A 72,089-nucleotide genomic window follows, 5' to 3' on the forward strand; every position below is an offset into this window, starting at 1 on the left:
TTTTCCATGCCCTCATTTACAATCTGTATCTTTAGATGTGAAAGGAGTCTCTTGTCGGCAGCATATTTACAGATCTTGTTTTTGTATCCATTCATGAACCTCAAGTTTCTTATCTTAAAAGAAACTTCTTCTTAAGATTAATAAAGTTAATAAAGAGAATAGCAGTTAAGATTTCTTAAGGTTAATAAAGAGAATAGTGGTTCAGAACTCCCCAGAATGCATCACTTTTTTATGAGGATTATTTAGAGTTAAAGGAAATTGAGACCTTGTGGGTTCTAGAGATACTAATGCCCCTCTCTTAACTACTTAAGAGGGGTTAAATTGGTGATTTTTCTGTGAACAGAGATACTAATGGAGATAAATTTTATCTAGGTGACTCCATTTATGTGGCAGTGCAGATAGCTAAGTGCCAAACATCTGTTCTTCTTACATCCTATGAATGATCCTCCTGTCCTTGGAAACCATAGATCCCTATCTTACTTCTTAGCTCAGGATGGCATATATTTCTCATTTTATCTTTCTGTTTCAGAACCCTGCATGTATGTGGTATTTCAGTAGCTATAAAACTAAATTTGATGGGTTTTTTTATGCGTTAATTTGTCTTATGTCAATTTAATTCTTAGACTGGCCAGAAAAACCAACAAGGGTTCTTTTTTTTTTTAATTTTTATTTTTACTTTATTTTACTTTACAATACTATATTGGTTTTACCATACAGAAGCACTGACTCTGTGAGCATGAAAGATCAGTGCACTGGATACCAGCGCCAAGGAGATATTGGTATTATTTCTATCTCTGCCTATAAACTGTCTTCATTCTTTTTTAGTTTGTATCCTTTTCAGTCAAACTTAGATCCTGAGTTATGTTTAAACTGGGATTAGCATAATTCAGTGTTCTTTGAAATTCTCACTAAATAATAGACACTCTGGAGCATCTTTTGATGTTTAATAGATATCAAATACTGGTAATAGGCTCTTATTAAAAATGTTAGCTTCCCAAAATGACTGAGAGATGAGAGTTAACTTGTTTTTTTTCCTTCTATACAGAGAAATCTATTTGTCTATACAATGGCACCCTAGAAAATGGAGTGGTGAATAATTTAATAATTGCACAAATATATTTCACTCATCAACAAAGCATACAGAAATGGTTTAAAATAAATAAACTTTATCTATTAAGTTTTCCCATTTGTTATTATACTTTCAAAGGTTATAAGGAAAAGTGAAATTCTCTTGATCAATATATAAAAAACAGAGTTAATTAAAAACAGTCATATATGTATATTTATATACATGTAGCTCAGTGGTAGAGCTTGTGCTTAACATGAACAAGGCCCTGGGTTTAATACCCAGCCCTCCAGGGCTTTAATCTCAGCCCTAAACTAAGGCTCACAACTTTTTGGGCCTCCCTGGTAGCTCAGATGATAAAGAATCTTGCTTACAATGAAGGAGACCCTGATTCTATCCCTGGGTCAGGAAAATCCCCTGGAGAAGTGAACCACAATCCACTCCAGTATTCTTGCCTAGAAAGTTCCATGGACAGACCATGGGGTCTCAAAGAGATGGACACATCTGAAAGACTAACACATACACATACATATATGTATACACATATACATATACAGTTTATCCCACAGAACAAAACCTGGAGGCTTTACCTATAGTTGAGCTTTGAATTTTATTCATGGCTATGACAAGGACACCTGGTAATCTATTCTTATCCAGTGTTAACATTAGAGTGACATCTGGTGAAAAACTGCTGTAATTGGTGATTTGAACTGTTGAAAGTCACAATCCTCAAATGGCATTACTCATGCTAGAAATCCATGATACCGAACCTAGTGTGAGGTGAGTGCAGAGAAAAAGAGCAAGCCAGGCAGTCAGGCAAGAAAAGGAAATTTATTAGAGGAAAAGAGAGGGTGACTGGCCCTTAAGGAGAACCAGTGTTCTCTCTTTCTGACTGAGTCTTTCTTCCACCCCACCAAAGAAAAATTCTCTGAAGGGAAGGTCATGTAGCTGGAAGTCTGGAATCTGGTGGTCTCACAGCTTTGAGAAGGTAGGCACCAGTGAGGTAACAGGATGCCATTTGGGCAATCTGGTCAGTCTTACAGATCACTGTGATTTTATTCTTCATTTGCAGGGTCGACATAATGAGCCTTCTTATCAATGAGACTCCATATGGGCCCTGTCTCTTAGATTTAATACCTGATCTAATGGAAGTTTCAACCTTTCCCAGAAATTTAATCTTAATCAACCAGTCTGGAATTTTCTGGTCAAGCACTGCATGTAGTCTGTCCCAGGGGCCCAAGTGGAAGAAGAGGCATCTGCATGATAAAACTTTGCTCTTCCCTTCCCACCCCAAAGAGGACCTTTTTAGACCTTCTGGTCTAAAAAGAATAAGTTCTTTTCTATTGCTAATAGTTTCTTTGCCCCATCTTTTTTCCTATAAAAGCCTTCCATTTTGTACAACTCTTCTGAGCACTGCTCAAGATTTTGCTCCATTCATGAATAGTGAAATAAGGCTAATTAGATTTTCAAATTAGCTGAGTTTTTTTTTCAAAAAAATTTTTAAACAGATAAAAAAATAAATAGCTAATTTTTTTTTTAAACAGAAGCAATTGAAGGCATATCATAAAGAAGGGTATTATAGGTTAAAGCTGAAGAATACATTTGGTTTTATGATTATTTTGGTAGTATGTAATTCTCATTTAGAATATATACAATAGTTTACTGAAAGATTTAAGATGTGATTTTCTCATTCTCTCCAAAAGCAATTTAGACTATTGAGGAAAGCTAAGAATTCATATCAGTAAATCTAGATTTAAGTCTTGATACTATGATTTACTCACTGTATAAATGAGAACAAAACAGGTTGTTTCCTCTGTAACTTGAGATAAAATCAACTTATTCCATCCTTCTTATCTTTCAGGGCTATTGTGATGTTCAAAAAGACAATATGATATTCTTTGTAAATTGCAAAGGATTTTGCAGATGATAGATTCTATTTATCAATGGTAAAGGTACAAGAAAACAGTAGGATTGTCATGAAAATATTTTTTTAAAAAGGGAGGGAATGAGGGAAAACAAAATGTATTTTTGAGTGGCCACTGTGTAACAGACATTTAACAATTTTTTAGCACATTTAATTCTCCATACCCTGTAAATGAAGTGATAAACAGTCCTTTGGTTTCCAAATGAGAAAACCAAAGTCAGTTTAAGTAACTTGCTTAAGATCACACAGTCAGTAGGCACGAGTTAGTGCTTCTTACTTCATTATTTCAGGGTCTCCTGCATTGCAGGTGAATTCTTTACCAGCTGAGCTACCAGGAAAGCCCTCTTTCATTATACCATCTCTTTTTCTGGACAGAACATTTTTCCTGTTTCAAACCCAGCTCCATGATGGAAAGGCTATATGCACATTTCTTTACTCATTTGTTCATTTCAATAAACATTTATTCTCTGTCAAAACTAATAAGTCATTGTTCTGATTCTTTCAAGGAAACAGAAATGGATAAAAAGTGATCATTGTGCATATGAAGTTAAAGTCCACTGTTTCCAGCCAATTCTATGCTTTACTTGTTGATGGTAGGATGACAAATAATTAACACTGGGCAATAGATGCTCTGTAAGTGGATTCTCAGAGGAGAATAAAGTTATTGCATTTGCTTCAGTTTCCATTGAATTAAGAGCTGAGCAGAAATCTTTTTTGATTAGTTGAAAATGGAAAATATATCACCCTATTCTCTTTGTTTGTTAACTGGAGTATTTAGATGGTAAACAGAGTTGTTAAGGGTGCTGGCTGTGGATTCAGAAAACTCTGTGTTCAAATCCTAGTAGCTCCATATACCAACCGTACTCTTGGAAAGTCACTTCTCTTCTCTAAGCTTCAACTTCATTAACAGTAAATGTACTTTAAACTCTAAAATAAGAATAAACCCCCAACCCAAGTTTGTTATGATGATAAGATGAATGAGCATGTGTGTGCATGTGCATGCATGCATGTGTGCCTGTGTCTACATGATGTATGTTAAATGTTAATACTGAGCACAACGCCTGAGGCTTGGCAAGCAGTCCTCAGACTATAGCAATTATTACAATTATTTTGTCCTCGGGGACACAAATCATTATTCTGAATGTCAGTTTTGATTGCACAGTGATTGCTTTGTTTTGTTTTATGTTTCACCTTCGTACTCTAGCCCAGGTCAATTCACTGTTAGCTGTTCTCTTAGAAAGCAATGAGTTGGATCCTGAAAAGACATGGTGTAGACCAGGCAAGTTTTGGTGGTGCTGGAATGAAAATGATAGAAACAACAGCTGATTGAAATAACCTGCTTAGCAGACTGGACTGAATCTAGGAATATTTTAGGTTTATGTATATCTGGTTGTTTGCTTTATTATTTTTAACTAAATTCCTGGTAACAGTTTTCTTTTCATTGTTTTCTAAAGGAGGTGTGACAGAAAGGAAATTGAGGCTAATTAGTGGTTTGAATTACTTGACTTACAGGAAATTCTGTTTTATGGCCTTTGTCTTTAAATACTCCCTCTTCCCTGACAGCTGCATTTTAATTATAGTTGTTACACTCATGGAATGCTTATGGTGCATCAGACCGTATTCTAAGTGATTGTCATGAGTTAATTTATTCTTCTAAAACCTAGTGTGTTAGGTAGCACTACTGGGCATCTATTTGGTGTAGGCCTGCTGGCAGCCAGAGGAATGTGAACCAAAGAACAGCAACACAGAGTAGGGCTGTTGCATTAGAAGCCCTGGAAGAGGATATTGCAGATGAGGATGCTGAGACACAGAAATGCTAACTCACCGGTCCCAGCATGTACATGGTATGGCTAAGGATGAACATAACTATCCTGACTCCCAAGCCCATGCTCCCAACAGCTCCAGACATGCCTCCCTTAAAGCCAACTAATTCTGTGTTTTTTGGAATACTGAAGTCATGACTTGTCCCAGGAAGGAAACACACAAGCACAGTGATTAGTGAGCCCCACTGGGCCTGTGATAAACCAAACCTCTTCCTCAGTGAATTACAGAGAAGGAAGAAGATAACTGGACTGGGAATTAGGGTCCATGAGCTCTGGCTTAGGGCCTAATACCAGTTTGCTGTGTGGGTTAAATAAGTGACTTTCAAAGCCTCAGTTTCCTCATCTATGAAATGAAGGATTGGGCAAGACTATCTCGAGCTGTAAAAGTCAATGCTGTGTATGAATGGCCACGGATAAAATAGTTTATCTAAGCAGGCACAGTGATTGCTTTGTTCTATTTTTCCCTTTCATAGTCTAGCCCAGGTCAATTCACTGTTAGCTGTTCTCTTAGAAAGCAGTGAGCTGGGTCCTGAAAAGACGTGTTGTAGAGCAGGTAGGTTTTGATGGTGCTGGAATGAAAGTGGGGGCGGGGTGGTGCACAGAGGTCCAGGGGCTTAGAGGGCTTCCAGAAGAGACGGTGGGGGCTGCATGTGGGCACACAGGTGCCCAGGGGTTGATGGTGAGAAAAGTGGTGCTGATGCTCTGCTCTTCAGTTATTCTCAGAAGGTCATTCCTTTTGTTTTTGTGGAGCTTTTCTTTCTCTAATGACTCCCGTGTCCTGAAGTTGACATGCCGCTTAAGTTGGCCAGTCAGATTATTTCTTTGGGATTTTTAAAAAGTATTACTAAAAGGGAGAAGGGGTAACTCCTCTCTGATGGAGTGAGAGACTCACGGCCTGTCAGCCAAACTTATTCTCCAGTTTGTGGAGGAAGTGAGTTTAAAGGATTAGAACTGATCTGCAGATAGAAGCATATCCTGATAATGTTAGAATATCTGGTTCCGTTAGTTCCAGAAGACAAACTCACACACCTATTTTTTTTGTTTGTTTGTTTAATGTAACCATTTCTTGGACTCTTTAGGTTACCAAAAAAAAAAAAAAAAAAGAAAAACCCACAAAAAAAACCTTTCTTTGTCTAAACTGCTTTGAGTTGGATTTCTATAACTTGAAAAAGAAATAGCAAGAACAATTCAATTCACTGATAATTGGATTCAAATCAATTAGACTCTGAACCCAGAATCCATGAACCACCAAGAAGAATGTAAAATTTTATTGGTTGTTGCATTTTTCTGTTGTAAAGATGCATGGCTTTCATCAGGTTCTCCAAGGGGGGTGTGAATCAAAAAAGGGTAAGAACAATTGCACCAGAGAGTTTGCAGGCAGGGGTGAGATCATTTCTGCAGGAGTTCAATAAACAGCCATTGAATAGATTCAGGACACATCAAGTCAGTCCTGCTGAGCTTCAGATATGGGACGAGGTTCATGAAGGACACAAGATGAATGGCATGGCCTCAAACAGAGCACATCTTGTGGGTGAGACACATGGCTAAAGTGAAACAGAGTGGAGTAATTTCTGTAACAGAGGCACCCAGTGTGGGCCCCTGTGGGAAGCAAGAGCTGATGGCTGATTCTCACTGGGGGATCAGAGAGGCTGAGCAAAGTGCTGTGCACATATGTGACGCTCCAAAGGCTGGGCACGACCTCATCACTTATATAGAGTAGTGGCTAGGAACTCAGACCCTGGCATCAGCCAATTGAATTAAATCCTCCCCAACCCACTTACTAGCTGTGGGACCATGGACCTGGTATTGCTGACCTGAATTTTCCCATTTGTAAAGCTGAAATAATAATAGTAACTACCTCACAGGATAAAAGGCTAGTTGCAACAGAGTAAGGTGGACACTGGGGTGTTAGTGGCGGTGGCGGTTTAATAAGGAGAGAGGATGGAGCAGCATCCAGGCTGCGAGGGTGGTGGGGACAAAGGCAGAGCAGCAGGGGATTGTGCATTATGACTGGGGGCAGCAGTGTGGTTTGCTGAGAGCTCATTGTCCATTAGCTGAGTTTGGAGAGGCAAATTGGAACTCCTTGGAGGCCAGGCTCAGGAGCTTCAGAGGCAGTGGGGGCCATCAGAATGTCCTATACAGAGGAATAACATGATTGGATCTGGGAATCAGGATAAAGACTGGCTGCAGTATAGAGAAAAGACAGCCCAGTGCAGATATGGTGGGTGACACAAGGGAATAAGGGCAGGGTAGTTCAGTGGTTAAGAGCTTAAGCTTTGAAATAAAACCGACAGACAAGGTTTCAATTCCTGCCTCTGGCTCTTACTATTTATATTATTTTGGGAAACTTACTCTCATTTTCCAAGCACTCTTCTTTAAAATGATGATGGAATCAGTACTTATCTCTGGGATTATTTAGAGGCACAAATGAGCTCAGGCATGTCAGAGTTAAATTTTTAACTGACACCTAGCAAAACATCTCTTTTCTGGTTATAATAACAATAATATTGGGTAACAATGAGTATATATTTCTTCCAAGTCTGGAAAGATCCAGACCAGGACCAGTGGGCCTGGTCCCCAGCGCACTTTCATCTCAGATCCAACTGATGGGGCTTGTCCAGTAAAGATTCTCCAGGAGAGGACATCTAGCACTCATAGGGTCTAGAATTAGGCCCAGGCAACTCTGAGACAGGCTGGGACCTCTGACTTGGGACCCTTTGCTGCACTGGTTGAACCTGGACAAACGTTTTTTTTTAAGCAACAGAGTACAAAGAAACTATACGGGACTAAAACGAACTGTGTGCATGCACAGTTGGAACATACTAATGACAAGATACAAAAAGCCAAAATCTAGCAGCCACTTCTGAAGTGTCAGGAGCAAAGCAGGGTACTGTGCACACAGCACCACCAAAGGAGTGGGCAGACAACCTGAGCCAACCCTCTGGCTTGACCCATGGGTCCACCCCTATCTTCACCCAATTAAGGCACCTGCTCACCCCCTCAGGAAGCAAGCAGGGGAACCTGTTACTTGCTTTCACTCCTTCATATAGCGCACATCCCAGAAAAGCCTTGCCTGAATGCCTCATCTGGCCTCATCAGTTTCTATTGATTAAAGAGTCTAAGAACCTGGCACAGCAACAGTTCTACCTTCTATTCTGCCAGCATCTTTCCCAGCTAAGCAACACCCCTACCCGGCATTTGCTGTTCTTCATGGTTTATGTTACTCTGGGTGTCTGCAGGCACACAGCAAGTGGATGCCTGAACTTGGCTGTGAATATGACTCAGGAGTGGCCATCATTACCTCAGTGCTTGCTTCCTGTTGAGCACATGATCTGAGAAGCAATCAGCCCTCTCCATGAACAAAGGCTAAATAGTTGGGCTTGTAGTTTAAAATGAACAAAATCTCTGTGATATTTGTAATTCAATTCCAAGAAGGAGGAAAAAAAAAAAAACCAAAAACATTTCAAATGGAAAGTGAATGGCAAACTATAAAAAGAGAACTCATTTCTTCCTTTTTGAAATCCAGGTTCATAATGGTTGATTTTCATTTGAAAATACTGAAGAAATGGGAAGAAAAAAAAAACGTTTAATGAGATATTTCAGATCATGGACCAGGTGTCTACAGCCAGGCCATTCAAAATTGACACATATCACAGTTACCTACTGGTTACTAATCTATTTGTTATTTAGGTTCGTGATGATGATTAAAATAAACATTTGTATGATACTCATTATGTCCCATGCAGCATTCTCAGGACTTCATTTTGCAGATGAGGAAACTGAGTCACAGTGAGGGAGGTTACACAATATGGTCAAGGTCACACAGTTAGGAAGCTGCGGAGTTAGGATTCAAACCCAGACCATCTGTAAACTGTATATCTTTAACTACAATTCTGTGATAACCAACTTTGTATTCTTTTGGTTTTATGTTGCTAGCATTTAAATGTATCACTTAAATTAACAATCACCACCATAATGATTTTATTAAAATTCTACAAGAGGGGAAGAAAAATTGGCCTTTCTTGTAAATATTGCAGGTTATTTTCAGTTTCTAAGATTATTTTAGTTCATGTCATAGAGAAGCTAAGAGCATTTTTTGGAATAATGGAGACCATCTTGTGTTCCTGGCCTTTTAAGTGCCTAGATAATCATGATGGTGTGATCACTCACCTAGAGCCAGACATCCTGGAATGTGAAGTCAAGTGGGCCTTAGAAAGCATCACTACAAACAAAGCTGGGGAGGTGATGAAATTCCAGTTGAGCTATTTCAAATCCTGAAAGATGATGCTGTGAAAGTGCTGCACTCAACATGCCAGCAAATTTGGAAAACAGCAGTGGCCACAGGACTGGAAAAGGACAGTTTTCATTTCAAATCCCAAAGAAAGGCAATGCCACAGAATGCTTAAACTACCACACAATTGCACTCATCTCAATGGCACCCTACTCCAGTACTCTTGCCAGGAAAATCCCATGTGCAGAGGAGCCTGGTAAGCTGCAATCCATGGGGTCACGAAGAGTCGGACACAACTGAGCGACTTCACTTTCATTTTTCACTTTCATGCATTGGAGAAGGAAATGGCAACCCACTCTAGAGTTCTTGCCTGGAGAATCCCAGGGACGGGGGAGCCTGGTGGGCTGCCGTCTATGGGGTCGCACAGAGTCGGACACGACTGAAGTGACTTAGCAGCAGCACATGCTAATAAAGTAATGCTCAAAATTCTCCAAGCCAGGCTTCAGCAATACATGAACTGTGAACTTCCTGATGTTCAAGCTGGTTATAGAAAATGCAGAGGAACCAGAGATCAAATTGCCAACATACATTGGATCATGGAAAAAGCAAGAGAGTTCCAGAAAAACATCTATTTCTGCTTTATTGACTATGCCAAAGCCTTTGACTGTGTGGATCACAATAAACTGTGGAAAATTCTGAGAGAGATGGGAATACTAGACCACCTGTCCTGCCTCTTGAGCAACCTATATGCAGGTCAGGAAGCAACAGTTAGAACTGGACATGGAACAACAGACTGGTTCCAAATAGGAAAAGGAGTACGTCAAGGCAGTATATTGTCACCCTGTTTATTTAACTTCTATGCAGAGTACATCATGAGAAACATTGGGTTGGAAGAAGCACAAGCTGGAATCAAGATTGCCGGGAGAAATATCAATAACCTCAGCTATGCAGATGACACCACCCTTATGGCAGAAAGTGAAGAGGAACTAAAAAGCCTCTTGATGAAAGTGGAAGAGGAGAGCGAAAAGGTTGGCTCAAAGCTCAACGTTAAGAAAATGAAGATCTTGGCATCTGGTCCCATCACTTCATGGGAAGTAGATGGGGAAACAGTGGAAGCAGTGTCAGACTTTATTTTTAGGGGCTCCAAAATCACTGCAGATGGTGATTGCAGCCATGAAATTAAAAGATGCTTACTTCTTTGGAAGGAAAGTTATGACCAACCTAGATAACATATTAAAAAGCAGAGACATTACTTTGCCAACAAAGGTCCATCTAGTCAAGGCTACGGTTTCTCCAGTTGTCATGTATGGATGTGAGAGTTGGACTGTGAAGAAAGCTGAGTGCCAAAGAATTGATGCTTTTGAACTGTGGTGTTGGAGAAGACTCTTGAGAGTCCCTTGGACTGCAAGGAGATCCAACCAGTCCATGCTGAAGAAAATCAGCCCTGGGATTTCTTTGGAAGGACTGATGCTGAAGCTGAAACTCCAGTACTTTGGTCACCTCATGCAAAGAGTTGACTCACTGGAAAAGACTCTGATGCTGGGAGGGATTGGGGGCAGGAGGAAAAGGGGATGACAGAGGATGAGATGGCTGGATGGCATCACTGACTCGGTGGACATGAGTTTGAGTAAACTCCAGGAGTTGGTGATGGACAGGAGGCTTGGCGTTCTGCAATTCATGGGGTCACAAAGAGTTGGACATGACTGAGCACTGACCTGAACTGGACTGAACCTTCTGGGAGATTTCTTCCTTCCCTCATGGCTCCGCAAATTTCTTTTTTTCTTTTTTTATATATTAACTCTTCTTTTGTACTCTCTATCAACTTTTCATCCTTTTACTATTGTGCTGTAGCACAAATTAACCCTCTTCCTAGAAAAGAAGCAAGTTAACTCTTTATGAATGGTTCTTATGTACTTGAGTGTGTGTGTCAAATGTATCAACATTCACATGGACCTGACACTGATCTCGAAGTGTGGGTTCTGCCTCCATACCAGGCAATTTTTCAGTACCAGCAAGGTGTCCTACAATTCAATTTAGTTTTGAAGCTGTCTACCTGTGGTTCACATCAGAGCCCACAGGTTAAGGGCTCAGTTCCACGAGACTGTTACCCGCTACTCCCTACTTCAGATGTCAATCAAACATCTGGGTTCTTACCTGTGCTTCTGACTGACTGGCTATAAAATCAGAAATTTCCAAGACCTCCTCTTTGGGTTTGATTAATTTCCTAATGGCTCACTGAACTCAGGAAACCAGTTTACTCATCAGAATACCAGTTTATGACAAATGATATAAGGATATGAACCAGATGAAGAGATACACAGGGTGAGGTCCTGAACACAGAAGTTTCTGTTGTACATTTTGTGGAGTTGTAGAATTTGTGGCTTAGTGTAGCAGCACATTGATGCCTCGTGGCTCACTAGCCTAGAAGTTCTCCCAACTCAGTCTTTTTGGGTTTTTATGGAGCCTTCTTTCCACAGACACGATCGACTAAATTGTTGGGCACTGGTTATTGAACTCAGTCTCCAGCCCCTCTCTTCTCCCTAGAAGCTGGGGGTGGAGTTGAATGTGCCAACCCTCTAGTTACAGGGCAGGTTTCCCTGGCAACAGCCTCTCACCCTTAGGTGACCTAAGCTGTTTCCAAAAAGTCCCCTATTAACATAACAAAAGACGCTTTTTGGCTCTCATCACTTAGGAAATTGCAAGGGTTCCAGAAATTGGAAGAAGAGAAATATATTTTTGCTTTTGTGTAAATATACAAACTAGTGAAGTTATTAGTATTTTCTTAAAATGAAAGAAGGAGGTTACATTGCTTTTAACTCCTGACCCCTTACTAATTTTTTTAATTTTTTATTAAGAGGAATTAACCACATGCATTTGTTTGCTAGGACTACTGTAACATAATACTACAGACTGGTTGGCTTAAACAAATGTATTTCCTTGTGGTTCTGGAAGCTGGAATTCTGAGGTCAAAATGTCACCAGGATTAATTTCTTCTGCAGGCCATGAGGGAAGGAACTCTAGGTCTTTCTCCTTGGCTTGTAGGTGGCTGTCTTTTCCCTATGTCTTCATATCACCTTTTCTTCCTATGTATTTGTGTCCAAATTTCCTCTTTTTATAAGGATACCAGGCATATCAGATTAGGGCCCACACTTAAAACTTATTTTAACTTTACCTTTGTAAAGACCCTGCCTCCAAATATAATCACATTCTGAGATACTGGGGGTTAGGACTTTACCATACAAATTTAGGAATAGGGGCATAATTCAGTTCATAACATCATACAGAATAAAAATTGTCCAGTTGATTTACCACTATCCTAAAGATAAGAGTTCTTAATGGGGAGCTTTTTCTTTCAGTGTCATTGGCTGAGTATGCAGAAAAAAATAACTGCAAGTATAGAACATGCTTGATTCCTGGGTCGGGAATTCTTGGGCTTTCCTTGTGGCTCAGCTGGTAAAGAATCTGCCTGCAACGTGGGAGATCTGGGTTCAACCCCTGGGTTGGGAAGATCCCCTGGAGAAGGGAAAGGCTACCCACTTCAATATTCTGGCCTGAAGAATTCCATGGACTGTATAGTCCATGGGGTCACAAAGAGTTGGACATGACTGAGGGGCTTTCACTTCAATTCACAGACCATGCTGTGTTTCTGGAAACCATCATAATATCACTAGTGTCTTAAGGAAGATTTTTTTCTTTTCTGATAAAGATAGTGCTATAACTAGAGATTGCATTTCTTACAATATTTTAAGTTTTTCCATCCATTTTCCCCATCTGGTGTAAAGTCCACCTTGGACTTTACTTTTCTACATCCTTGTTTACTTTCCAATTCTTTCTTTTGTGCCTTTTGATTCTTTTCATCATACTGATATTTGAGTACTTTTTACTGGGACTTCCCCTCCCTCATTTGTAAAGTAGTGAAAACAATTACCTTCTCCAGGGATTGTTGAGGGTTGCATAATAGTAACTGTGGAAAAAGTCTTCCTTTTAATTGTATACACATGGATTTGCTCCCTATTTAAATTCTGAATTCTTAGGGAACAGGGAACATATTCAATTTCCAATGGATAAAAGTAGGTACTACAATAATGTTGAGGAAACAAATTAATTCTGTGAAAAAGGGCATTTTACTTTAAGTTATAAAATAATCTAATTTTAACCAGATGTAAGATCCAAGGAGCAATACAAACCTGGGAGCAGGCTAAGGGTGTGAGTTTGGAAGTGGAAGTTTGTGATGGCAGGATTATCAGATACAGAGCTAAGTCTTTCAGGAAAATGTGTTCCCAGGAGAGTTAGAAAAGCATCAGTAGGATGGGTGGAATAGCATCTTCCCAAATTCATATATTGATGTCTTGATCCCCAATACCTCAGAATATGACTATTTGAAAATAGGATCACTGAATATGCAAATCAGTTAAAATGCAATCATACTGGAGTAGAGTAGGCTTCCAATCCAACATGACTGGTGTCTTTATAAAAGGAGGGGATCTGGATCCAAAGACAACATACTAGGAGGATGTGATATGACCGTGAACCAGAGATGAAGTGACACCTCTATGAGTCAAAGAATTTAAAGATTAGCAGCGACTCATGGGAAATTAGGAGAGCAGATTCTCCCTTACTGTCTTTAGCAGGATCCACATCTGCCAACTTGGTGATCTTGGACTTCTGACTTCTAGAACTAAGACAATAAATTTCTGTCATTTAAGCTGCCTAGTCAAAAAGCACTGTGGCAACCTAGGAAAATCAAGCAATAGGACTGGCAGCAATGATGGTGAGCTGGATAGAGTTCAGGTCAATGTTCTTCCATCCTAAGAATCAGAGTCTTGGGGTAAGAAAGGGCACATCAAGACATCTGAAAAGAATGTGAGAATGAGAGTTTGGTGTGTTGATGCATAAGGCAGTTTTTGAGGACTTTAGCCCTTCAGTATGGAGGACTCAAGATTGGCAGAAACATACAGGGTTTTAGAGGGTCGAGGTGAGAATAGACAACAGGATTGAATTAAGATGGTTGTTTGGCCATTATGGACAACAGAAGTTGAGATGGATGCTGAAGAGATATATCAATGAGAATAGATTAAATTGTATATTATGTTGTGGCAACAAACAGCCCCAAATCTTAGCAATTTATAACAAGAAAGGTTTATTTTGTGTTTGAGCCATATGTCCAACACGGCTTGGAAGGAACCTCTGCTCTCGTTAGGGTACTGGGATGATGGGTTCCCTGTTTCAGAAGATGCTTCTGTGGCTACCACAGCACAGCATATGATGCACAGCAAATAGCATACCAGCTCTTAAGACATCTACCTGGAGTGACAGGCTATTTCCCCTCACATTGCATTGATCAAAGAAAAATTTCAGGGTGTGCAATCACTGAACTTGAGGGTGGCCCTAGGAACCCCAACAAAGCTTCCAAGTGGTAAGAAGAGGCATTAGAAATATTTCCATAGATCTTTTGAAATCAACCAAGTAAAACACAAAGGATGCTGAGAGATGCTGGATTGGAGGCAACCTATTGAATGCCAACCTGATACAATTTGTAGAAAGCTAAGCTAGGATAATCTGGGATTTGACAGAGGACATTTGGATGCACATTAATATCACTATACATAAACAATTAGAATAAATAGTTTACCAATGATGTAACTGAAGGTTGTTTGAAGGTTAATGTACACTATGGCAAAGAATAATAGCACATCTCCCAACTGGGCCTAAAAGAGTACTTTTAACCAGTGGCAATTATTTGCTTGTTTGCTAAACCAATGCTTTTTATAACTATTCTGTTAGATAAAAGTTAATGGAGACTCACTCCAGGTTATAAAACAGAAAACTTGTGAAATGCAAACATGCCATGTTTATGAAAGTGCAAATGTATTTGCAGTTAATGATTGGCAGTAAATTAAGGTTGTTATTTTCTCAAATATTGGCTACTTTGGGTAAAAAGAAGTAGAAACATCATCAGGTTAAATGAATTTGCCAATTGTCCTTATTGCATATTTGAATTTGTATATCTCTATATAATCAATCAATGAATAAAAATCAACTTTGACTTAAAGAAAAAGCCTACTAATTATTTTAGGATATATTTTCAATGTACTTTATTGTTGGTGCAAATATTTGCTTTCTTGATTAGAGAAAGTATCAAGTACAAGTGTGTAAATGGACTGCTTTCTTGCACAGAATCATTTTCCTTTTTGAACCTTTATTCATTCAAATTAAATGAAATATTATGTTAATTGCTTTGCCATTCTACAAAGTGCTACACAAAAAAGTAAGCATTACCTGTTATACTTGTGGGCTGCGGCCCACAATATTCTGTTTGTAGCTTCTTATATACTATACCTTTTAAAATCTCAAGCAGGTCTTTTTAGTAAATGGAGGTGTGAAGACTTCAGCATTTGACTCAATGTGGTCTGGTTGATAAGAGCAAACTGGGGCAGACAGGAAGGTCTGAGGCCTGGTAAAAGACACAGATCTTTTGCAGGTGGGAAAACCACAGAAGTGAGGGGAATAACAGGTCAGGAAAATATTTTCACAGAATTCACAATTCTGTTTCACAGAACACAGATTTTTCACAGAACACAATTTTTCACAGAACACAGATTTTTTTTTCAATTTTTTTTCACAGAACACAGATATTTTCACAGAACATAATTCTGTTTCACAGAACAAGCAATTCTTGAGTCTAGAAACTGAGCAGTGGAGTAGGTGGAAAACATAGACTATGAGGACAAGTGGTATAAGATCAGGCAGCCCAGAGGCTTTGAACACGGCCTTTGGGGTCACAGACATACAGATTTGAGTTTCACCTTCACTAATCAAAAGCTCTATGGTTTGGGAAACATGCAAGTCTATTTCTAATCTTCAAGTTGTGAAAGTATTGGTTGTTCAATTGTGTCTGACTATTTGCAATCCCATGGACTGTGGCCTGCCAGGCTTCTCTGTTCATGGAATTCTCCAGACAAGAATATGGAGTGGGTTGTCATGCCCTCCTCCAGGGGATCTTCCCTACCCAGGGACTGAATGTGGGTCTGCTCTATTGTACACAGATTCTTTACCGTCTGAGCTACCAAGGAGGCTCCTTCAAGTTATTCAAATATAAAATAAGACAATAGCAATCTTCTAAAGTCATTATTGTTAAGACAAATTTAGACAATGTATGTAAGGCATTAACATCATTCCTGACAACCAGGGAGTGATTATTAACTTGTATGAGTGTGTGTGTGTTCAGTCATGTCCAACTCTTTGCAACCCCATGGACTGTAGTCTGCCAGGCTCTTCTGTCCATGGAATTCCTCAGGCAAGAATACTGGAGTGGGGTGCCATTTCCTTCTCTGGGGCATCCACCAGACCCAGGGATTGAGCTCACATCTCTTGTGTCTCCTGCATTGTCAGGTGAATTCTTTACCATTGTGCCACTTGGGAAGCCCGTCCGTCAACTATTGCCTCAAGTATATTTGGGCTTCTCAGGAGGTCCAGCAGTGAAGAATCCATGTGCAATGCAGGAGATACAAGAGATGCAGGTTCAGTCCCTGGGTTGGGAAGACACCCTGGATGAAGGCATAGCAACCCACTCCGGTGTTCTTGACTGGAGAATCCCATGGACAGAGGAGCCTGGTGGGCTACACTCCAAAGCGTCTTAAAGAGTTGGACACGACTGAAGCAACTGAGTACACACGCGTGTATATTTAGAACAACTATTTTCAAATCAGAATCAGTTGTTTTCAGCTGTGTGGAGAGCGTCACTTTTGATGTTTAGTATCAGGCAAATCCTGTTACAGAGGAAGAGGAAGATAACTCAGCCAGACCAGCAGGTCACCCGTCACCATGTGAAGGAGGATGCACATGGCCTGGGTAGAGGAGACACATTTGCCATTTATCTTGCTGCTGCGGAGGTAAGTCTTCTCTTGACAACTGCACCTCACCTTTGCCCAAGGATGAGACAGCAGAAGGGCTTCATGGCTTTGTTAATCACCATCCAAGCACCTCTCTTTCTCATCAGCCTGATGCATGTTTATACACCTGATGTGTATGTGTAATGGGGGAAGTTCTTGATACACAAGGAGGCAGAGGTGGTGTGGAAGGAAAACAATGTTTCAGTGGAAATTAAGAGAACAGTTACAGACCTAATTACAAAGTGTCAGAGGTAACGAGACATTTACAGTGCTGAGGTCCTTTGACAATGTGTTTCAACACTTCATTTGACTTAGAATGATCTTAATTATTCTTCACACTTGAGCAAAACAAATCCAGCCATTCGCACAGACACATTTAATGCACCATAAAATGCATTAAATGAGCCCAAAGAAAGTGCCTCCAGACAACAGAAAGTGTTTTCATTAGATCTTCACTCCCAAATCTGGGTAAGAGATGACGAAGGAGTTGAAACTGAGTCAGAGTGTCACTCAGGCAGCTAAGTGGGCAGCTCTGAGGTCACACAGTTCATTGTTACCATGGGTGCACCTTACCATGGTAACAATGAACAGCAGAGATGGTGCTTTATGCTAAGGAAGAACTTGGAGATGTGAAGCAGATGGCTCGTTGTCTGTTTCTATTTTGAGCATGACTATGAGCAATGGATCCAATTATATAACTGGAAGGGGAGAACCATCTAAGACATTTGTGGTTGATGAGGTTGACTGTGGAGCCACAGATTGGCACTAGGTGCATTGCCAGTTCCGGCAATCTTGTAGTACCTGCTCAGAAGCAGCCACGGTAACCACGGATAACTCCAAGAATCATACCCTAGACCACACATCATCGGGAAAGGAAGTGAGAAGTGGTTACCACCAAGCCTAGCAGATGGTTTCTATCATCAGTGCAGACAATATGGATATGAACACTACCTTCATTACAAAAGACTGACTAATTTAAAAAGACCTTCAGTTTTTAATCCCTCTGTCAAAGAAAGATTAAATACTCACTTGATGATCTTACTTAGTTTAGTGATTCTTCAAGTGTTTCCCAGAATACTGAGAAGAGAATTATTTCACATTTAAGTAAATGACAAGCATATGTCCTAAAAGTGCTTTCTCTAAAGCTGATTTTGTAGTGAGCTAGAAGTATAATTCAATAAAAGTTTCCTTGTCAAATAAATTAGGGCAATGCAAAATCAAGTAGGCTTCTTCACTAAAGGATATTACAGTCTTTGATTTATGATATGAATTATGGATATGTGAGTACAGCATATAAAATACAGTAATCCCAAAACCTATTTGACTAAGGAGGGCTTTTTTCCTGTGCAGTGTTTAGGGGAAGGTTAAGCAGGAGTATATTTTGAACTGGTGCTTTGCAGATAGCCTTTTTTGAAAAGGCCACTGTTGAGTAATTTAGGAATAATTAGGACAAAATTACACAATTTAGCACTGTACAAATGGTTGAGATTTAACTGTTCTATTTGAAACCATCAAGAGTTCTTTTTTTTTAGGTTTTTAAAACATTTATCATTATTATTTTTTAATTTTACAATATTGTATTGGTTTTGCCATACATCAACATGTATCCACCACAGGTACACATGTGTTTACTTGTACTTGCTCCATGTATAAAATGAGAATAGTACCTCAGTTTTGAATTTTTTCATCAAAATCTCCATATATGTGGTCAGTATTGTTTTGGATTCCTTCTATTTAGTCCTTCAAGTCATGTGAAGGAAAAACAAGCTGATTCATTGAAAAGTTTTCCAAATAGGAGGTACTGAGTGAAAAGGAAAGTTATCTAGTGACTGACATATACTACTTTGTATTTCAAAAGACTTAAATTCCAAGGGCCTTGAAATTCTCAAAAACTTCACTGAGAAACATCATAACCTAAGAAATAGGTTCTATGCTCTGTTAAATACTTATTATATTCATCCTCTTGTAATCTTTTGCAGCCACAGTACAGCACATTCCCAATGACAGATTTTTTTAAAGACCAAATTCTGCCTCAGAAAGTGTATCTTGAATAATGTAGAATTAATGGCTTTGTAAGTCCCCCCGACCTATGCTAGGTAACCCTATACTCAATTACGTAAGTTTTCAGGCCACTAATAATCAAATCAACCTAGACATTCTCAGCTTTGTTTGTATTCTTGTGGCACACCAAATTGATAGCAGACTTCTAGCTCAATATTTAATTGATTTTCTCAGGATATCTTTACTGATAATGAAAAGGACAATGGAGCCTGCAGTGTTGCAAGCTCACAACCAGAAATATGGCAATTGGGCTTGGTGAGCAGGATCGAGGCAGGAACGTGCTCATGCTGGGGCTGCTGGCATTAACGTGTTCACAGGTGAACAGGGAGCTTCTGAGTCTGCCGATCCCATTATAGAATCACCTCGTAGCATGGGGCAGAGCTTTGTGGCTGGTTGGAAGATGAATGGGGAGTATGGTCATGATGGGGGTGGGGACACTGCCCAGAGGCGAGCTCTGGGCTGAAGGGTCAGGGTTGGAGATCCACTCTGCTCCAGACTTTGCTGCCGTTCACTATTCCCTCGGGACATGTCTGGGCTGGGATTCACAGTCCTTGCCTTCCACCCTGCATCCTGTAAATCACCGTCAGGGTGGCCTTGGGGCCACTGGGCACACTAATGTGCCCTCATATAGCACTGAGAGCTCCCACTCAGATGACCTCCACAAATCTTGTTACTTGGAGCTGAATGCACTGGAGAATTAAGTGTATTTGAAAGGAAAAATTAATCATCCAAATTAAGTGGGGAAGATTCTGGTGTGATGTAGTAAAAGCATTATTGAAGGGGAAAGAAGAGGTTATGGAGGGGTGTGGAGAAGAAATCACATATCTGTGTGACTCTATGATTATAAACAGGAGCTCTTTGTTCAATATTGCAGATAGAGTCTTGATGCAATAATATTATAATAACTAAAATAATAATAATAACCATTTATCGAGTGCTTATGATATACCAGGTACTCTGCTAAGGGCCTCATGGGCTTCATTTCCTTAAATTTTTACTACAAATAGTCACTGTTATAACCCACATTTTACTTATTAGGAAACTGAGGTCAGAGGGGTTTAGTAACTCTTCAAGGTTGCACAGCTAGTTCACTGAACAGCTTGGTCGTTGGATTCTAATGACAGGAGATCTTAATCAAAAGTTGTGCTGATAATGAGTCATACTACTTGGGTGTGGGAGTAAAACAGATTTCAAGAAAACGGAAGACATATTTCTTGCTGTCATGGAGTTTATGCTCAAGAAAGGAAGATAAAGTATTTCAAATAGTTAGTTAGATGTTTATATAGCTATATGTTGCTGAGAAAGAGAAGTACAGGATTCTGTCAGGACCTTTCACAGGAGTCCTTGACCAAACCCATGCTGTACTCCCTACATCGTTCAGCCTTAATGCACAGCTTTAGGGGCCAGCATACATTTTGTTTTTGTTAAGTCACTCAGTCATGTCCGACTCTTCTGAGACCCCACAGACTGTAGGGAGCCTTGCTCCTCTGACCATGGGATTTTCCAAACAAGGTTACTGGAATGGGTTACCATTTCCTCCTCCAGGAGATCTTCCTGACCCAGGGACTGAACCCACATCTCTGCAGCTCCTGCACTGCAGGGGGATTCTTTACTACTAAGCCACCGGCCAGGATATATACACATTCACAACAGAGTGAGTTAGGAGATTCAGGTCTATCCCTCCCATCACAAGTTGTAGTTTAGAGTGTTTACTGATTCTCAGTTCAAGAACAAAACACATTATCAATACACATATTATCATCTTCTGGGCCTTATATGTCTACTGGATAAAAAGTATATCTTTATAGCAGGTTTGTCTCAGTTCAGTTCAGTTCACTCATGTCCGACTCTTTGCGACCCATGGACTGTAGCACACCAGGCTTCCCTGTTCAACACCTGCTCCTGGAGCTTACTCAAACTTATGCCCACCAAGTTAGTGATACCGTGCAACCATCTTATCCTCTGTTGTCCCCTTCTCCTCCTCTTGCCTTCAATCTTTCCCAGTAAAAGGGTATTTTCAAATGAGTTCTTCGCATCAGGTGGCCAAAGTATTGGAGCTTCAGCTTCAACATCATTCCTTTCAATGAATATTCAGGACTGATTTCCTTTAGGATGAACTGGTTGGATCTCCTTGCAGTCCAAGGGACTCTCAAGAATCTTCTCCAATACCACAGTTCAAAAGCATCAATTCTTTGGTGCTCAGCTCTCTTTATAGTCCAACTCTCAAATCTATACATGACCACTGGAAAAACCATAGCTTTGACTAGATGGACTTTTGTTGGCAAAGTAATGTCTCTGCTTTTTAATATGCTGTCTAGGTTGGTCATAACTTTTCTTCCAAGGAGCAAGTGTCTTTTAATTTCATGGCTTCAGTCACCATCTGCAGTGATTTTGGAGCCTCCCAAATAAAGTCTGTCACTGTTTCCATTGTTTTCCCATCTATTTGCTTTGAAGTTATGGGACCAGATGTCATGATCTTAGTTTTCTGAATGCTGAGTTTTAAGCCAGCTTTTTTTACTCTCCTCTTTCACTTTCAAGAGGCTCTTTAGCTCTTCTTCGCTTTCTGCCATAAGTGTGGTGTCATATGCATATCTGAGGTTATTGATATTTCTCCCGGCAATCTTGATTCCAGCTTGTGCTTCATCCACCCCAGCATTTCTCATGATGTACTCTGCATATAAGTTAAATAAGCAGGGTGACAATATACAGCCTTGATGTACTCTTTCTTGATTTGGAACCAGTCTGTTTTTCTAAGTACAGTTCTAACTGTCGCTTCTTGACTGTATGCAGATTTCTCAGGAGGCAGGTCAGGTGGTCTGGTATTCCCATCTCTTGAAGAATTGTCCACAGTTTATTGTGATCCACACAGTCAAAAGCTTTGGCATGGCCAATAAAGCAGAGGTAGATGTTTTTCTGGAACTCTCTTGTATTTTCAGTGATTTGACGATTGTTGGCAATTTAGCACGTTTGTCTACTTGATCTTTATGCTATTTTTGAGCTTCATAGTTGTGGCACGGGAATAGAGGCACATCTAAAATTCTGATCCCCAGTCCTTTATTACCAGCCTGATCATGCTTATTCCTTCTGGAGGAGTCAGAGGCAGAGTGTGGGAGTGTGGATCTGGGTGCACTGCTCATTTGGATCCCAGTGGGGTTGAGTTTCAGTGGCCAAATGGGACTCTGGAAACTGCAGGCACTTGGTGAGTTCCTTCTCTTCTGGGGGGATTTAGGTGTTCTTCCAGAGGGACTGTTCCTCAGTGGAATCCTGCCATCTGCTCTTGTCTACCCTGGCACTGGCAGGGGATGGTACCTCAAGTCAGGTTCTCTAGAAACAGGCCCTGGGACAATGTACTCTTTGAGAAACACCTAAGGGAAGTGGAGAAACAGGATCTGGAAGTGGGAGGGGTGAGAGCCCCGCTGGGGTGTGTCAGGCCTGGTCCCTGAGGGTTCTGAGTCTTAGTTATGTGCAGAGGTGGAGGCCAATGGGCCCAGCTCTTAGATCCATATCAGTCCCTTCATCTCAAGGATAGCTAACCTCCTAAGGGTCTCCAGAAGCCAAAGAGCTAGGGGTGGTTTCAACAGCAGCAGGATCTGAAGAGGTCTTGTGTTCTAGACCCACAACAGGGTGCACTCCAACCACTCTTGAGTCCCAGTCCTTCAGTGGGGATTGTGGAAGTGTATAGCACAGTTCAGTTCAGTTCAGTTCAGTCACTCAGTCGTGTCCGACTCTTTGAGACCCCATGAATTACAGCACGCCAGGCCTCCCTGTCCATCACCATCTCCCGGAGTTCACTCAGACTCACGTCCATCGAGTCAGTGATGCCATCCAGCCATCTCATCCTCGGTCATCCCCTTTTCCTCCTGCCCCCAATCCCTCCTAGCATCAGAGTCTTTTCCAATGAGTCAGCTCTTCGCATGAGGTGGCCAAAGTACTGGAGTTTCAGCTTCGGCATCATTCCTTCCAAATAAATCTCTGGGTTGATCTCCTTCAGAATGGACTTTTGGATCTCCTTGCAGTCCAAGGGACTCTCAAGAGTCTTCTCCAACACCACAGTTCAAAAGCATCAATTCTTCGGCGCTCAGCCTTCTTCACAGTCCAACTCTCACATCCATACATGACCACAGGAAAAACCATAGCCTTGACTAGACGGACCTTAGTCGGCAAAGTAATGTCTCTGCTTTTGAATATACTATCTAGGTTGGTCATAACTTTTCTTCCAAGGAGTAAGCATCTTTTAATTTCATGACTGCAGTCACCATCTGCAGTGATTTTGGAGCCCCCAAAAATAAAGTCTGACACTGTTTCCACTGTTTCCCCATCTATTTCCCATGAAGTGATGGGACCGGATGCCATGATCTTTGTTTTCTGAATGTTGAGCTTTAAGCTAACTTTTTCGCTCTCCTCTTTCACTTTCATCAAGAGGCTCTTTAGCTCCTCTTCACTTTCTGCCATAACGGTGGTGTCATCTGCATATCTGAGATTATTCCAAGCACACATATTTTCACCTTTCTGATGAGAGCCCAGCAGGCGAAGGGGGAACTCAGGTGCTGACATCAGAAAGATCTCCAGATTCTAATTTTCCTGCTTCTCAGTGAGGAGAAGGTGTTCCTGCCAGTGGGAACATCTCTAGATGATGACCCCAGGAATGCAAAGCTATTTTAAAGCACCTGCCCTTCAGAACAGATGTCCTCTGGTGTGGAGTCAAGAAGTGACATTCTATCACTTAGGAATAGTCTCTACATGGGCCACAGGAAGAGGAACCAGTTTAACACACTGTAAATTCACTCTTCCGAGTAATACAATTACGATTCTTCCTGCATCTGTGCATTTCAAACTGCAAATGTTACAGTGCAGGAAACATAATTTATTAACTTTTCTATACTCAAATGTTTAATTCCAGTCAATTTCCAATTTGAATAATTGCTTCAATAACTTGTTTATGAATGTCAATCATTTCAGAATGAGTTCCTTAAACCAATCCTCTGGTAAAACTTTGTAAAATTTCTTCTCAAGAGAAAATGACCCTTTTAAAAGAAATTTCTTTCACAAGTCTTGAAAGGTGTGGACCAAAAAAAGAAAAGGTAAGATATTTTCTTTCTAAGTCTTTGAAGCCTATTGTGTGTTTTTGCCAGAAAAAGAATGCTAAATGCTGAGTTTCCTTCTTAAGAGTTGCTGTGGTTTTATTCCCTTGGTGTATGTATCTTCTAGAATCCTAGATTCTGCAGTAATGTGTGGAATAGTTGTTTAGAATGCCATGCTTCACTGAATAATCTCCTCTTCTCTCATTTTTCATGGAGCGATGTCCAATTAATTTCACATTGTCTTTTTGATGGCTGCAACCAATTGGTTGTTTCAAGTCAGAAGATTTTATCCAGATAGAAATAATTACGGTGAGTAAATGAGACTATACAGCCAAAACAGAATTGATTTAGCCCTTTGTTTACATGCTGACGCTTCTAATTTTTACATTCTGACTTAAATCAATGACAGATTCCCTTTACAAAAGATGTACGTCCAGAGTCCCAATTCATAGATTTGCTGGTTGTTTACATATTGGAAAACTTGCCCGATGTTATGACCTAAGTTTACAGTTTATACTGTATGTATCATTTTGCTGCTGTTCTCCGATTACACTAATAAACTGAATTGTGTTTTTTGAGCAGATGAAGACATTTTACATAAGGAAGTAAAGGCCTCCAAAGAATAAAGATGTATGTCTCTGTGTGTGGGCCTCCATGAGCCTCTCATGTGTCTGTGCCAGGCCAGGGCTTTCCTTCAAGGGAGGAGCATCCACCCTAATAGGATGCATTCCTTTATAATTTCTAGGAGCCATGGGAAGACAGATTCATAATTCTTAACGAAAGCAGGGGTCAGTGACTGATAAGACAACTCCAAAAATACACAAAACAAAGAAAAGAAATTAAATTTAAGGAAAGTGAAAATCAATATTGACTCAAAGAAACTATAAATCTTGATATTCCATACAGTAAGTATGTATGTTTATCATAACTCGTTTAAACATATGAACTGAAATCACATTTAAGGCCTCCTGGAAAGCAGCCAGATTTCTACTTGCCTGTAGCAAAAGATGACTTATGCTAGGTAAGTGGTAGAAAAGAACTGATTTAATTAATCTTCACCAAGGTTTTGTGACTGAGGAAGGGTGAATTGGGAAAAAGGCTAGCAAGACATTTTCTAACATTTATTTATAAAAATAATTGAAAATAGCCTACTGTATCTTATCCATGGGCTTCCCTGGTGGCTCAGAGGTTAAAGCGTCTACATGCTTGAGGTTAACTGTCTTCAACTTGTATACCCACCTCACCTACTCTGACTAGCATCAGATCAGGTCAGTGCACCTACTGATTTTCTTCTCCAGTTGAATAGTCATGGATCACTTCTGTATGGGCTTTACAGCAGTTCATTAATTTATTTAAAAAAATAGTTATTTGATGTTTATTATGTGATAGACTGTTCCAGGTGCCAGGGATATGATGATGAGCCAATTGGACAACATTGCTTCCCTCACAGAACTTACTCTCTAGTCTTTATGATAAACAAGAAAGAAGGAAACATATATATCCCATATTTACAGGTCAGGATGAGTCTATGAAGAAAATGGACAGAGTAAGGTGATAGAGTGTGAGGAAAGGGAGTGCCATTTTTAAAAGCCTGCCAGGGAAGGCTTCTTTGAGGAGATGTCCTTTGAGTAGAAACTTTAAATGACATAATCTATATGACTATGTTAAATCAAGATGGATCTGAAAAGATGTAATCTACATGAATATTTCAGGGCATGGAGAACACAGCCATGCTCACAGACAAGTAGACATGTACTTGTCTTGGGGTGCTGCATCACTGATGAGTTCAGTAGAACTACCTTAAATTATTATCCAGGTTGGTGGTAAGGGGAAAAGATTGAGAAGAAAGGCAAGATTTTAATGCTGAAACCAACAAGAGATTCCAGAAGTAGGGTCCTGATGGGACCAGTCTGAAGTGTTTAGGCAATTCTAAAGCTGGTGATGAGATTCAACAGAGCCAATTGCAAGAGGAGCCAAGGTGAGGAGCCAGCATGATCGGGAAGCCCACAGGAGGAGTGCTGATGTAGACTCACAGGGTGTGGAGTAAGCGGTGGTGAATATGGGGCAGTTTCTGAGCCAACTGACATCTGTCAATTACTTAAGGCTCATCTGTCTGTTTCACAAGTGTGACATGTGCTCTAGAAAGGTTAAATAGGTGGTCCCTAGAGTCAGGCAGAGGGAGATAGAGAACCAACTAAATCCCAGAAGGATCAGCTCTAGTTTAAAGCATTCTGTAAAAAGCTGAGGTGTGGGCATGATGGACAGGTCTGAGAAGAAATGCAGTTTCTAGGCTTATCAAGGACTGGAAATAAAGTTGGCTGCTCAGAGTGGAAATTGGCCATTTTGTTACCCGAAGTCCAGTACATACATGGGTTAATTGTCCAATCAATTCAACTGAAGGATGTAAGCATTTTTTAGCAAACATGTTATTTGTTGGTTTGACCCAGAGCATAAGGATCTTTCCAGACTTTGTAAACAATGTCCATTTCTTCTCTCTACATGTACACATAAACATGTGTGCATGCGTGCACACACACACACACACACACACACACACACACACACATAGTCCGTAGGTACTAACCTCAGAGCTGTTTTTTCATTCATTCATCCATTTAGCAAACAATTATTGAATTGCTATTTTGTGGCAGGTCTGAAGATACAAAAATAAATAACAACTGGTCCCCTTCATAGATCACAGCCTTGTCATGACAAAAGGGATTGTGTAACTCAGTTGAGCTATGAGCCATGCTGTGCAGGGCCACCTGAGATGGATGGGTCACAGTGATCCACTGAAGGAAGGAATGGCAAACCACTCCAGTATTCTTGCTGCAAGAACCCCATGAACAGGAAGAAAAGGCAAAAAGATATGAAAGTGGAAGATGAGCCCCCAGGTCAGAAGGTGTCCAGTATGCTACTGGAGAAGAGTGGAGGGCAATTACTAGTAGCTACAGAAAGAATGAAGTAGCTGGGCCAAAGAAGAAATGATGTTCATCTGTGGATGTGTCTGGTAGTAAAAGTCCAATGCTGTAAAGAATGATAATGCATAGGAACCTGGAATGTTAGGTCCCCAAATCAAGGGAAATTGGACATGACCAAGAAGGAGAAAGCAAGAGTGAACATCGATATCTTAGAAGTCAGTAAAAGAAAATGGACAGGAATGGACAAACTTAATTTGGATAACCATTATATCTACTACTGTGGGCAAGAATCCCTACAGAAATGGAGTAGCTCTCATAGCCAACAAAAGAGTCTGAAATGCAGTACTTGGGTGCAATCTCAAAAATGACAGAATGATCTGGGCTCATTTCTAAGGCAAACCATTCAACATCACAGTAATCTATGTCCCAACCACTAATACCAAAGAAGCTGAAGTTGATCGGTTCTATGAAGACCTATAAAACCTTCTAGAACTAACATCAAAAAAGATACCTTTTTCATTATAGGGGATTGGAATGCAAAAGTAGGAAGTCAAGAGATACCTGGAGTAACACGCAAGTTTAGCCTTGGAATACAAAATGAATCAGGGCAAAGGCTAATAGAGTTTTACCAAGAGAACATACTGGTTTTTAGCAAACACTCTCTCTCAGCAACACAAGAGATGACTCTACACATGGACATCATGAGATGGTCAATACAGATTGACTATATTCTTTGCAGCTGATGATGTAGAAGCTCTATACAATGTCAGCAAAAATAAGACCTGGAGCTGACTGTGGCTCAGATCATGAGCTCTTATTGCAATATTCAGGCTCAAATTGAAGAAGGTGGGGAAAACCACTGGGCCACTCAGGTATGACCTAAATCAAATCCCTTTAATAAATAGATTCAAGAGATTAGATCTAGTAGACAGAGTGCTTTAAGAACTATGGACAGAAGTTCAAAACACTGTATAGGAGACAGTGACCCTAAACTATCCTAAGGAAAAATAAGTGCAAAAACGTAAAGTTGTTGAGGAGTTGTCTGAGGAGGCTTTACAAATAGCTGGGTAAAGAAGAGAAGTGAAAGGTAAGGGAAAAAGGGAAAGATATACCCAACTGAATGCAGAGTTCCAGAACATAGCAAGGAGAGAAAAGAAGGCTTTCTTAAATGAATGATGCAGAGAAATAGGGAAAAGCAATAGAATGAAAAGAACTAGAGATCTCTTCAAGAAAATCAGAGATATCAAGGAAACATATTATGTAAGGATGGGCACGATAAAGGACAGAAACTGTAGGAATCTAACAGGAGCAAAAGAGATTGAGAAGAGGTGGGAAGAATATGCAGAAGAATAATACAAAAAAAGTCCTTAATGCCCTGGATAACCATGATGCTGTTGTCATTCACTGTGACTGGACATCCTGGAGTGTGAAGTCAGGTAGGCCTTAGGAAGCATTACTATTGATACAAACAAAGCTAGAGGAGGATATGGAATTCCAGTTGAGCTATTTAAAATCTTAAAAGATGCTGCTGCTTAAGTGCTGCACTCAATATGCCAGTAAATTTGGAAAACTTAGCAGTGGCCAAAGGACTGGAAAAGGTCAGCTTTCATTTGAATTCAAAGAAGGGTAATGCCAAAGAATGTTCAAATCACATGACTGCACTCATTTCACATGCTAGCAAGCCAATTCTCAAAATCCTTCAAACTAGGCTTCAGCAGTAGGTGAACTGAGAACTTCCAGATGCACAAGCTGGATTTAGAAAAGGCAAAGGAAGCAGAGATCGAATTGCTAACATTCATTGCATCATAGGGAAAGCAAGGAAATTCCAGAAAAACATCTACTTCTGCTTTGTTGACTATATTAAGGGCTTTGGCTGTGTGGATCACAACAAACTGTGAAAAATTCTTGAAGAGATGGGAATACCAGACTTTACCTGTCTCCTGAGAAACCTGTACGCGTGTCAAGAAACAACAGTTAGAACTCGACATTGAACAACTGACTGGTTCAAAATTGGGAAAGGAGTACATCAAAGCTGTATAGTGTCACCCTGCTTATTTAACTTCTATGCAGAGTATATCATTCAAAATGCTGGGCTGGATAAATCATAGGCTGGAATCAAGATTGCCGGGAGAAATATCAACAACCTCAGATATGTAGATGATACTACTCTAATGACAGAAATGGAAGAGGAACTAAAGAGCCTCTTGATGAAGGTGAAAGATGAGAGTGAAGAAGCCGGCTTAAAACTCAACATTCAAAAAACTAAGATTGTGGGATCTGATCACATCAGTTCACAGCAATTAGAAGGGAAAAAATGGGAAGCATGACAGATTTTCTCTCCATGGGCTCCAAATTCACTGCAGATGGTGACTGCAACCAGGAAATTAAAAGTCACTTGCTCCCTGGAAGGAAAGCTATGACAAATCTAATGAAAGTGAAAGGGTAAATAATTCAGTCATATCTGACTCTTTGTGACCTCGTGGATGTAGTCCACCAGGCTCCTCTGTCCATGTGATTTCCCAGGCAATAGTACTGGAGTGGGTTGCCATTCCCTTCTCCAGGGGAATCTTCCTTATGCAGGGACTGAACCCAGGTCTCCTGCATTGCAGGCAGATTCTTTACTGTCTGACCCACCAGGGAAGGCCTCAAACCTAAACAATGTATTAAACAGCAGACATCACGTTGACAACAAATGTCCATATAGTCAAACTATGGTTTTTCCCAGTAGTCATGTATGGATATGAGAGTTGGACCGTGCAAAAGGCTGAGTGTCGAAGAATTGATGCTTTTGAATTGTGGTGTGGAGAAGACTCTAGAGGGAATATAAGCAGATCAAACCAGTCAATCCTAAAGGAAATCAACCCTGAATATTCATTGGAAGGACTCAAGCTGAAGCTAAAGCTCTGATACTTTGGCCACCTGATAAGAAGAGTAGACTTATTGGAAAAGATCTTGAAGCTTGTAAAGATTGAAGACGAAAGGAGATGGGTGCAGCAGAGGATGAGATGGTTGGATAGCATCACTGACTCAATGGACATGAATTTAAGCAAAGCCTGGGAGATGGTGATGGACAGAGGTGTCTGGTGTGCTGAAGTCCCTGGGGTCGCAAAAAGTTGTATACAAGTTAGCGACTAAACAACCATATTGTGGCATTTCTGAAGACATAAAACTAAATAACAACTGTTCCCTGACTTTAAGGAACTTCAGTCTTCTGATTCCAGGCTGAGCTACTTCCTTCAAGGCCCTTTTGATTTTTCAAGGAACAAATTCTTTCTTGTTGGACCTCATGCCATCCCTTAGGACTTTGAATCCATGTGGCTGTGCTTGCAGGTCATTTGCAAGCTCTTTGGCCTCTGCCCTAGGAATGGATCATTTTTTCTCTCTCTGTCAGAGTCAGGCTCCTAGACCCTGTTTAATGTCTATACTTTCAACATTGCTACTCTCTAGTCTTATCTTTTCTTGTTAAAGATGACAATATTATGCTTGCATTGTCCATCCCCACCTAGCAACTGATAGCCACCTAGAGTTTAAAGCATCTTACCCAGAGATTTTCTAACTCTTGAAACGTCTAGTCCCTGCCTCTGCTGCCTCAATTCTCAGTCTTGTTTTATCTCAGAGGCATTAGGAGGGGCTAGGAGAAGGGAAGAGATATCCATTCACACTGCCCTCTGGGAAGTAACACTACCTTCTTCTTCTGGTGGGTTTAAAATTTAATAGAATAGTTCCTGAGAAAATAATTGTTTGAGCTATAATTAATTAATTTTATTTAGATTTTCCTGGTGGCTCAGATGGTAAAGAATCTGCCTGCAATGCAGAAGACCCAGGTTTGATCCGTGGGTTGGGAAGATCCTCTGGAGAAGAGAATGGCTACTCACTCTAATATTCTTGCCTGGAGAATTCCAGGGCTACAGTCCATGGAGTTGCAAAGAGTTGGGCACAACTGAGTGACTAACACAGTAACAGTCTCATGCTTGATCCAGCTTCTTTTAATAGGAATATAAAGTAGAATAGAGATAGAAAGTTGAAACAGAAATGTAAGATTTTAGCTAAGAAAAATTAAGGATGTTCTTTTTATATCTTTACTGTGGCACATAGGAGAGCTATGAAAATGAAGAAAAATGACACATTAAGCCCCTCCTTTGGGCCAGATGTTTTGCATAAGCTCCTCATAATATTTGAAAACTACAGAGCATGTTAAAGGAGGTCATATAATTATTAAATATTATAAAACTAATAAGTGGAAAGTTGGGAAGTGAATCAGGTGCTTTGTGATGTTGGAATTGGTCATTTGTTCTTCATCATGTTTTGACCTGGATCTAGAATTAGCTAGCTGCATGACCCTGGCCTTACTGGCCTGAATACCAGTAACTTTGGGGAAATGATGAGATTACACCCAGGCTTCTGAGTACATGTCCGTGGTTATTGTCACCTTCATATCCATGGTTGGAAATCGTTCCTCAGGACTTTTCTGAATCCAAGTTCATTTAAATAAGAAATAGTGTCCTACATATTAAAAAGATTCCTGCTGTTTTTCCTTAATTTTTGACATTATAAAGCTGTGCAGTGTGATTGTTTTGTTCAAATTCTTTCAGGAAGGCACTTGAATGTTTTTGCAGTTGTTTTTCTCATCATTCCACTCCTTTTCAGGGAGACATTACGAGCATCTCTCAAAATATACCTGCAGGTCAGACTCAGAAGGAGGATCAAGTTTGACCATTTATAGCAATATGAAGTAAAACTGACAGAGACTTAATTGTGAAATGCCTCTGTTCTACCTAGTAATTTTTAAAAATGAACCAACAAGTCAGTTGATTGATACATTAAAGGATCATGGGAAATTAGAAGGATAATGTCTATCTCAAAAAAGATGACTTGACACAATGTTATAATAATTTAGAGCAACCAAAGTACTTTAAAAATTAATGTGAAATTCGCAATCGATCATTTTAGATTTTAGTGGCCAAGGCACTGCATTTGTATAACACAATTGCTCAGTTGCAGAGCAGCATTAGTTTTCAGACCAGAGAAGGGGAATTAAATGAAATGAGGACTGACCTTTGTGACTGATGAAAATGAGAATCAGCATCTCTGGACACTTCTTGTTTCATGTTGTTCTTAATTGGACAATATTACAGAAATGACAAGAAATGAAACTTGATATTGATGGAAATTGCTTTAACAGATGGGAGCATTTTGACACAGTAATTTCAAGGTTCTCTAATTTGAAGGTGGCTGAGTTGTATTTTTTAAAACTAAATAGTACATTTATAAACCAATATCTAGAGGAGACATTTGCATCAAATGTCTAAAATTGATCTGTAAAATTTCACTGTCCCAGGGATAAAACGACACGAAAATTCAGGTCACTCAACTATGTGCATGAAAGAGAAAATTGGTTAGGTGTCTAACAGCTTCAGACAGAAATACCAGACAAATCTGGGACTTGTCAGCATTATACAGAAACCACAAATTGGGCTGACAGAAGCCAATATCTTTTGATAATTATTCTGTATACACTAAATACACTGGGATCTACAGCAAGCAGAGAGCCCTGGAAAAAAGTCCTAACAGGTTCACGTAGGAACTCCAAGCAGGCTTGCACTGTTATGAATAGAAATTGCTGAGAGATATTAGAATTAAGGTCACTTGAAAACTGGACTGGACAACCTCACAAGAAATTGCCCATAGAACAAAATATCTGAAGCTCTGTGTCTCTAAAGGTCCTGCTAAACTCCCTCTATGGGGCTTAAATCTCCTACTTTAGCTCTAATCTGTTACATGCTACACTGCCCCTCACATACTCAAAGCATACCAGCCTCTCCTACACACACACACACACACACACACACACGGAGAAAATAACTAGTCTCTGCCAGAAAAATGATCATATCAGTAAGATAACTGTTTGCTTGTCTTCCCTTTCTGACTTTTAAAAATCTTCATGAATGTTCTCCTCCACTCTTGGATACCAAAGGCTAACTGCTTTATGAGCCTTCTTCTAAAAAAAGCAAGTATTGATCTATTCCACAATTACCCTTTGACAAATTAATTTACTGGTCTGAGTTGTGAACCATGCCCTTTGCTATAATCAGCACATCACCTTTCTTTGTGAAAGATGCTTTATTCCATAGGATGGCTATTTATTCAGAACAACCTAAGAAGGACAGAACCTAGAGAAATGGATCTTGCCCTTGGGGAAGGCAGGCATAGGGAAAAGGGGTGCAGTGCAAATAAGAGTCTGCCAGGTGGGGCATGGAATCCAACAAGGATAGCAAGGGCTGAGGAGGTTGAGTACACAGGTAGGGGAAAGTGAGAGCAAATTCAAGGTTAGGCGATGTTAAGTTAGATTTGAATACCAGCTCCAATACTTGTTAAAAATAGGTGAAATATTGTGCTTGTATCTATTTGTCACTTCCACTGTATAATCATAGGGATTTGATAAAGATCGTACCTGAAAAGTCTAGTGGTTTTCCCTACTTTCTTCAATTTAAGTCTGAAGTTTGCAATAAGGAGTTCATGATCTGAGCCACAGTCAGCTCCCTATCTTGTTTTTGCTGACATTGTATAGAGCTTCTACATTGTACATTGTATAGAGCTTCATCAGCTGCAAAGAATATAATCAATCTGTATTGACCATCTCATGATGTCCATGAGTAGAATCATCTCTTGTATTGCTGGAAGAGAGTATTTGCTATGAACCAGTGTGTTATCTTGGCATAACTCTGTTAGCCTTTGCCCTGCTTCATTTTGTACACCAAGGCCAAATTTGCTGTTATTCCAGGTATCTTTTGACTTCCTACTTGTGCATTCCAGGCCCCTATGATGAAAAAGACATCTCTTTTGGGTGTTAGTTCTAGAAAGTCTTATAGGTATTCATAGAACCATTCCACTTCAGCTTCTTCAGGATTACTGGTTGGGGCATAGACTTGGAATACTGATATTGAATGGGCCTTGGGAAGCAACACTATGAACAAAGATAGTGGAGGCGATGGAATTCCGGTTGAGCTATTTCAAATCCTGAAAGATGATGCTGTGAAAGTATTGCATTAAACGTGTCAACAAATTTGCAAAACTCAGCAATAGCCACAGGACTGGAAAAGATCAGTTTTCATTCCATTTCCAAAGAAAGGCAATGCCAATGATTGTTTAAACTACTGCACAGTTGCACTCATCTCACACACTAGCAAAGTAAAGCTCAAAATTCTCCAAATCAAGCTTCAACAGTATGTGAACTGTGAATTTCCAGATGTTCAAACTGGATTTAGAAAAGGTAGAGAAATCAGAGATCAAATTGCCTACATCTGTTGGATCATAGAAAAAGCAAGAGAATTAAAAAAAAAAAAAACAAACAACCATTTACTTCTGCTTTATTGACTACACCAAAGCCTTTGACTGTGTGGATCAAAACAGACTGGAAGATTCTTCAAGAGATGGGAATACCAGACCACCTTACCTGCCTCCTGAGAAACCTGTGTGAAGGTCAAGAAGCGACAATTAGAATTGGATATGGAGCAATGGACTGATACAAATTGGGAAAGAAGTACATCAAGGATGTATATTGTTACTGTTTATTTACCTTATATGCAGAGTACATCACGCAAAATGCCAGGCTGGATAAAGCACAAGCTGAAATCAAGATTGCTAGGAGAAATATCAATAACCTCAGTTATGCAGATGACACCACCCTTATGGCAGAAAGAAAAGAAGAACTAAAGAGCTTCTTGATGAAAGTGAAAGAGGAGAGTAAAAAACTCAACATTCACAAAACTAAGATCATGGCATCCAGTCCCATCACTTCTTGTTAAATAGATGGGAAAACAATGGAAACAGTGAGAGACTTATCTTTTTGGGCTCTAAAATCACTGCAGATGGTGACGATAGCCATGAAATTAAAAGACACTTGCTCCTTGAAAGAAAAACCATGACCAACCTAGACAGTATATTAAAAAGCAGAGACATTGCTTTGCCAAAAAAGGTCTGTCTAGTCAAAGCTATGGTTTTTCCAGGAGTCATGTATGGATGTGAGAGTTAGAATATAAAGAGAGCTGAGCACTGAAGAATTGATACTTTTGAACTGTGGTATTGGAGAAGACTCTTGAGAGTCCCTTAGACAGCAAAGAGATCCAACCAATCCATCCTAAAGAAAATCAGTCCTGAATATTCACTGGAAGGACTGATGTTGAAGCTGAAACTCCAGTACTTTGGCCACCTGATGCGAAGAACTGACTTGTTGAAAAGACTCTTTTACTGGGAAAGATTGAAGGCAAGAGAGAAGGGGACAACAGGGGATGAGATGGTTGGATGGCATCACCGACTCGATGGACATGAGTTTGAGCGAGCTCTGGGAGTTGGTGATGGACAGGAAGCCTAGTATGCTGCAGTCTATGAGGTTGCATAGAGTTGGACAGGACTGAGTGACTGAACTGAACTGATTGTGCTTGTCCCTGAATTCATGCTGTACTTCAGTTCAGTTCAGTCACTCGGTCATGTCCAACTCTTTGTGACCTCATGGACTGCAGCATGCCAGGCCTCTCTGTCCATCACCAACTCTTGGAGCGTGCTGAAACTCATGTCCATCCAGCCAGTTATGCCATCCAACCATCTCACCCTTTGTCATCCCCTTCTCCTCCTGCCTTCAATCTTTCCCAGCATCAAGGTCTTTTCCAATGAGTCAGTTTTTCACATCAGGTGGCCAAAGTATTGTAGCTTCAGCTTCAGCATCAGTCCTTCTAATGAATATTCAGGACTGATTCCCTTTATGATTGACTGGTTTGATCTCTTTGAATTCCAATGAACACCCAGGACTGATCTCTTTTAGGATGGACTGGTTGGATCTCCTTGCAGTCTGACGGACTCTTAAGAGTCTTCTCCAACACCACACTTCAAAAGCATCAATTCTTCAGCACTCAGCCTTCTTCACAGTCCAACTCTCACATCCATACATGACTACTGAAAAAATCATAGCTTTGACTAGATGGACCTTGGTCGGCAAAGTAATGTCTCTGCTTTTTAGTATGCTGTCTATGTTGGTCATGGCTTTTCTTCCAAGGAGCAACCTTTTTTTAATTTCATGGATGCAGTCACCATTTGCAGAGAATTTGGAGGGATGCTCTAAAAATATAATTATAGCTATCTTAGGCTACCCAAGGGATAGTCTTCCTGTTGTCACTTAAGCACTAACTGTAAATTTTAACCATGATCTTTCTCTCTTTATGTACTCCCTCCCCTCTCATTTTCACTTCTGCATCTTTTTACCTCTGATTCACAACTGTCAGCACTGCCACCACCACCACCAACCACTGCTGCTAGCTTCACATCGTGGTGATTGCTGGATAGCCACCTCAGAATCTCATGGCCCAGAAAATCTGCTGTCACAAACCACCTGGTGGCCAGGACAACCAGCAGAGTTAGAGAGCAGGATGTAGTTGCTTTAGAACTCTTTGGTATTAAGACTGGTAAGAAGACAGTAAGAGAAAGAGCAAGATATGCTCAGAGTGGGGGCTCGAAGTGTTAGTTACAGAAGAGGGGTGAAAATAGACTATAGTACTTTTCAAAACATTAGCTGTTTTTCCTGGGAAAGCATTACCTTCTTTCCCCTCTGCCACTCATGCAACTTGCATTGGTAAATGAAATGAATGAAAGTGGTGGGCATCATTTCTGAAAATACTCTCGAGGGGCTAGCAGCATATGAGAATCCATGTTCTTTCTCTGTTCCATTTTCAGCAAAGACCAGTACTGATCCAGAACAAAGACTTCTTCAGCTTGCATCCCTATCTATCTATTTACTGATGAATAAGCTTCTGTTGTAGGTCACTATGATTTATCTTACTTCAACCTAGCCTAACTTATTATAAGAGAGTTCCAGGAACAAAGAAATTCCAGCCATTAATGAATTATATTTAGGGTGTATGTGTGTGTGCATCTGTGTGTACAATACATGTGTGTGAGTTAGAAAAATACACAGGAAAAAGGTCAACAGCAACAAAGATGAAAAGTATTGGGAACTAATCAAAAATAAAACAGAAAAACTAAAAATTTGACTTGCCTTGGCTATAATACTATTGATGCTGATTATAGTAAGTTTTGTGAACTGCCTGCCATTTGAAACTAATTCAAATGCAGCATAGTAAAAATCATGCATAGCATTAAAATATGCACCTGATTAACTCTGTTGCAAACTTTGTTTGATTACAACAATACCCTCTTTATGTGTATATTCAGTCTTTGTAATTTGTTGTTCATGTAGTAATTTAAAATAATGTGTGAAATCATTTGCATTAAAAGGATCAAATTAGGATGCTTGCTGTAGGTGTACCTATAGAACAGAAGGATAGGCAACTAAAAAGAGAAAAATGAGAACCTGAGTAAATCGGTAGGACCAAACTGACTTGACCCATGTAAACATTTATTTATTGCATTGTATTTCCTCTAGGCTCAGTTATAAGCCTGGTATCACTCCAGTCAATCTTGTCTATATTCATGGCTTTGACTACCCACAATTGATTAAATATCGTCCAAAATTATATCTCTAGCCTCTCTTGCTTCTATGAACTATGTACATGTATTAAGACATTCAACTTCCTGTTCACCATTTCTACTTGAACGTCTTCAAGGTACTCTAACATGCTCAAGATCACATTTCATGGTCTGTTGCATAAGCTGGTCCTCTTCTCTTTCACTTTCCTACTCCCAGTTAATCTTCAACTACTGTTGATTTTATCCCTAAATATTTTTGTTCTGTTTTCTTATTGATAGCTATACTTTTACCACTCTCATTTATCATCATCTTCAATCTGAAAGTTTACCAGTCTCCCCACAGCTACTACGTCCCTTCCAACTTATCATCCACATTGCACGTAGGGTGTTTTCTATCAAAGCACAGATATGATTATTTGACCTTATTGTTTAAAATTTTTATACTTTTTCCCATTGCTCTTCTGGTGAAAACAAAGTTTAATATGCCATAAATCTACCTGAACAGTGGATCTTATCAAGTTCTCCTCTCCTTCCCTCCACTCTCACTTTGCTTTCATAAATGCCTCTTCTCAATCTGGTGGGTTATCTATTGCTTAGTTCCATCTTCCTTTCAAAGGAGGAGCAAGCAACCCAACCTGGTACATCAGAGTACTGCAGGGATTGGCTCAGAGTTGGGCATTATATCCAGAGGATGAGTTAGTGAGAACCTTATTCAGACAATTAATATGAAGCCTAGGAGAAGGAAAACCTCTTTTCTTCTGAGATAAGAGCTGTTAGGTCTTCCTCTAAGGCAAGTCTTTTTGACCATGTGGAGAAAATCTGCCTGAGATGGAGCTAATGCAGAGGGGAAGTAAGTCAAGAGATAAAGAGAAGAGACTGATGACTGGTAACATTCATCAGGCCAGTGCTGAAAGCTAGTGCCAGTACTTGGACTTTTCTTTTACATGCATTAGTAGGGTCTTTTTGATTTTGGCTAATTTAAATTGAGTTAATATCATAACTAAATGTTTCCTTCATAAGAGGGAACTTGATTTTTGTTCTACAGCCATCTCTCCTCACCTCACACCAAATTAATGATTTCAGAGCTTAGCTTAAATATTACTTCTTTAGGAAGGTGCTTCTTAATCCTCCAAACAAGATAAGGTTTCTATGTTATGGCTATGATGACATGATTCTTCTCTGTCTCTCCCGCATGATTCTAAGCTCCATGGGGGGGACATTGCCATGGCCTCCACAGTATGCTTGGTACCTTGCCAAGTGTCTGATAATAAATATTTATTGAATGAATGATTTAAGAGAGAATAATTTGGTGTCAGGCACTGTGCTATGTGTTTTGCAATATATTATCACATGTAAACTTCACAACAATCTGGTGGCAGATGATCTGTGATCCATCTACAAATGTGGAAACAAGCATGGATATGTAAAAAAACATTGTCGAATGAATCTAAAGAGAGAGATCCAGGACATAAAATGAAGTCTTGTTCCAAATGCAGAATTCCTTTTCTCATGCTACCTTCTAAGAACCTCCTGAATGTCTATTTGCACTCTTTTCCCTACAAAATGCTTATCTTGAAAGCATTCCCTATGGTATTATACTCTCATGCGTGTGTGCTCTCTCGCTTCCGATTCTTTGTGAACCTACAGACTGCAGCCCGCCAGGCTCTTCTGTCCTTGGGATTCTCCAGGCAAGAATACTAGAGTGGGTTGCCATGTCCTCTTCTAGGATATTCTTTTGTACCTTTTATTTATTTATTTATTTTTATTTTTTTAAATATAAATTTATTTATTTTAATTGGGAGAATGGCATTGAAACATGTACCTTTTATTTAAATCGATGGTTCATTAGGTTTAACATATTCCAGAAATATTTTCATCTTTACCTTGAACACTTGAGACACATCCTCTTTGTGGCTCCCTTCCCCCCCCCCCCCCCCCCCCCCACAACAAACAAGAAAGAACATCCTTTAGAGTAATGGGTAATGGACCTGGTTTGAGGTTGTATATGTATGTCTTGAGATTCCTTGTGCTTTCCTAAATTGGAGAGTGACTTTCATGTCTGCTCCTAAAACAATTCACGAGTAAAAGAGAAAAGAGGTGAAAGAATAAGAAAGATTGGGAGTAGGGAAGAGAAAGCAGAACACACCTATGCCATCAATCTGGAATCCCTGAGGTCCTCAATACTTCAAAACCTATCCCTATTCCCAGTACCCCAACCACCCAGCATTTTGGTCATCTGCACCTTGTCATGCTCTGACAACAATATCCATTAAATGGCAGAAGTTCAACCTAGTAAACTGATGCTAGATAGCTCAGTGGATATTGAAAATATACTTGGTATGTACTGTTCAGAACCATAGCAATAAATGTTTAAATTAAATACCCAGGCTCAACAGAGACTACGGTAAAGGATGAATCCCAAAGATTTTGGGATACATTGTAAGGCCTAAGTTATCTTACAGATGGGTGACAAGATGACAAGCTTTAACCAGAGGGTAGATTGATGAACTTATTCTTTCACTGAGGCAATCTTGCTGTACAAAGAAAACGGCAGCTGAACCAAAGTGTGTAGTAACATAGTTGATGCTGGTATAAACATTTTATCTCAAATGGGTAGCAAGTTCACTGATTAGCACTAGTGTCTAACTGACTTTGAGTGGCCGAGGCCTTGAAAAGTGGTGTGCAGTACTGGCCATGTATTAGAAGTATCTGGCCATGTGTATTAGAAGCACCTGGGAGCCTTTACAATCTACCAGTGCACATGGAACTCGTCTGGAGACTGTTTCAGTGAGTTCAGAGTGGTATCCAGTAACATGTTAGCATTGCCTCAGGTGATTCTCATGCACAGTCAAGATCGAGAACTTCTGACCTTTGTTCTTGTGGGACTGGGAGACATGTGAATTCCTAATGCTGACCTTTGGCAAAGTAATGAGACCTAAGTAGAGGTGACAGAAGTGAGGAGCTTATCTTTCTAAAAACTTCTTGCTTCTTGGGTCTTTTATTAGCTATTCAAGGAAAGGAAATAGAACTGAACAGAGTTTCTAAGAGATAGGTGACATGCGTGGGGGAAAGGAACACCTACAGGCTGATTGGAATTCGAGGTTTTAAGATATCTGAATTTAACAAGAGAATTGGTAGGTGGGATGTTACCCTATTTCACAGGCAGAGTGACACAAAGCAGGCAGTTAAAGGCAAAAAATAATGTCACAATACACTCATTATTTCCCCTCCTCCACTGTAGTTTTTTGGGGATAATGGAGCTATCATTGGTATCAGGAGAAGGGAAAGTGAGGACTTGGGAGATGACGGCTATAAATATGGCAGTATGGAGAACAAGGGGAGATCTGCCATCTATCTTAAATATCTCCATTCAGAGTTGAGTCTGGAAAACATGTAGTTCAGAGTTAATGAATGGATGGAGCAGACCTCCAGTTGTTAAGGCCATCCATCCTTCTAGCCATACATGCTCACAACGCACCAATCATTATTCAACTCATCCATTAAATAAGGACGGAATTCAAAGATAAACCTTATAAACAATTGTAGTGCAATCAGACTCTCTGCTTGACATTAACAACCCCTCAGACACTGCATTCCAGGAAACTTCATTTTGAAGCCCAAATTGATCTCCTTTGCTGCACTGTGCTGCCCTTGCATACTCATCTACTGGCTTATTAAGAGTATTTGAGTCAATTAATATAGGTAGCACAGCATAATGGAAAAAGTATAAGCTTTAGACATTAGACATTGGCCCTTGTTAATGAGATTTTGCATAAATTAGTTTACTTTTTTGCACCTTAGTTTATTTGTATAAAGGGGTGTGTGTGTGTGTGTGTGTGTGTGTGTGTGTGTGTGTGTGTGCATACTTAGTCATGTATGACTCTTTGAGACTCCATGGACTGTAGCCCACCAGGATCCTCTGTCCATGGGATTTCCCAGGCAAGGATGCTGAAGTGGGTTGCCATTTCCTATTCCAGGGGATCTTCCTGACCCAGGGATCGAATCTGAGTCTCCTGCATTGGCAGGTGAATTCTTACCACTGAGCCACCAACTAATCTATATTTAGGATGATTGTAAAGATTGGATGTGAGCTGAAGTCAGTTGTTGAGCAAGCTGCATTTAGTAGGGTGCTAGTAGGAAGCAACTTTGCTCTTTGTCAACATTACCTTCCAATCTGGTCTGCTGAGCCCCCCTTTCCCACTCCTCAATAATGCTTCAGGTAAATTTTTATGGCTATTCTTGTCACTTGCTGACATTAAGAAATCCATCCAAATCTTAAGTCAAGCTTCTTTTTCCTCTTCCTCTGGATCAGACCTGATCAATCTTTAGAAACTTACTTGGCTCCTTCCTCAGTGTTCTGGGGTTTCTAAATTCTTCAGGACTGTGATGGGGAGAAGGAGAAGGGACATGTTTACTTACTTATCTAGCTCTGGCTCTTGTGTGACAGACCCTCAAGTGCTGGTGTTGTATTTTGTGGAAGGCTTTTGCAGACTCTCCAGGGGACCAAAGAAAGTATAAGAAAATGGGACATGATGGCTTTTGTAAACCCTAAATGGCTGGTAGCTGGGTTTAGCATGTGATAACAGGTTTGTGCAGATCTAGGCAGAACATCTGCCTGCTCCTTACAGAAAAAGTTCTTATGGAATATTTCAGAAATACGCATGTACATTTGCTCTCTCTTGACAGTCCCTTTGTCATAACATGCATCTTGGTTTCCTTGTCTCTTGTGTGATGGCAATATATATACAATGTAGAGAATTTACCATGTTAAGCAGTTTCAGGTGAATAGTTCGACAGCATTAAGTACATTCACAATGTTGTGCAGCCGTTACCATGATCCATTTCCAGAACATTTTTAGTTTCCCAAACTGAGATCTGTACCCATTAATCAAAAACTCCTCATTCTTTCTTCACCCTCAACCCCTAATCAGCACCATTCTTCTGTCTCTTTGAATTTTACTGCTCTTAGTATCTCATATAAGTAGAAATTATACAGTATTTGTCCTTTCATATTTGGCTTATTTTGCTTAGCATAATGTTTGCAAGGTCTGTCGTGTTATAGCATGTATCAAAATTTCCTTCCTTTTAAAGACTGAATAATATTCTATTGTATGTATACACATTTTGTTGATGTATTCACGTACTGATGGACATTTGGATCTTTTCCACCTTGTTTCTTAAATGCCATTTTTAGATAAAAAAGTGCATGCCATAAGTAATCATCCGTTGCTGAAGACATTTTGTCAATAGAGTATTTCTCCTCTGGCTCATCTCTTTCCCCATAGTATCCGATCTCAATCACTTCAATGGCAAGTAGTTGGGGAAAAAGTGGAAGCAGTGACAGACTATTGTCTTGGGCTCCAAAATCACTGCAGATGGTGACTGCAGCCATGAAATTAAAAGATGCTTGCTCCTTGGGAGAAAAGCTATGACAAACATAGACAGCATATTAAAAAGCAGAGACATTACTTTGCCGATAAAGGTCTGTATAGTCAGAGCTATGGTTTTTCCAGTAGTCATGTATGAATGTGACAGTTGGACCATAAAGAAGGCTGAGCACTGAAGAATTGATGTTTCTGAAGAGTGGTGTTGGAGAAGACTCTTGAGAGTCCCTTGGACTGTAAGGAGATCAAACCGGTCAATCTTAAAGGAAATCAACCCTGAATATAGGAAATCAATCCTGAATATTCATTGGAAGGACTGATGCTCAAGCTGAAGCTCCAATACTTTGGCTACCTGATGCTAAGAGCCAACTCATTAGAAAAGACCCTGATGCTGGGAAAGATTGAAGGCAGGAGGAGAAGGAAACAACAGAGGACAAGATGGTTGGATAGCATCTCTGACTTGATGGACATGAGTTTGAACAAATCCCAGGATTTGGTGGACAGGGAAGCCTGGCGTGCTGCAGTCCATGGGATCACAGAGTTGGACATGAATGAGCAACTGAAGAACAAGCTGGCCTCCAAAGACAGGAGATGTAGGATAGTCACTCAGATCTTTATAGTGAGAAATATTCATGGTCCTCAGATGATAGTATATAAAATCCTGGTGGAAATGTCAGTAGGTTGGGTGATTGATCAACTTTCAGAAACCATAGTTTTCTTTTGCCTTTTCATCAAGTTGTGTTCCTGACTTTCATACTTTACCTAGAGAAGCAGAACATGTGTATCATAATTCATGCTCTAGTGACTGGACGCATTTGATGCTAAAAGATATCTGAGATTTCACTTTCTTTTCTGTTGGTTTGATTTCACACTTCAACTGCTTCTTTAATTCCAACTTTCTTCAGTTTATGTGGGGTTCATCTTCCCTCCTTTTTTTCTGCCTAATGATTTAGTAGTTTAAGGCTTCTGTTGTTTAAGAAGTTTTAATTCCCCAGGAACATTATATCTAAACAAAGGCTGACTTCTAATTTTGACACTTTGGAAACTGTAGATCTGGTGGGTCCCTGGGCCTTCACCTTCCTTCAGCATTTCCTGTAAATGATGCAGGGAGCTCAGCAGCTCGCCTCCCTCCACTCACTTCGCTGCTCTTTTGTAGGAAATGCATCAAACAGCTGAGCATTCAGTTTCCCATTTCCACAGTCTGTGTGCTCTGCTTTACTGGAATGTTTGTTTGTCAAGGATGAAGAGCTGCTTGCTAATAATAACTATAACATCGTCATTTCTCGAGCATCTGCTTGTACAGGAAATTTTACCTGCAAGATAAGATTTTCTTATCCCTGCTTATAGATGAGGAAACAGGTTCACAAAAGAGGCTAAGAGATTTGCCTAAATCACACAGCTAGGAGGTAATTTGGGGAAGTTTTAAACTTTAAAAAGGTACAGGAATAGTATGAGGCATGATTGGCAAGGGCTGGCCCTTTTAAAAAAGTAGTTTATTAATATATTTATTTTGGTATACTGGGTCTTTTTTGCTATGCAGGCTTTTCTTTAGTTATGGTACTTGGGCTTTTCATTGTGGTGGCTGCTCTTTTGGAGAACAGGCTGTATGGAATGCAGGCTTAATAGTTGTGGTGTGTGGGTTTAGTTGTCCCATGGCATGTGGGATCTTTCTAGACCAGGGATCAAACCCATCTCCCCTGCATTGGCAGATGGATTCTTAACCACTGAGCAACCAGGGACATCCAGGGCTGAACCTTTTGAAAGATACCTTAGAACTTCCACATGAAAAGGCCCAGGAGGAGGTATATTCATTCTTCATCACATGGATGTATCCTTGGATTTTGCTGTGCTCTCTGTCCTCCACTATTTGCCCAGACAGGCTGCCCATGAGCTTTGTCTACAGGGACTACGAGCTGAAACTGAATAACAGCACAGTTGTGCTGTGCCACATTGCGGAGGTTGGCACACTGTCCTATCTCTGATTACATGCAGGCCCCCAGCTGTCTCTGTTGCTTTTTCGTAAGCATGGTTTCTGCAGTTGACCCAAGGGGAAATTTAGACATCCTCCTGTCATAAAATTATGGATCACAGAAAAGAAATAAATTCAGTAGATGACTTTAAATTCTCATAATAGCAAGGTTAGGAAAAAAAAATTCCCATTCTGTTTGGAAACAAACTCCACTTTCTATTGAAATGAAAAATGACTTTATATCTCACCATTTGGGAGTCAAGTGAGCTGCCTCTCAGGAAGAATATGTGATTCATCTTGTATGAGTGTGGTGTTTGCATGAGGTGACCGTCATGCAGACCTGCCAGGATCCTCAGGCAGAGGCACAGAGAACTTTGGAGGCAGCTGTTTCTGTCAACCTTCTCCCAGACTTTCTAGTCCTAACACCTTCCTAATTGGTACCCAGCGGCTCATTCTGTCTGATCTCCCTGATCTTGCTGGTGACCAACACTCCTCCCTAAACCTCTCTCCTCCAGTTGGTTTCTGTGACTCTACACTATCTTTCTTGCCTCTGGATTACAACTTCTCTGTTCTCACACCTCTGAAATGATAGCATTCTCCAGGGTCCTGTTTCAGGCTTTCTGGGCTTCTCTGGCACACACCACCCTCTGACTAGTATGTGGACTCTTAGCTTAGAGCATCCCTGCCTGTGGTTACCATAAGCCTTTGCCCTGAGGTTCAGGCCCTGACTTTCCAGACACTGCTCCTGACCTACCCAGAGTCCAGCCTGACATTCATTTGCTCTGGAATTCCTTCATGTTCCTTTCCCTCTGTCTTGATGGACAGTTATTTTGCTGGTCCTTCCTGGTCCTGGGGATAGCCTGGCCAGTGTTGGTTGTCTGGTGCTTTCTTGCTTCACTGGCCCTCATTGCAGAACCTGAGATGGGCCTCTCCCACTGTGTGCACTTGTCCAGTTCCAAGTCCTAGCTCTTCCTGGTCCCCCTCCTAGCCATGCCTGAGAGGTGATACTCTCTATCAGATGCTACATTCTCATTTAACATTGTAGTCTTTATCACCTAGCACACTGTCTTGCATATGGTTTATTTTCCAATAATAGTTCAATTTAATTAACAAAGATTCAGCAAACTGAATTGGAGCTATTATTCACTATACCAGGATAGCACCAGGTAATGTGTATAGAAGATTCTAGAAAGAAAGAGTGGGAAAAATTAAATTTGGTAAGAAAATGTCACTTAAGTGCCCTTGGAAATTTGTTTGTATTATGTGGAGAAGGTTTTGGATCTGTGTTTATCATGTAAGGATGTGAGGACGAAGAGAAATCAAATAAGTCACAAAATGTGGTATTTTTCCTCATTCAGAAAATTTGTCTTTTAACTAAGTATGATTCTAAGATTAAATTATTAACTGTGTAGAAAGAATCTCTCAACAACAGTGTTCCCTTTTCCTCTGCAGGAATTTTCTGGGCAAGTTGACATTTTATACTGCACAGTTTAGCAATTGCAATCTAGCATTTTTTATTGTCATACTTTTCCTTGGTTTTCCTGATTTCTCTTCATTATCTGCATGACCATTCAAACTGATATTTGCTAAACATTTAATGGACCTGATTTTCTATTAACATTCATTTTATTCTAAAAGAAATTCACTTACTAAATCATTTCCTCTGGTAGAAACAGGTCAATGTTGTGGAAAAAAATCTATAAAAACACTTTTCTAATTATACTCCACTAAAAAAATTAATTAAAAACACTTTTCTGTAGTTCTGTTCTCTTTTCAGCTCTCATTTATGATTTTCTAAAGCTGATGTGCCTTCCTTTGGAGACATATTAAAGATTTGAATTGTGTATAAAAGTAACCATCTGTTTTTCCTAAATAGCTCTATGTCATGCATCAAATAGTTTTCAGATATTGCTGATTTTGAGGACTGATTTCAGGCAACTGTCAGTGGGCTAGTTTGAGACTGTAGCTGTTTTATGCCACTTGCAAAAATATTCAACATAGACATGTATCCCTGGTGAGGAATTTTATTTTTTTAAACTTCATTCATTGGCACTGCCCAAATCAGCAGCAGTGGAACTAATTTACACTTCCCTGGTGATGTGGGTTGTCATGTGTGGATATCATGTGTGAATTAATTTCCAACCTATTTCAGTGATGCTTTGGTGTCCGTGGTGAGTTGGCATCCTCTGCAGCTGGCTTGACTCTTGAATCTGGCTCTGACTTCACCTTGGGTCTCATTTCTGTACTCACTTCTCCTTCGGGACACATGTTCTTTTTCTTCCTACTTGTACTTTGTCTTTTCTCCTTCATAATTCACCATGCCTCCCTTGACATCTTGGATATTTCCGACAAGTCTTCTTAAGGCTCATAGAAATTCTCTTCTGTGACAAACCTGTATCAAGGTCTCTGTCCAATTCCTGATTTGAAGTTGCCCCACCCATAGCCACTTCTGAGGCCATGAGACCCCTGCTTCTGCCCAGGACTAATTGAACTGAGTGACAGTCATAGCCACCTGATTCAGGGAAACTACAGGTAGACTGGATGAACCAAAGTGATTCTTTCTCAGAGGAATTTAGAATTGTAACACAGAAATTGAGCCAATAGGATGATGGCAGACACTTGTGCAAGACCAGGTAAAGTCATGACTGGTACCCAAGCGGGGCCATGCAAAGCAAATGCAGCCAGACTAGGAAAGGAGGAAGGGAACTGGAGGGAAGAAGAGAGGGGAGAAGCCACATGCTTTCTGAGAGCATGGTGACTTCTCCTGTATTTGGAATTCAGACTATCCTTGTCTTGTCCAAACATGCTTCATTTTTCTTTTTTTATGTTCTTAAGAAATATTACCTTTAATTAACTTTCTCTTCATTACCGGCTCCATTTGAGGCAGCAACATTGCCATAGGGAAAACATGGGTGACTGAGGGTCACTTGCCCACTTTTTTAATCAAAGTAATTAGTGATAACTGCAACAGTGCTGTGTGTGTATTAAATCACTTCAGGCATGTCCGACCATTTGTGACCTTATGGATTCTAGCCTGCCAGGCTCCTCTGTCCACGGGATTCTCTGGGCAAGAATACTAGAGTGGGTTGCCATTCCCTTCTCCAGGAGATCTTCCTGACCCAGGGATTGAAACCACATCCCTTGTGTCTCCTGCATTGGCAGGAAGGTTCTTTACCACTAGCACTGCCTGAGAAGCCTGTCTCAACAGAGCCCCCCCAGTACACCAGAAGTATATTTCTCATTTGCCTAAAATCTGATGTGGTTTGGGAGGCCTTCTTCCATCCAACAGCTACATTATCTGGAACATGGAAACATTATGGTTGCCAAAGTAGGAAAAGAGACAGAGATGGAGGAGGCAGAATAACTCATAATTGCATTAGGTTGGATTGACAAATGCCACTGGGGGCTCTAATCACAAGTCATTATACAGAACTCATCTTAACTCTATGGATATGCAGGACACATAAGGGCGTAAACAGAAAACTGGATGAGTCCCAGCTGTTTATGCTGTACTCATGTTTGCCTCCTGTATCCAATGGCTTGGTCAAATGCCCTGACAACTGACTGTGGGGAAGCTTGGTGGCTGAGACTTCTGGGTTACTGCTGTGTACTGCAGACAGTATAGCTGCTCAAGGAGACAGCAAGGGAGACTGCCAAGCCTAGCAAGTAAGAGCATGAGCTGTCAAGGAGCCAGGCCAGACTGGCTTGATTGGACACTCCTTCTCCAGGCCTGGAAAGCTGCAATGCCAGACTTCTGATATACACTCCCAGGTCACCCTGCATTTGCCCACCTTCCAGTCACACTTTCAGCACAAATGTGATATGGGTCATTCAACAAAGGAATGACTATTAAAGAACATAACTTAAAAAAAGAAAGTTTAACATAATTTATACTTTGAAGTGGTTCTGGATCGAAAGGTAATACAGCAAATGATTGTGAACATGGCCTCTTGTATTGGGACCCTTGGGTTGAAGTCTCAGCTCTGCTATTTGCTAGCTATGTGACCTCAGGTAAGATTTTTTAACTTCTGTGTGTCTCACTTTCCTATTTTCTCAGATTTAAAAATGTCAGTGCTTTCTCCCAGGTTTGTTTTAAGAATTAAATGGGCTAGGATATACAAAATGCTTAGAGGAAAGCCTAACACATGGTGTGTATTTTGCATTCTTATTATTTAAAGCAAACATGTTGGGAGGCTGTACAATTATTACATTTCTGCTGCTTTGAGATGAAGCACATTGGGAAATCCCTCTAGGTAGTTCTTTCAAATACAAGTCATGATCATATAAGATTAGTATCTCACAACTCTTTTTGAATTGATTAACTGAAGGTGTCATTCATCCATTTGACATGTTCTCCTTACATCTTAGGCTCCAGCCTAACTAAAGTGCTTCCCATTTTTTCAATGCACTGACTTCTGCTCTGTCCACTTCCATGTGTCTGTGCCTGCAAATGCTACCTTTTCTCCAGTTACTATGAGAGACTTGCTACGAAAGAGCCTTACTACTGTCTACAGTCAGCTTGTCTTCTTGTGCCTCAGATCCCATCCCTTCTCATCTTCTCAAAGGCTTTGCTTCTTCAACCATCAGTTTCCCTTGACTACTTACTCTTTTCTACTACCAGTAGAATATTTTGTGATATTTCCCATCTTAAAAAAATCTTTCTGGACCAAAAATTTTCCTCTAACTAATACGTCATTTCTCTGCTTTTCTTTGTTACAACATTTTGTACCAAATTATCTGTATTTACTGTGTCCACTTTCATTTCTCCCATTTTTCCAGTCTAGTCAAGCTTTTGCCCACCCCCCCCACCTTACACAATTGCAAAGACCACCAAACAACTCCGTGTTGCTACAACCAATGACCAAATCTCAGCCCCCATCTTAGATGTGTGACACAATTGATAAATTCTCTCCTTTCAGAAATATTTTCTTCAAGTGGTTTCTAAGGGATACTTTTTTGGTTTGCACTTATTTTCAAGTGCCTTTGTTAAAGCCCTTTCCTCTTCCCAATGTTTACTTATGGCTGGGGTGGGCTTAGACTCAGTTCTTAGCTCTCTCTTTATCTACTCTTGCATCCTAAGTGATAACATCCAGACCTATTTCTCGAAATGTTCTCTTATTTTGATGGCTTCCCAATGTATACTCCTAGCCTTGACTTTTCTCCTGAATTCCAAAGTTTCATATCCTAAAAAGTGGCCAAACACTGATGTTCAGTCAATAACTCCAAGTTCACTTATCTAATGTTGTACATGAATGCCAGTCCTTTCCCCTAGTGCTCCCAGACCTGTTTCTTCTTTCCTGTTTATTTCAGTAGTAATAGAAGCCTTGAAATTAAAAGACGCTTACTCCTTGAAAAGAATGTTATGACCAACCTAGATAGCATATTCAGAAGCAGAGACATTACTTTGCCAACAAAGCTCCGTCTAGTCAAGGCTATGGTTTTCTCAGTGGTCATGTATGGATGTGAAAGTTGGATTGTGAAGAAAGCTGAGCTCCGAAGAATTGATGCTTTTGAACTGTGGTGTTGGAGAAGACTCTTGAGAGTCCGTCAGACTGCAAGGAGATTCAACCAGTCCATCCTAAAAGAGATCAGTCCTGGGTGTTCATTGGAAGGAGTGATGCTAAAGCTGAAACTCCAATATTTTGGCCACCTCATGCAATGAGTTGACTCATTGGAAAAGACTCTGATGCTGGGAGGAGAAGTGGACGACAGAGGATGAGATGGCAGGATGGCATCACCGACTCGATGGACATGAGTTTGAGTGAACTCTGGGAGCTGGTGATGGACAGGGAGGCCTGGTGTGCTGCAGTTCATGGGGTCGCAAAGAGTTGGACACCACTGAGTGACTGAACTGAGCTGAACTGAATATCATCATTTTCTCAGTTGATTAGGTTACAAACATTGACACTTTCATCTTCATGCTTTCACATCTCACCTTCAGTTCATCGGCAGATCCAGGTATTTGCACCCTCAAGATATATCCAGAATCTGACCTTTCTGTTACAACCTTAATCCAAGTCATTATCACCTCTGTATTGTGATGCTTTGATCACATCCAAACTTGCCTTGTCATCTTCTTATGTGTCCTGAGCACCACTTCCCTTGCTTTGCTGCTGCTGCTGCTAAGTCACTTCAGTCGTGTCTGACTCTGTGTGACCCCATAGATGGCAGCCCACCAGGCTCCCCCATCCCTGGGATTCTCAAGGCAAGAACACTGGAGTGGGTTGCCATTTCCTTCTCCAATGCATGAGTGTAAAAAATGAAAGTGAAGTCGCTTTACATAGTACCAAAAGCTATCTTAAAAAATTAATCAATGTCTGTAAAACTGTGTGGTCTGGATCCATGCTACTTTCCTTACCTCTAACCCAACCACATTGGTCTTCATGCTATTCCTCCAGCACATCAAGCATGCCATGGCCTCAGAACAGTACTGTTTATTCCTTCAGGTTACAACACACTTCACTCAGAATATTTTATTTTGTTCTTATGTTATTAGAAGTATATGTGGCGCTAGTGGTAAAGAACCTGTCTGCCAATGAGGGAGACATAAGAGACGTGGGTTTGATCCATGGGTTGGGAAGATCTCCTGGAAGAAGGCTTTGCAACCTACTGCAGTATTCTTGCCTGGAGAATCCAATGGACAGAGGAGTCAGGTAGGCTACAGTTCATAGGATCTGTAAGAGCTGGACATAACTGAAGTGACCTAGCATGCATGCATGCACGCACAGCGCACACTTGATTTACAATATTATAATAGTTTCTAGTGTACACATAATGATTCAATATCTTTATAAATTATCTTCCATTTAAAGTTACTACAAAACGATGTAGTATTTCCCTGTACTATACAATATGTCACTGTTGCCTATTTATTTTATATATAGTTCAGTTCAGTCACTCAGTCGTGTCCGACTATTTATGACCCTATGTATCGCAGCACGCCAGGCTTCCCTGTCCATCATCAACTCCCAGAGTTTACCCAAACTCGTCCACTGAGTCGGTGATACCATCCGGCAATCTCATCCTCTGTCGTCCCCTTCTCCTCCTGCACCCAATCCCACGCAGCATCAAGGTCTTTTCCAGTGAGTCAACTCTCTGCATGAGGTGGCCAAAGTATTGGAGTTTTAGCTTCAGCATCAGTCCTTCCAATGAATAGCCAGGACTGATCTCTTTTAGGATGGACTGGTTGGATCTCCTTGCAGTCCAAGGGACTCTCAAGAGTCTTCTCCAGCACCACAGTTCAAAAGCATCAATTCTTCAGCACTCAGCTTTCTTCACAGTCCAACTCTCACATCCATGCATGACCACTGGAAAAACTATAGCCTTGACTAGATGGACCTTTGTTGGCAAAGTAATATCTCTGCTTTTGAATATGCTATCTAGGTTGGTCATAACTTTCCTTCCAAGGAGTAATTAGTTTGTATCTTTTAATCCCATATCCCTGTCTTACCACCCTCCCTGATAACTAATGGTTTCCTTTGCTGCACAATAGCTTTTAAATTTAATTAGGTCCCATTTGTTTACTTTTGCTTTTATTTATTTTGTTCTGGGGATAGATAAAAAAATCTTGCTATAATTTATGTCAGAGTTCTGCTTATTGTTTCTTTTAGAGTTTTATCTTTTCAGGCCTTACATTTAGGTCTTTAATCCATTTTGACTTATTTTTGTACATGGTGTGAGAAAATATTCTAATATTGTCTAATAGCCATCCAGTTTTTCCAGCACCACTTACTGAAGACACTGTCTTTTCTGCATTATTTATTCTTGCCTCCTTTGTCATAGATTAATTGAACATAGGTGTGTGGGTTTACATCTGAGCATTCTATTATATTCCATGATGTATGTGTCATGTTTTGTGCCAATACCATTCTATTTTGATTACTGTAGCTTTGCTGTATAGTTTGAAATCAGGCAGCATGATACCTCAAGTTTTGTTCTTCATGTGCAAGATTATTTTGTCTATTCAGGGTCTTTTGTAGTTCATACAAATTTTAGGAATAATTTATTTTACTTTTGTGAAAAATGTTATGGGTCTTTTGGTAGGGATTGCATTAAATCTGTAGTACACTTTGTGTAGCATATAAATTTTAACATTATAAATTCTTCCAATCGAAGAACACAGCATACCTCTCCATTTCTTTTCATTGTTTAGTTACTCAGTCATGTCTGACTCTTTACAACCCCATGTACTACAGCACACCAGGCTTCCCTGTCCTTCACCATATCCTGGAGCTTGCTCAAACTCATGTCCATCAAGTCAGTGATTACATCCAACCATCTCATCCTCTATTGTCCGCTTCTCTTCCTACTTTCAATCTTTCCCAGCATCAGAGTCTTTTCTAATAAGTCGGCACTTCTCATCAGGTGGCCAAAGTATTGGAGCTTCAGCTTCAGCAGCAGTCCTTCCAATGAATATCCAAGGTTGGTTTTCTTTAGGATTGACTGGTTTGATCTTGCCATCCCAGGGACTCTCAAGAGTCTTCTCCAACACCGCAGTTTGGAAACATCATTTCTTTGGTGCTCAGCCTTCTTTATGGTCCAACTCTCACATCCATACATGACTACTGGAAAAGTCATAGTTTTGACTAGATGGACCTTTTTTGACAAAGCAATGTCTCTGTTTTTAAATGTGGTGTCTGTGTTTGTCAGAGATCTTCCAAGGGGCAAGCATCTTTTAATTTCATGGCTGCAGTCACCTTTTGCCCTGATTTTGGAGCCCAAGAAAATAAAGTCTCTCACTATTTACATTGTTTCCCCATCTATTTGCTATGAAGAGATGAGACTAGGTGCCATGATCTTGGTTTTTTGAATGTTGAGTTTTAAGCCAGCTTTTTCATACTCCTCTTTCGCTTTCATCAAGAGGCTCTTTGCTTTCTGCCGTAAGGGTTGTGTCATCTGCATATTTGAGGTTATTGATATTTCTCCTGGCAATCTTGATTCAAGCTTGTGAGTCATCCAGCCTGGCATTTGTCATGATGTACTCTGTATATAAACTAAATAAGCAGGGTGACAGTGTACAGCCTTGACTTACTCATTTCCCTATTTTGAACCAGTCTGTTGTTCCATGTCCATTTCTAACTGTTGCTTCTTGACTTGCATGCATGTTTCTCAAGAGGCAGGTAAGGTGGTCTGGTATTTCTATTTCTTTAAGAAATTTCCACAGTTGTTTTTGTGATCCACACAGTAAAAGGCTTTAGGGTAGTCAACAGATGGATCACAGCATTGTCTGAGTCAATGAAACTATCAGCTATGCCATATAGGGCCGCTACTTTTTACCATTTTCAAATTCCTTCAAATTCCTTTCAAAGTTTGAAATGCATAGGTCTTTCAACTCCTTGGTTAGGTTTATTCCAAGGTATTTTGTCCTTTCTAGCACAGTTTTAAATGGGATTGTTTTCTTGCTTTCTGTTTCTACTGGCTCTTCATTAATGTACAGAAAAGCAACAGATTCCTGCATAATAATCTTGTACCCTCCAACTTCACTGAATTCATTTCTTGGTTCTAATTTTTTGGTGAAAATTTTAGAGTTTTTTATGCACAGTTTTACCTCTTCCCTTCCCACTTGGGTGTCTTTTATTTTTTGTCTGATTGCTGTGATAAGGCTTCCACTACTAAGTTAAACACAGGTAGTGAGAGTGGACATCCTTGTCTTATTCCAGATTTTACAGAAAAAGCTTTCCACTGTCTACCATTGTTGTTGTTCTGTCAGTAAGTCCCATCTGAGTTTTTGCAACCTCATGAACTGCAACACGCCAAGCTTCCCTTTCCTTCACCATTTTCCTGCATTTGCTCAAACTCATGTCTATTAAGTCAGTGATGCCATCTAACCGTCTCTACCTCTGTTGCCCCCTTCTTCTCTTGCCTTCAATATTTCCAAGTATCACGGTCTTTTCCAATGAGGCAGCTCTTGGCATCAGGTGGCTAAAGTATTGGAGCTTTAGCACCAGTTGTTCCAATGAATATTTAGAGTTGATTTTCTTTAGGATTGACTGGTTTGTTCTAGCTGTCCAGGGGACACTCAAGAGTCTTCTCCAGCACCACAGTTGAAAAGTATCAGTTCCTCAGTGCTCAGCCTTCTTTGTGGTTCAACTCTCACATCCTTACATGACTACTGGAAAAACAATAGTTTTGACTATATGGACCTTTGTTAGCAAAGTGATGCTTTTTAATACACCATCTAGGTTTGTCATAGCTTTTCTTTCAAAGAGCAAGTGTCTTTTAATTTCATGGCTTCAGTCACCATCTGCAGTGATTTTGGTGCCCAAGAAATTGAAATCTGACACTGTTTCCATAGTTTGCCCATCTATTTGACATGAAGTGATGGGACCAGATGCCGTGATCTTATTTTTTTGAATGTTGAGTTTTAAGCCAGCATTTTCACTCTGCTCTTGCACCTTCATCAAGAGGCTCTTTAGTTCCTCTTCATTTTCTGCCATTAGTGTTATCATCTGCATATCTGAAGTCGTTTATATTTCTCCTGGAAATCTTTATTCCAGCTTGAGAGTCATCCAGCCAGCATTTTGAGTGATGTACTCTGCATATAAGTTTAATAAACAGAGTGACAATATACATGTTTGACATATTCCTTTCCCAATTTTGAACCAGTCTGTTGTTCCATGTGCAGTTCTAACTGTTATTTCTTGACCTGCATACAGGTTTCTCAGGAGGCAAGTATGGTTCTTAGATATCTGTTAAGTCCAACTTCTCTATTGTGTCATTTATGAACACTGTTGCTTTACTGATATTCTGTCTGGATAATCTGTCCATTGATGTAAGTGCAATGTTGAAGTCGCCTATTATATTTGTATTATTGTCAATTTCTCCATTTATATTTGTTTGTATTTGTGGTATAGGTTTAGGTGCTCTTGCATTGGGTGCCTATATGTTAATAAGTGTAATATCCTCTGTATTGGTCCCTTTGTCACCCTATAATACCTTTCTTTGTTTTTCGTGATAGACTTTAAAGTTTATTTTTGTCTGTTATGAGTATTGCTGCCCCACTTTCTTGCCATTTCTATAGGCATGAAGTGTATTTCTCCATCCCCTCACTTTCATTGTTCATGTCTTAGCCCTGAAGAAAGTCTCTTGTTGGCAGCATAGTGAAGGATCTTTTTATTTTATTTAAGCAGCCACTCTACCCTTTTTGATTGATGCTTTTAGACTGTTGACATTTAAAGTAGTTATTGATAAGTATTTACATATTGCCACTTATTTATTTTTCAGTTGTTTTTGTTATTTTTTTCTGTTTGTTTCTTCTGCTATCTGTTTCTTTCCTTGTTGGCATAGAATATTTTAATGTGGTACTTTCATGCATTTCACTTCATTTCCATTAATTCCTAAGCCAATTCATGTCTTATCCACTCAGTTCATTCAAAGTTTTAGAAAATGTCACTTCCTCAAAGCTATCTTCCATGATGAGTTTTGTCTAAAATATCAGTCCTCAATCTCTGCATTCCTCTACTGTGCTTTATTGCACTTACTTCTTAAATTTACATTATGTGTGCTAAGTTACCTCAGTTATGTCTGACTCTTTGCCACCCTTTCGACTATAACCTGCCAGGCTCTTCTGTCCTTGGGATTCTCTAGGTAAGAATACTGAAGTGGCTCTCCAAGCCCTCCTCCAGGGGATCTTCCTGACCTGGGGATCAAACCCATGTCTTCTATGTGTCCTGACTTGGAGGTGGATTCTTTACCACTGGCACCACCTGGGAAGCCCAAATGATCTAGGAAGAGATGAAACTCTGTAAAACTATTCATATAGTAGTAGATAAAGCACACAAATTCTCTACTGATACGGATACTAGCTAGGAGAACGAGGGAGAGAGAAAAAATATATATTTATGTGTGTGTGTATATATTTACATGTGTAATGTAAATATATATATATACACACATCTATATATGTATAAGGAGAGAGAAAAAGAATATATGCACATACACACACATATATATCTTTTCTTCCTCATTCTCTTAGCTGGTATCCATATCAGTAGAGAATTTGTGTGCTTTATTACTAATATATGAATGATTTGTGCAGAGTTTCATCTCTCCCTAGATCTTTCCTTTCTCCAGTTTTTCTTCTGCCTAGCTCCTTCTCAATAAGTCAGTTCATTCACAATTTTTGGGAAATCTTCTTCAAGGTAGAGCTAGGAAAGGATTCTATGGCTTCATAACACTCCGTTCTCAATCCTTGTCATGGCACTCATCACATTACACAGCGGTTTTCTGCTTCTCCAGCTGAGCAGCACATAGGCGTGCTTTCTGGCGCTCGGCTATATTTGCCTCTGAGCCATTTCTCCAGGAAGAGTCCTTGAGAAGAGCTCCGTCTCTGCAAATAGGAGGAGACTATGCCTTCTCCTTCCTATAGAAGAGTTGCCTTTTTCTTCTGTGGCTAAGAACCACAATTCTCTGCCAGAACAGCCTTCCAATCTGCAGAAAAGCTGGATTTTGTCTACCATATTGCAGAGACTGTCATATGAAAGGCTGTGAAATTGCAGGAAGCTGTAAACACCATTGAACTGTGAAGGGAAGGAAGAGCTGCCTGGATAACCACGCTGTGGCCACCATAATGACTTACATTAGAGCAGAAGGAAGCTCCAGTCAGGTTTTAGTCTGTCAGTTTTTCTATTATCCTCAAGACTGAGCATGAAACATTCATTATAACACATCCTTATTGATTCAACTGATGAAAATATATTGATATTAATAACATGCAGCACTAAGGCACTGGAGATAATAAAACAATTGATTGAAAATATAACATGTTTCAGAATATGTTTATGTGGTATTTCCATGTATTTCATTTCTATTCATAACTAAGCCAGCAATTAGGTAATTTGGGAATTGCCTCATCAAGCTATATAACCATGTTTATTTAGTACTTATATGATTACCTAGCAGAAATAGTTTGATTGATTGTTATCAATAGAGTTCAAATTGAGGCCCAATGAAGAAAATCTGTTCAAAATGACTAACATTTTAAAATCATGGAGCTGGGGTTTTAAATAGCTTACATACAGTCACTAAAAATAATGTTCTTTGGGGGTATTTTTAATATTGTATCCTCTTCGGAAGTTTCAAAAATAGAGCATCCTTTGTTTTTGCTTGGGGATCTAACTTAGGTCCTTGTCTTTGATATTTAGATTATTATGATAAGGCATAGGAAAAGAACTTTTTTCATGTATTTTACTTTTTGTCTTCGCTTTTATCTTGGGAATCATTTTTTTGAATCATTTTCTTGGGTTATATTCAATAAGATGAGATTGTCAGCAATAATGAGCTCACTAAGATATACAATGTCAAAATATACCATTGTTTGATGCATTGCACAAAATAATTATAAAAATTATGATTTTAAAAATCTAAATTTTAGTGACCTGCAATCAACTTCTCTCACTTTGTCATATTGTTTTCTGTTTTTTATTTCTGTGTGTACCTATTCTATGCCATCATATTTAGAACGTCATATGTGTTTACAATACATATTTAGAATGGCATTCACAAAATTTTGTATTTTGCTCTATTGTTTTATCATTTTACAAATTTTCTTGCTTTTTTATTAATTTTATAATGGCAACATAATATTTCATATAGTTCTATAGTTGTCTCTTCAATTTTCATCTTGTAAATAATATTGCAATGGAAATATTTATGTCTATTTAATAATATATAAATTATGTCTATTTAATATACTACATGAACTATAGTTTCACATACTTTATTCTTCTATTAAGGTATTCCTGTGAGTAATCTTATTGAATCAAATTTTATGAAATTTTGTTAGCATCATAAAATATATTTCCAAATTACTTTTAAAGAGGATTTGACAAATTAAATTGCCCCTATTGGTGTATACAGTTAAAAATATATTGATCAGGATTATGGATTTTACTTAAACTATTTGTTAATGTTCTGTGTGAAAAATAATGCCCTGTTTCGGTATTTTTGCTGGCTTCAAAGATATTAAATGCTTGTTTTGCAATTGTGGTTTTCTCTTATGTGAATTATCTTTTCATACCCTTTGTTTATTTATTGAGGTGTAGGTACTTTTGTGTCAAATTTTATGTATCTTCATGCTTCCTGGAAATATTTTCTTAGTCTTTTGTTTGCTTTCTTATTTTAGTTGTGTTAGTCTTTATTGCACCAGGGGTTTAAATATTTATTCAATTGAATCTGTAGATTATTTTTCATTTACAGTTGTCATTCCTCCTGTGGCAGATTCATGTTGATATATGGCAAAAACAATACAATACTGTAAAGTAATTAACCTCCATTAAAATAAATAAATTTATATTAACAAATAAAATAAAAAAAGATGGTTATAAATTTTAAAATCCTATAGTCCATTGATTTTCTTTGATTAAAATTTCATATTTGCCTCAACATGTGAGATTTATTTTAGTCAATCACTACAGATGGTGATTGCAGCCATGAAATTAAAAGACACTTAGTCCTTGGAAGAAAAGTTATGAGCAACCTAGATAGCATATTCAAAAGCAGAGACATTACCTTGCCAACTAAGGTCCGTCTAGTCAAGGCTATGGTTTTCCCTGTGGTCATGTATGGATGTGAGAGTTGGACTGTGAAGAAGGCTGAGTGCAGAAGAATTGATGCTTTTGAACTGTGGTGTTGGAGAAGACTCTTGAGAGTCCCTTGGACTGCAAGGAGATCCAACCGGTCGGAGATCAACCCTGGGATTTCTTTGGAAGGAATGATGCTAAAGCTGAATCTCCAGTACTTTGGCCACCTCATGCGAAGAGTTGACTCATTGAAGAAGACTGTGATGCTGGGAGGGATTGTGGGCAGGAGAAGAAGGGGACAACCGAGGATGAGATGGCTGGATGGCATCACTGACTCGATGGACGCGACTCTGAGTGGACTCCAGGAGTTGGTGATGGACAAGGAGGCCTGGCGTGCTGTGATTCATGGGGTCGCAAAGAGTTGGACACAACTGAGCGACTGAACTGTACTGAACTGAAAGGGATGTGATTATTACTTTATATTACAGACTTTTATTCATACATCAATCATTAAATAACACAAGATCATTTAAAATGCCCTGTTGGTACTATTAAATTTTGGAAGCTTATTTGATAATATGCATTGTTGAGTCAGTTAATATTCTAGGCACAAGGAAATGAAAAATGATAATAGTGTCATTTTGATCACTAAGGAGTTCAAAGTTTAAGCAAGGAAGGAGGTCAGGGAACAGTTCTTACATAGCAATGTTTTGTATTTCACACTGACCACTGAGTTGCAATGCTGGGAAACAAAACTCTGTTCTCTTTTGATTTTCTTCTCTTTCTGTCACTCTCATTTGTCTTGCCTTTTCTTTTTGTCTGGCTGCTCCTGAATGCTCTTTGGCTTGCTTCTCTTCCTCTTATCCTTTCCCCTTTCCTCCCTTCCCACTTTTCTTTCTTTCCTTCCCTCTTTATTCGTCTTCTTCTACCTCCTTCAGCACCACTTTCTTCCTCCTACGTCTCTCCCACTACCTTTCCTTCACCCATACGTTCAGAAAAAATAAATTTTGTCTCTCTCTAGAGAGACATGCATTTCTAAATCAATGGTAAGACAGTTAAAGTATGGTCTTAGGAGCTAAGCCAACTAGAATTCAGATCTTTGGCCTTATCTCTACCAGTTGTATCAACATAAGCAATTGCAGGAAGTCCTTATTTTTCTTAGTTCTGATATCCATGAATTTAAATTCCCACAGTTTAACTTACTAATCATTCAATGACGTGAAAAGTGAAAGTGAAGTCGCTCAGTCGTGTCTGACTTTTTGCGACCCCGTGGACTGTAGCCTACCAAGCTCCTCCTCCTTCCATAGGATTCTCCAGGCAAGAGTACTGGAGTGGGTTGCCATTTCCTTCTCCAGGTGATCTTCCCGACTCAGGGATCAAACCCCGGTCTTCCACATTCCAGGCAGACGCTTTAACCTCTGAGCCACCAGGGAAGCCCTCAATGACATGATTCAAATTTAAATTACTCAGCATGTTGACTGTGAATTTCATAACTTATAAAATTCCCTACGAGTTTCTCAGACTACAAACCACAGTGTAAATAATAGATGGACATCATGATCAGTGACTTGTTTATATGACTTTTTTCAAAGCCTGTGGGTGATTGGTCACTGATAATTAAAAGCATCTCATTCTTTTTCATGCTAAATATGGTCAATTTAATTTTTTAATGCTTTCTCCAATTTAGTCTGAAACTATTACTTTCAAAAAAAAAAATGTAGCTTTAACAAACCGGGGAAAAATATAGAGCATTCATAAAGCCTCCATTTGTGATTAAAACTGAGGGTTCTCCATTGCCAGTGACTAAGTGCACATGCCTGGGCATAGCACTAAGATCTCTCTTTTTGGGTAACATCCTGCTGATCCAACCTCATCCAATAATCCACCCTATATTTTAGCAGCTACCTCGTTTCCTTCCTGTTCTCCAAACAGTGTTTATTCTCAGCTCAGTGTCCTTACTGTTGCCTTTTTCTTGTTTTAAATGTCCTTCCCTCTCTTTTCTATCCAAATGATGCCCACTCTTTAAAGCCCAGATCAAGCCACATTTCTCAAAGAGTTCTTCTTTGCTGCTCCTTTTCCCACCAACCTGGACCTTCCCTGGCCTCTTCTAACACTTATTGTTCACACCAGTGCCTTTTGACATTAAGTCTTTCAAAGACTTGTTATATTGCTAAACTGCGGTTTGAGTTTCTGGGGCGGAGGGGGGGGTCTCTCAATCTACTGTCAATTTCCATTTAGTTTAGGACCAGTTATGCACACAGTTTGCTAAGGTGGCTCTGTGAAGGCAGAGGCGTTGTTTTGTCCATCTCTGTATTCTATAATGCCTAACATATAGTAGAAGCTTCATAAAAAATTATTAAATAAGCAAAGAAAAAAGTAGGTATGATTTAGCATTTTAAAAATGCTGTTCAATCTGATTTTTTCCCATCCATGTGGGGAAATATGTCTCCCTTAATTATTCTAAAACTATCCATCATGTGTCTCTTTTCAGTCTTTTTGGGAGACAAACTTCTCAGAGGGCTATTTCGACAAACTGGGTAACTATTACATGGCATCTCACAAGCCCCTTTGTGTGGGTTCACAGGGGACTAGCGTTCTTCTTAGACATGTTTATTGAGTCCTGAACCACAATAGGACTAATTTTTATTTTAAATTGCTTTAAGATATTGCACAATCAATTGAAATGTGAAAATGTAATCAGTCATTTTTTGTTCCACACAATAAAGATACTAGCTGAAATATATCTGTATATTTCTTTCTGAATTGATTGGCTATTTTCATATCATTAAGATATAGCATAAACACTCTCTAATCAGCTAATTCTAAATGACATTATCATCTTAAAATTACAGCCACAAAATGAACAGTAACAGTAAGCCATTCTGTCTTTTTAAAGTTAAATATATTTTTCTGTAAGTGCATATGTGTTTACTATATATATATATACCTACACATTTACACACATATGTATATATATTTTATATATAGCCTTGTGTCCATTAACACATTCTGCTACACAATTTCTCCAGAAAATACTATGTACATTGATATAAATATAGAAAACAGAGAAAGAATATTTAAACTTCTTTGATGTTTTATATTCAGAAAAGGGTGACAGACAGATTGAAATTTAAAAGTAAAAAAAATGAGTTTCTGAGGGACCCCTGAGTGGACATTTGACTGTTCAGAGGATAACAGGTAGGGAGTGTCTAGAGTGGGATGCTCAGTCATGTCCAATTTTTCAATCTTTCTTACTTTAATACATTTAAACGTAATACATTTAATAAAAAGAGGAGAGGGAATCTTCAAAGTTTTTCTGAGTTGAATATGTCTGTGTTAGTGGCGTTGTATTTGATGAATGAATCAAGTGAAACTATAATCAGACATCTATCTTGTCATAAATTTCACCTTGTCCTAAAGGATTTTCAAATTGCCCATCAGTCAAACCCCATTTAAATGATGGCTTCCTGCCGTTTCACACATGTCAACCATGGCAGAATCATCCAGCTGCGGCCCAGTCTTAGCTGGTTGATTGTACCATGTGCCTTTCAGGATCTTTAAGGGTGCTGTCTCACTGGCTTCATTATCCACCCCGTGAAGCCACAATGCTCAGCTTAGGGGGTAACTCAAGAAGAGGAGAATGTTGTCTTTTTGTGTGTTCAATCAGAATAGAGGAGATAGATGACATTGAAATAGAAAGTTCATCTTGGTCAGACAAAAACAAAAAATGAAAATGACCCTGTTGGGAGTCTGCACACGACTGTATAGATTTTTAAAAGACACTCTTAATATTCTAAGACACTTGTAGGACAGCCTTACACAAATATCATGTCTTTTTCTTTATTTTTCCCTCTGTTTAAAGCTATTGAAACCAGGCATATCTGATTTATGAGGCCATTCCAGGTCCACAGAACACAGTCAAGAGATTTAACATAGTTAGATGGTCTCTGCAGTATGCTTCATGAGACAGTGCTGATCTGCTTCTCAGGTCAAACTATCAATCAGCGCCACTCTGACCATGCTCAGGTAGGACCAAACTGGAATTCTGAAACATTCCCAGCAATTTTTGATCTGTCACTTAGCATGAACTCCTGCTTCTCCAAAGAAATTCAGCAGAGCTTAAACTCATTCATATTCACTTGGTGCACTGCAGTTTTTTGGTGAGGTGGCAGCAGCAGGGAACTGCTTGTAACGCACTTTTCAAAAACTGATTATAATTCAGGAATGGCAGTGAAGATTCTTATGGAGCATAAGAAATAACAGCAATAACCTTTCTAATTACAAGGAAGACTAATGCATTGACTGAGAAAATCACTGGAAAGAAGGGCTGAGCTGTTCCTTGAGGCTGTAGTTGTTCAGTGAGCGAGCAGAATGTGTGCAGAACATGTCTCTGTGCAGAGCGAGAGAGCTCCAGCCTGAGCTGAAGGGAAAGAGTGCCTGAGTCCAGTGAAGCAGTCTTGGGATGGAAGTTTACACCTAGAATTTGAAGCTTGGCAACATGCCACAACTAAACTAAGGTAGAAAACCAGGCAGAGAAGAGCCATAGTTCTCAACTGGTTTTCCAAGGCCTTTAAAATTGCATTGCCAAATTTTAATTAATGTGCAAAATTTACTTTTGCTGCAGCCAAAGATATATATAGTTTGGCTATGTACAAAATGACTGTACGTTAGAACATTGAGTTGTGTAGCAAGCATAGAGAGGTTATGAAATTGTCTGCCATGTTCCAATGAATATGCAATCATCCCTTGTTACTGGCTTAGTCTCTTCTTTTGCTTGCTTTAAAAATATATTATTCATTGGGAAATGCTTATGCTCTTCTCTTTCCTCCACACTGTCTTGGGCTATCTTTGCTTTGCTTGTGGCTTCATTTAGCATCTAAGTAGGGATGACTTATCGCAGGTCTTGAGTCTGATTCCACCACTTATTACCTCTGAGATTAAGTAAAAGGTGCCTTACCTATAATGAGCGAATTACAGCATCTGTCTTAAAGAATTGATATGAGAATAAAATAGTATAGGTAAAGCAATAAATAAATTTAAGTATTACTATGGGTGAATATGCCTCTGGCCCGGTTCCTTGGCCTCAGATTCCATATTCATCTGTCTCCCAGATATCTCTGCTGGTTACTTTATACACATATCCCTGGTCATGCCCACATTTAACATTTTCTCTAAAACTTTTTCCCCATGAATTCTCTGTCATCAGTTAATGACTTTCTTATAAACTTAATAGACAGGTTAATCAAGATCACTCTTGATTTCCTTCCTTTCATTCTCCACACTCAATCATTAATTTTAACCAACTTAATTTTGAGTCTGAACCCTCTTTTCCATCCCTTTCTATCATCACCTTAACTCAGGATCTTTGCAGCTGTCATATTACTTTAAAGTCTTCCAAGCTGGTCTTCTTTTCAAGCCTTGCTCCTCTCAAATGCATTCTTGACTCTGCTGCCAGATCAATATAGGTGAAAGATAAAACTGACCATGCATTTTCTTGCTTAAAGCCTTAGAGGATCCACAACTCCTACAAAATAAAGAACATCAGAGCACAGAATATAAGGTCATCTTCCTACCTCTCCAGGTTTGTCTTATTTCATTCCCTGCTGTACACTAACTATACCCTTCCTCCTTCTGCTCTCTTACAATGAAGGTGTTTCTTTTCCCTGTCCAGGGCTTGTCCCTTGCTCTCTGCTCAGTAACACTGCTTCCTCTGAATCTTTGCCCATTAACCATTTCCCTTCTGTCCTGTATCTGTAATTTCTCTCTCTCTTCTCACTGTTCCCTCAGATCATTTACATGTTCTCATGTATATAATCTTCACCAATAGTCCTATGCTTTCTCCTCTTCAATTCCTATTTCCTGAGAGAGATGCCTACATGTATGATTTCCTTCAACTCACTTCTCAACCATCCCTCTTAATTTCAACTTGGCTTCCTACCTTACAAACCAGGTGAGCCCACTCCCTCTGGATGCTGCATTCAGTGAATGTCTCCCTGTCTTTGATTTCTTGGCAGCATTTGACAACACTGGTAAGCAGCTTCTTCTAAAACCCTCTATTCATGATATCCTGCGCTCCTGGCTTTGCATCACTTGTTTGGCATCTTCTTTTGTTTCCTTACAAGATGTGCCTTCCTTTACATTTGGTATTTCTCAGCGTTCTATCTTTATAGAGTCTCCCTGGGGGTTTTCCTTTACTCCCATCACCTCAATAGCTATTTATGTCCTGACAACTCCTGATGTCTGTCTACAATCTGAGGTATCTTCTAACTTCCTACCATTAACCAGTTGCCATCTAGACATTTCTACTTTGAGATTTAACTGATGCATTTAACTCAATATGTCCCAAGTGAACTCACATATGTTCTGCTTTCCCATCTTGATTACAAGATCAATTACAATTTTACAAGATTACGATGAGGTCTTTGAAAAACTCAAAATGTTTTATTTTCGTTAGAACAGTGCCAGGAATTTGGTGGGCACTAGTTAACTCTCTGTTGAGTGAATAAATGACAACTCTATCTCTGTGAATAATATACTTACCTAGGCAGGAAGTTCAGTTTCAATTTTGACTCCTTCATCTCCCTTACTTTATTTCTAAAGAAATCACAAAATTGCTGAGCTTGCTTTACTTGTTTGTTATATGATTTGTTAAATTCAACCCACAGTACAAGAGGCCAGTTATGATGTAGGCCCTTCTTGCTATTTGCAGCCTGTCTCTAGCTCCAGTTGGTTCCTAAAGAAAATTCAAGAAGATCATATGGTACTTGATTCCAGCAGATTCTAAACTGTGAAAATTCACATCATGTTTAAAATTTGTGGTAAGAAGTAGTGACCATGTTGTTCTCAGAGAACAATTTTCATATGTAAAAATCATCAGTGTCAAGAGAGTTTTTCTTTAAATCTAATCTGAGGTATTCTTAATGTACTTTACACGCATGTTCTTTGTAATAGAGAGCATGGTCAAAATTAACATTTTTTATGTAATGTAAAACCAGAATTTCTCTTAGAATCCTTGGCCACCGTGATCAGAGAGAAGATCAAAGGAAGTTTAGATTTATAATGACAATGGTTAACATGTATTAAGTATTTACCATGAATCAGGAACTTAGCTAATTCTTAAAAAAATTTTTTTTTATTGGAGGATAATTGCTTTACAATTTTGTGTTGCTTTCTGCCATACATCAACATGAATCAGCCATAGGTACACATATGCTCCCTCCCTCCTGAAACCCCTCCCATCTCCCTTACCACCCCACCCCTCTAGGTGGTCACAAGTGCTGGGTTGAGCTCCCTGTGTCACACAGCAAATCCCTGCTACTGCTACTGCTGCTAAGTCGCTTCAGTCGTGTCCGACTCTGTGCGACCCCATAGACGGCAGCCCACCAGGCTTCACCATCCCTGGGATTCTCCAGGCAAGAACACTGGAGTGGGTTGCCATTTCCTTCTCCAATGCATGAAAGTGAAAAGTGAAAGGGAAGTCGCTCAGTCGTGTCCAACTCTTAGCGACCCCATGGACTGCAGCCTACCGGGCTCCTCCGTCCATGGGATTTTCCAGGCAAAAGTACTGGAGTGGGGTGCCATTGCCTTCTCCCAGCAAATCCCTACCTGCTATCTATTTTACATATGGTAATGTCCATGCTTCCATGTTCTTCTCTCAATTTGTCCTACCCTCTCCTTCTAATGTGTCTGCAAGTCTGTTTTCTATGTCTGCATCTCCATATATTAGGTCAGTTAATTCATACTCTCCTATAATTCTTGGAAAAAATAAGTACAGTTATGTCCATCTTAGAAAGCTGGGACAGAGAATGTGTACATAACCTGGCAATGTGCATACCACTAGGTAATGACAGCCTGAGGTCTCACTCAGTTTAGAGCAGTGTGGAGCAGTCTAGCTTTACATTCTCTGCCTGGGCCCTGCTATAAAGCTTTTATAAATGACAAATTTACTTCAAATAAGGTTGTTACTTCATTTCAAATCCATGATTTGTTCTTTTAAAAACAGAGCTAGAAAATATGTCCAAGAAAAGGCTACATAAGATACTGATTTTTGGAAGGGAAAAGAATGGTCATTAATCTAAAGCATTCTTTTCATAACCCACAAAACAAACCATGTTCACCATTAATATATCATGAGTACCTGTTGGTGTCAGGGGCTGCCTAAGGGTTAGAGATGAAACTAATGGGAGCTCAGTTCTCTGTATTAAGAAATTTGTGCCATGTGCTTAACAGATTTATATCCTAGGGAAACACTTGAATGAAGTTTTTGCCACATAGTCCACATACTATGATTGTTCAAGAGCTTGAAAGAATGCTGGGAGAAATATCAATAAGCCAAAATATAAAGTTCAGTATTTTCATTTTTGAATCTCAGGGCTATAATTTGGGAGGGAGAAAGGCCCACAACCAAAGTGGGCCCTGGCCCCTTTACCTTATAGAATGTAATGAATATGACTCCAAATATGAAACACTATGCCAAATACTTATAAAAGCCAATCAAAATCAGTATAGTTATCTAAAATAAAATTATACCGTAACACTCTTTCAAAATGTTTCTATGGCATCAACAACCTGAAGGATCCAGTTCATTGTCTCTGAAATATTACTGGTATATAAGATCATGTGTAATCCAACCCCAACCAATATCTCCAGCCTCATCACCTCCCTCTTTCCATGTTCTTGTCAAAATAATTTCTCTTATCCCCTTAAACAATTGCTACTTTGTGACAAGAAACAATACTTTTAGATTTCTGTGCTTTTGAACATACTGTTTCTTTTATCTAAAGCTATGCTGTCCAGTAAGATAGCCAGCTGCTAATGATTTAAATGTGACTTAAATTTAATAAGATTGATGAAATGAAACATGCAGTTCCTTGCACTATGCACATTTTCAAGTATCCAATAGCCACAAGTATCGGATAGTACAGATATAGAACATTCTCATCATCACAGAAGATTTTAATGGACAGCCTTGCTTTAAAGTACCTTGATTTCCTCTCAGCTCTCAACTTCTGGGACCTTCAGAGCCTTATTCATTTTCAAGTTTCCACTAAAAAGTGACCCCCTTTGTGAAGCCTTCTTTGATGATTCTCTGTAAGCTATTTCCTGTTGCATTTTCTTATACCTCTGGTACACTGCATTTCAATTCTGTATATATATTTTTTAATGTGGTTATTTTCCCCACTAGAAACATGAGAGAAGGGACTTTACATTCTGGTCTTTATATCCTCATCATAGTTCTGAACTATAATAATGATCTTTGGATGAGCAAATGGTTTGGGATTAAAAATAAAGGTCCCTGATCTCATTTTTCTTCTTCATTCCTCTAGAGGAGGAAAGAGAACGTTGCATAACCTTTTCATGGTGTTTCATGGAAGGCTGAGAAAGTAGGAGCCCATCTTTCTGACCCAAATATGAATCTGAATTCATAAAGTATGCTGGGCCCAGGGGACCTGAATTCATGGCAGTCTTCCCTGATTTCTGACAGGGGAATGTGGAGATGGAACTGATGATGCTCGCTAATTATTCACTCAGTCCACATCCCTGTATGGATGTACCTTAACTTCTGCCTTATCCAATATTCTGCAGCACAACTTATATAGATTTTCAAGGGAAAGGCTTCTACATGTAAGATACCAATTAACCTCTGCAAATGCCTCATTTCCTAGAAATTTTATAAAAGAAAAAAGTTTAATTGTGAGGTTAATATGGAGCAATTTTGTAGCAGTCACAACCTCTGGGACTATAAAATTATGTTTGTGTGCTTCAAAAGAGCATAATCTTTGACTGTTTTTATTTCAATAAAGTAATCAATAGAAACATAAAAAACAGATTCATAATGTAACATATAATGTTTCAAAAGTTATGAAAAGAATAATTTCCTTACCCCATGGCAGTTCAACACAAGGAAACTATAGAAATCTATGAATAGATTATGAAAATTCTTTCTAAAAAGGAATAAAAAAATCCATTTGTCATGCTTTCAGGGAAGTCTCTTAAATAGACTAGGGAAAGTAAGACAGCCTTGTATAGCAGAAAGAGAACAAGCTAAAGATACTGCAGGACTAATGTTCAAATCTCAACCCAGCCAATATACAGACTTTCCTGAATCAATGCTGTTGAGAAAAATAGATTCTGGCTTATGGTCTGATAGGTATAGAAATAAGATAAGCAACATTAAATCTCTGCTTAATTAATAAAACCAGGTGAATAAAAAATTTCCACAGATGCATTGACACACTGATGCACCGAGTAAGATCAGATGCTACTCTTTGGACAATTTACATCAGAATTACTGAAAGAGGCTGGTGATTGTATTAGTTTCCTACAGCTGCCATAATACAGTCACAAACTGAGTGGCTTAAAACAATATAACTTTATTTCACAGTCTAGAGGCTAAACATCTGACATCAAGATGTCAAAGGGGCCATGCTCTCTCGTCTAGCTTCTGGTGGTTGCCAGGAATTATCAGCGTTGCTTGGCTTGCAGCTGCATAATTTTAATCTCTGCTTCTAAAACCACGTGGCCTTCATCTGTGTGTATGTGGTATCTCAGTATGTGTGCTTATCATTGGTCTCCTTTATTTATCAATGAAATACTAAGGGGGATGTTTTTAAAAACTTTATTTTGGGGGAGTTACTTTTATCTTCTGATAGCCATGTTTCACAATTCCACCAAATTAATTTATAGGCTTTCTGGATTCTTTGTAGTTAGATTACCTAAAAATTCTATATATGTGAGGGGAGGCTTAGTCCTTATCTGAATGTTATAGGTAAGAAAGATGTCAAAGCAATTGTAGAGGTATTCTAAAAATAAGGTCTTCGTGCAGGTTTAGGGTCTTTTGCAATTATGAGGCCTGGAGATGATATTACAACCCAGGAAATGTTGGGGGGGAGGGAAGTAAAATATTCTATTCATCAGCATTATTTCTAATTCTATTATTTTATTAGATCACTTTCTGTTGAAAAAAATTCACCAACAAATATTTTAAAAGTTAATATTAAAATTGAGTAAAAAGGAAATAAAAGAGTAAGAAAATAAGGTACTGACTATGTTTAGAAGTAGCCCTTCTCATTATTTATGATACAGCACAGCAGGCAGGGTATTGAAATGAAGTCAAACCCAGGGTCCAATTCTGCGATCTTTCACAAAAATCCTAATCCATTGGTTTTCTTATGTGTAATATGGAGCTTTAATACCCTCTTCATGGGTTTGAGCTGAGGACAAGATAGGATGCTCTTTTTAATGTTCCCGGTGTAGTGTTTGCATCTCCTCTCCCCTACAGACTCCAGTGATTATGGCTGTTTCATTGATCTTCCCCGTTAATAATTTGGCTCTTTACATATGCTCAGACATCTCACTTTCGGAAAGGCCCACCTTTAACCAGATCTTTTAGTTTATGTTACAGAGAAGCAGATGCAACTCTCTGGAGCTTCTTCAGGTGCTTCTCCCCACAGAGTGGAGGCTGGCAGCAGGGCAGGGCCTCTGGACAAGTGAGGTATCATGATGCAGAGTTGAAAGGATAAGGAATTTTGGCCCCAGAGAGGGTGGAAGAAAGAGGTAGTTTCTGTATTTCCCAGGGAAAGAATCAGAGAAACTGAATTTATCTAAGCTCTCCTAGACTAGAAGCATACGTAAATCTCTTACTCTTTCCAAGCAATTTGGGAATAATATATAAATTGCTTATCTTAGAGCAATCATGATGATTGAAATAAAAACGCACATGACCATAATGTTTGACATATAAATCTGGATTTGTTAAAGTACATTTTGGCAGCTACAAAAAGTGAATTAAGTAAGATACAAGACAGTCTTAAATAGGCATTTATTAAATGGATATTTGGATCAAGATACTATCTCTGCTCCTGTTGCTTAATGTTTTCTGTCTTCTTCAACTTATAAATTGATTCTTTGCTCAGTTTTACAAACATTTAGTGAAAGTCTACAATGTTAAGTGATAGGGATACAGAAATAAGTATAAGATCCTTCGTTCAGGAAGTTAATTGCTTTGAATACATAAATAAACCAATATCATGATAGTCCACGTTTTATAATTAAAAACACATCATTCCCCAAATGGAGGACTATTCCATTGCAAACCACTAAAGTACTGGAAACATTTTTCTGAAAGTGAGTTAGACATGTATTTCAAGGAGTTTGTGCAGTATAAATTTTAGCTGTCAGAAAACTAGGAGAAATCATAAAGTGAATGGACTGTACTGCTACCGAGGGCAAAATTTTATTGAAAATGGGCTGCCTTTTGGGATCTATCAACTGGATCAAACAGTAAATGCAAACTGATAATCCATCATTGATGTCTCCACTTACCAACAGCATCACACTCCTATGGCCACTTGTGACTAGAACCTTAAAGCATTTTCGTTACTCAATTGAATGCTCCCATTATCTCACTGGGTTGATTGAAATTTTTTTTTTCTTTTTTGTCTATGACACAGGGGGAATGGCTAACACAGGACAACATCACCCTAGAAGTCCAACAAGAGGAGTTCAAATTAGGTTAATTTGATGTTGCTAAGGGCTATGGTTTTTCCTGTGGTCACGTATGGATGTGAGAGTTGGACTGTGAAGAAGGGTGAGTGCCGAAGAATTGTTGCTTTTGAACTGTGGTGTTGGAGAAGACTCTTGAGAGTCCCTTGGACTGCAAGGAGATCCAACCAGTCCATTCTGAAGGAGATCAGCCCTGGGATTTCTTTGGAAGGAATGCGAAGAGTTGACTCATTGGAAA

Source organism: Capra hircus, chromosome 15 (assembly GCF_001704415.2).
Source record: "Capra hircus breed San Clemente chromosome 15, ASM170441v1, whole genome shotgun sequence".
Taxonomy (NCBI): Eukaryota; Metazoa; Chordata; class Mammalia; order Artiodactyla; family Bovidae; genus Capra; species Capra hircus.